The following is a 67,570-nucleotide window of genomic DNA, read 5'->3' on the forward strand; positions in this document are numbered from 1 at the left end:
ACACAAAATCATGAAGAAGCCCCATATGCCCCTTTTTACTTTAAATCATTATACAAGGTCAATTTGTTTCTATTACATGGTATAAAAACAAGTGAACATGTTTTTGTTTGTATAATGCCTTAAATATGTGAAGAAATGAAATGGAAATATATTTGAGTCTATAATTCATATATTTTGGTATGTTCAAAATATAATATGTCTATACTCGAAGCACAAATGCCAATATATAGGAAAAAGAAAAAGAAAATTAGAACAGGTCTCGATGATACAAGTTCACTTATCAATTAACTATAAGTTAATTTTAATTCACAATTATAACTAATTGGCCTGTGATTTTGAAGATGATGCAAGTTTTAGCTCAACTAATCCAACCTAACAAAAGTTTTGATTATTCTTTTTAATGATGAAAAAGGTTTCTTTAACACTAAAATTAAAAGCAGAAAAGATTATCATCTTATTTGTTAAAATGGTAGGAAACATTGGCAAATCTTTTCGACAAACAAGAAAGAAGAGACATGCATGAATGAGAAAGATAAGAAAAACTTAAAGCTTGAAGAAGAAGAAAAAAGGAGAAAGAATAGAATCATAGCTTTATTGAATTGAATAATATTTTTCTTCATCATATTGAATCGAATGAGTGATAGTTTACGATGAAAGTAAACTATATATCAGTGTTATAAAACTCGGCTCGAACCGGCCAGTCTGACCGGTTCAACCATGAACTGGACATTTAACCGGCCCGAGCCTCTCATCTAATCGGTTTTGTATCAAATCGGGCTGACTCGGTCAGTTTAAGCCTAAAACTAATGAATCGAGTGGTCGAACCGGTTAAACCGACCGAGTCAATCAAAAAAATATTTTTTTTAAAAAACAACCAAATTGATGTCGTTTTTAAGTGAAAAACAAGTACTTTTAACTTATTTGTAGTTATGTTTGTCATTTGTTAGTTTACATTATAACAAAATCTTCATTATTTAATTAAATTTCAAACTTATTATATGTTTTTGTTGTAGTTAAAACAGTTCCTATGTTTTTTATGATGTTATCAACTTACTTGTGTCATTTTATAGTAGTAAAATGTTCTTTTGTAGTTGTTTAATTAGACATGATAATGGTTTTAAATTTTGAGTATACCATTATTAAATATTGTTACGTATTATGAATTTTTTAGAATTTTTAATGCAAACCGAGTTAACCGGTCCAACCATTGATCCATTGGTTGAACCAATGAGTCATTGACCCAGTACCCTGACCGAGTCATTAACCGGACCGAGTTTAATAACACTGCTATATATACATGTAAACAAAGCTTAACTAACTAAAATCAGTAAAACTAATTCTAACTAGTCTAATACAATGTCAACCCAAATATTAACGTATAGTTCAAAATATATTTCAATATTATTTAACAGAGCTATATAATTTCAGCATTCCCTTGTATTATTATTATTCCCATTCCATGATATAAGTTTTATAATATATAATACAATTTTAAAAGTATTATAATTAGTCAATATTCATATATATTAAATCCCAAAAGAGAAACAATAGAAATGAATTTATTTGTATAAAACAATTTGTCAATTCCTACAACTTCTATGATGAATAATAAGTATGGGAAATTTTGTTCTACAAATATAAGTTTTTTTTAATCACAGATGGCACCTGCACTTCTTTGCAAGTTTGACTGAATGGAGTCATATACTATATAAAAAATAACAATAGCAAAGTTACACATCAATTTTACACACTACACCTTTTTAAATATAAAAATACAATGGACAAATAAGAAACTAGAAAACTCGTGCAACTGTACTCTCTATTTAAAAATAATAGTAAAAATGTGTTTATAAAATTGAGATGTACGTACAATATTTGTATATAAAATTAGAATATCCATAATGCATACAAATATGAATAAAGTTAGCTGAATGTCATATTCTAAAATGTTCAAATAACAAAACTCCAATAATCACCTAGTTTAATTTAAAACTTTAAATGTCGATAACGACAAAGTGCAAACCATCTTTCATTTTCCCTACAAAATTAGAGGTCCTTTTAATCATTAATTCGGGTTCATGAAACCTTATTAAATTGGTAATCTGTATTTTACATCCCTTAAATCTCGTTGGACATGTTTTTTACAATTTTAAGACTAAAGCTAGTTTTTCACTTTATAATTTTAAGTTATTTTTTGTAATTTTCAGTTTTCAACAATTATTGCTAAACTTATGACTTTTTTTGTCATTGTTTTCTCTATGATGCCTTCTCTACTACTAGCATTGTTTTATAACACCCTACATATACTAATTAGTACCTTTTTTTGCCATGTAAGCCTCCAAATCAATCATACACCATTGTCCTCGGACAACCTTTACTACGATCAACTTATCGACATGGGAGTAGTAGTTATGGTGATAGTAGAAATAGTAACGTGTAATTTTACTTTAACACCGTTAATTTATTATTCTTCGAGTAAGGATGGCAAGTGACACATATTAACACATAAAATGCAATATGTAATAACAATTTTATCATTTTATTTATCATAAAATTATCTTTTTGTCATTAAAAATGTGAACAAAACAATCTCGTGTCTCTCTATTAATGGAGAGATCCTTGTTCTCATTCTTCCCGGTTCTCAGTCTCACTTTCACTCTCACTCTTCCATTCCCTTATTGCAAATTCCATTCCCTCTTATCATTTCCTCTACTAGTTTTCCTTCTCATTTGTATCTCGTGTTTTTTTGTCTATTGCATTTGCACATGGTTGTTTCATTTTGCTTCCTTTTATCATTATTCTGGTTTTATTTCTCCCCTTATTCTTGATGCATGATATTTAGGGGTTAGGGTTTATTGCTGGTATTGAAATTGGAGGTTCTCTGAGAACTTGTTGATTGTGAGTATTAAGGGTTGAATTATATGTTGGGTTCTATGATATTTTGAATCTGGTTGTGAATATTTGTTGTAAAGGAGTTGCTAATGCATTTTTGAATAGGGGACTTGTTGTTAGTTAATGATGTAAAGAAGCAAAAAAATTGGAATATGCCTAATGAATTAAGATGAAAAGGCACTGAGGAGAAAGAAAAACTATGAGAACAAAAACACATAAAGGAAGGAAAGAGTTGGTAATGAACGGAAAAAATGCATAGGAATTTAGAAGGCAAGTAAATGGAATTAACAAACCTGTGAGTAGAAAAAAGGTTTCTATCAGTGAAATTTGCAATTGAGAACTGACCAGAAGATAAAGGGTGAGTTAACAGTGTTAAAGTATCATTAATAATGAAATAATTTTTTTTACATATGTACAACTATAATTGGCCACCTGTACCATTTGTATCTAATTAACTGCACCTTAAGTTTTGTCCATTTTCATATAACCAAAGATATTCTTTCGCCCTATTCGATAATAAGAAGCTAATCCATCCAGAGCATTGTATTTCTCAGCCAATATATTTCTAAAGAATGGAACTTTCATTTTTGTCTATCTATGGATCTAGTATGACATTACACCACAAGATCACCACTAAAAAAGGATTTCTACTCACCAATTTTCTAATTTTCGCATCTGAATGTATTATTAGTTACCTTGACTATTTATTTGGCTTGTTTATGTGCATCTCTTTCAACTTTTTTAAGATTGAAAAATCTTTCACAAACAACACGTTACTTAACCATTTTTTGCTAGAAATCTTAGCAATTTTTTTGTTCAAATCTATTATTCACGTGATTGAGTTAGTTCTATCAAGTTCCACACTTGGAGCCAGACTGATTTGTCGCCATCATGGATAAACTCGAAGGTCCATGTCTTGTAGGTCCTACAAGACAACAATTTTGTGTCAAGTGATTTAAGAAATCTCTTTTGTCGGATAAATTAGGAAATGGCCAAACTATTTTGAGTAAGTAGTGGAACCAAATTTAAAAATATATGACCAACCACAAGCAACATCCAAGTGAAGAAAAAAAATCCTCGGAACCCACATAAACTAATGAATTCATAAAATTTGGTGGATGGTGCCAATTCATAAAGTGAATGATTGAGCGGAAAAATATTTATAGGATTAAATATATTTGTTTTTGTTGTCCTTGTTTAGTGAAAGTAATGTGTTAGATGCATTGTATCCATTAATTTTGGAGAAGATACAACTTGAATGGGCCAAAGCATGGATGGGTAATGTGGGTTCCCCAAATTCTGAAAAATGAATAAATAATAAGAGCTTATGAACCTTTTTAAGCCACTTTTGCTTCTTTAATCCATATTTGACCCACTTTCGACCAAGGTCTTTATTTGTTTATGAGCTAGAATAATGCATGAATAAGGAGGATGAATAGAGACTTAAATGGGTTATACCATATATTCTGAAGTTGGATTTAGATTTAGGGATATACTTAGGATGTAGTAGTTGAAAGGAAGGACTAGTGATAAACTTGAAAAAAATTCAAGGACTGAAGCACAGTGGGATCACTACCAAGATTTTGAAGTGATAGTTGAATTAAAGTTGCTAGATCATTAAATAGACTTGATATCTTTTATGTCACTATTTCTTTATACCAAGTCAATAATATTATGCCAATATTTCTTTATACCAAGTCAATAATATTATGCCAATATTTTTTTTATCGTCTTTCAAAAAATATTAACTGCTATTAGTTGACATGATTTTATTGGCTTGATATAGAGATAGAGAAATAGTAACATAAAATATCTTTATTCCATAAATACATATAAGGATCTAACCCCACCAAATTAAGCAAAATCATGAATATTTGCTTGCATGGTCATGGCCTGAAGTTTCAAAAGAAAAAAGAACTAAAACAGTTATTACATTTTGTTATTATCTTCTGAAAAGCAACATGATCATCTATCACTATTAAGATCAAGTGGTGTTGACCTTGAAGGGTCTCTTCAAGGATCAAATTATAACTTTTGTAATTGGCCATTCAATTCATGTCAATGATTTCTTTCTCAATCTAGCTACATGAGATGACAATGGTGTAACTTTAATTTATTTTCTTAATGTCTATTATAATTGCTTAAGTGAAGCCAATAACTACTCCCCAAATATATCTTGGCTGATTCAAATACATTGTCCCACTGCGCTATTACATTTTTAAATCAAACACATGCAACCATATATTAAAAAGTTATAAGATAAAAGTGCTACTGGATTCCATTTAAGTTTCTCAAAACTATGTCTAGCTTAGAGACACTTTTTTACCCTGAATTTTTAATTTTGGACCCCAGTTTTTTTTTTGGAAAATACATAACGCCAAAGATAAAATATATTCAGATAGATACACCTCTGATTGAAAAAAAAACGACATATACCACTATGAATATAACAAAAAAATACATCCTGGCATATATCTCCAAAATAGACATTCACCAAATACAGTATTTGCACAGAGATTGTAATTTCATTGTATGCTTTTTGGTGTATGTATACTCCTATTGTTTTGTTTAAGAATTTATTATATGTTTTTACTCTATTTACTTTCCTTTAAAACTATAATAACAATATTTTGAGCCTCTTTAAAGCTTTGTTAGTTTTCTCTATGTCCTTATGATACTTATCTGATACAACTATTTGAAGATGTAGCCACCAAATTCTAACGTAACTCCTATTAGACCAAACATTACAACTTGATCGAGGATCACACTTAAACCTGATCGAGAAACCTGCATCGGACTCACACCAGCAATGCACCAACCTGGCCGAGAACTCTGCATCAACCACACACCAAAGGTGCACCAACCTGACCGAGAACTCTGCATCAGCCACGCACCAAAGGCGCACCAACCTGACCGAGAACTCTGCATCAGCCACGCACCAAAGGCACACCAATCTGACCGAGCAAGACACCATAGAAGACGCACCAAACAACATGCACCAAGGCGAACCACTCAAGCAAGTTGGCGCACCAGATTGCCAACTTAGCCCATACACCTCAATTACTTGAACTACAAGTTATCTTACATTTCTACCCATTTTCTCCACATTTAGAAAGTTAGTTAATTCCATTATAAATTAGTTAGCATCCATAGACTACTTATAGAGCTTATCCTTTCATTCATGATCATAGATTGAAACTCATTCTTTTATATTAGTTTATCTTCAATAAAGGCATAGAGGTATTATTCATTGTTCACTCTTATCTTCTTTCAATCTCTTCTTTCTCTTCCCCATCTGATTAGGGGAACCAAACTCATCTTCCTTCCTCATTTTCTGTTAACTCCACTTTACCATTTCTTGGTATATAGAAAACATACACTTTTCCTCATTCGTAAACCCCATCTCACAAGTCACACCCCTTTAACTTGACCCTATCCTTTTCTCTTTGGGCTAGAAATGCACATCATTCTCTCTAGACCAAAATATTGTATCTCAAGTTCTATTCCTAACTTATTTTACGAGTAAATAAAAACACATTTATAGGCAAAGTTACACGTGTGTTGTTTTCTATACATTTGTAACTTTGCTCACGTGCACACAAGCATGGTTACTATGTATTATTCGATCCAAAATGTATTTATAGGGTTTAAATCTAAAGTCCACTTTAATTGGGAATTAAGTGAAAAATTAGAAGAAGAAATCTAGAGTTGTAAAGCCCGTATGTGTACTTGCTAACAGTAGTCGACCATGGGCTTGTATGCGGCCTAAGCAAATAAAAATATAATTATGTTTAAAAATGCCATTTTGACTATTTCCCAATGTCCTTTTTAGAAAACTGAGCTTTTTGTTTTGTTTTGGGTTCTATTTTATTTTTATGTAATAATATAATTAAAATTTATTATCAGAATATCCCTATTTTCTAAAGCAACTTTACTAAAAGAAAAAATAATTTAGTTTAATTAATGAAGAATTTTGACAAACTATTGATAAATTTAATTATATTTTTATGTTTACTTTCTTAATTCATCTAAAACACTCTTTAATAATAAAATTTTAGTTTTAACTAATCGTGACCTAGAAATTACCAGTTTCTCTTGATGAATCAGAAATACTCAAATTGTCAATTTATTTAGTAAATTATTAGGGCTTATACAACCTATGCCAGATTAATAATATTCTAGGCCGAAGTAAATAAACCTATTTAAAGTTACTTATTTCCTACCAAAAAACCATATATAAACCTGATTAGATTTTACTTTCCCATCTAACTACTCTAGATATACAAGAACTTCCTTTCTTCACCATCACCTCAACTCCATTCATCTCTCTTTCCCAAATGCTTTTCTCCCCTCACACATTCCGCACACACCATTATCTTCCTTTCCTATTCTACTCAAACATAAACACATCAAACCTCACCAACTTAAACCTTGTCCAAATCTTACCCATTTGAATATCAAGGAAATTACATAAATTTAGAACAAAATAAAATACACTGCCAGACATCAATTCATATATTTTGATTACTGTATATTAATGTAATTATTGAATATAAGGAGTGTCCACATATTAGAGTCACGCATATTAAACTCTAATATACACATTAGAGGAGTCTCCACATATATAAGGAAGTTGTTCTCTTTTTATGTCACTCTTCGATGTACCAATAATGGTGCTGGAGATTTATGTACTTAATTTTATTTTGGTTTGTTAAAATAGATAAATATAGGAGGATTACAAAACTCTTCAAACAAACAAAAGAAAGTAGAAGAAATCTACCATAGGTTCATGTACTCATTGTTCTCATCATGCCATTGCAGTATTGTACCCTTATCAGAGAAATCTACTATTTATTTGATTTTGAAGTAGGGATAAAGAAATTGTAAAATTCAATTCAATATTTCAATGTTTAGAAATGAAGAACAGTGGTACGAATAATTGAGAACAAGAAAAAACAAACAAATGATAAAGTGAATTGGATTTCTGGGGCATGCCGCTATTTTAATTGGAAGAAAAATTAGGAAGGGTTGGGGAATATGATCCCTTCTAATTGATGATTCATCACATATTCTATAGATAATTTTTATAATGTGATGCCTTTCAATAACTTTTATAATCTATAGATACTATATATCTCTCGAATAATTCACAATGGGTTATGCTAAAATCTGGGACTCAATTTTGCAATGCAAATATGATATCATCAAATAATCTAAGAAAGCTATATCTTTCTTCATTATTCTCAATCCAAATAATCTAAGACTAAATACCAGGAAATAAGCAAAAATTCATCGTAAATACAACCCTTTTCTAGCTGTAACATTTAATAATTCTTCAAAACTTCTATCATTGAATATTAGAGCTCTTACTGGAAGCAAAGATTGAAAAAACCACCAGCACCATAAAAGTCAAATAACAAAACTTTGATACTCACGAAACTTGTTCATCCCTTTCAAATCTCATAAGAAGAAGGGTTCTGGGTAGTTCAAAAATGGCTTAGTGGAGCACATGAATGTTAATACTTTTAAAGAAAGTTCATGAGTCTTTAATGGTTCATAAGAACCCTTTTCATTTACGACCTTAACATTTAGGATCTTGATATTATGATTAACATAAAGTTAAGGATATCTGGTTCCATTGCTATTTCATTTCTAATGTTCTTTCCTAGTGCTTTTTCTGGTTTCCTTCCTTCCACTCTATAAGAGTGCACCGGACTATTTTATGCCATCCAAAATCTCTCTATTATTCTTGCTTTTAGTTTCTATTCTTAAAATAGAAAAATGAATTCCCTCTCCTCTTTTATTCCAATGCCTGTTTTAAGGAGTTACATAGGAAACTACCCATGAAGTGAGAGAGTTAACAAAACTTCCTACCAATCTGATCATTTAATTACCAACCATCATCACATATTAGACATATTAGGCACTTTCATTCAGATTATTAACTTTCAAGCATATGAACCACATCGATTATTAAATTAATCTAACAATGAACTCCACTGAATTTGGTTCAATCACCGGCAAACTCCTCATGTAAGGCATCAAGGGAGGCTCCACCATCATTGGCGGCTGCACCATGAAACAAGACTTCATCTCTCCATGCAGCTGTAATCACATTGATTCTCATTTGTTATAACCGACGGCTTTTCATTCTCTGCCTTAGGATATTTTACATCTACTGCCACATACTCCTCCGCCATTGCCTCGTGCTTTGATGGCGGAAGTTGTGGCAGCAGATTAAAGCAACTATTTGTGTTTGCTTTTTTATCTTTTTCTTCTGAGTGATCGTGAGAGAGGCCTAAGAGCTTTTGCACGAGTGTCATGAAGTCTTTAGGGTGAGTCTCTATGATCTTTGGAGAATGTGTATAGATAATAACCGGTTGCTGGTGTTGTTGACTGTTCAGCGGTAGCGATGATGTTTTCTTAATGGAATGAGAAACCCTATTGGTTTTCATACCCCTGTTAAGATTGTTGATGGTGATTTCTGTCTTAGGGTTAAATGGTGTACGGCTCATAGCTTTTCCCTTCAAGCTTGAATTTTTTTAGGCAAAAAAATAGGGTAAACAATATGGTGAAAGTTATGGAGAGAATTAAATGTTTGTTTATGTTTAGATGGTTATGGTTTTGGGTTCGGATGACAAAAAACCTGTACCTATGTGTATCCGCGTGTAAAACCGTACGGGCACGGGTACGAGTTACAAATGGGTACTCACGTGTTTTCAAATGAGTTTTTAAAAATACTCGTAGTACATTTTGGCGAATATGTGTATTATAGTACTTGTGCATGCTGGTGCCTGCTATTATACGATTACTATATGATCTTTAATTAAAATAAAAAAGTACATTATCCTAACATTCATTACATTTTTACCTTGTTTACATTTTTATTGAATTTTATGGTGAAACATCCTACAAATATTATGACATGTGTAGAAACACATATGTCTTGCAAAGAAAATATATATTTTTTGTTAAGAAAATCGGAACATCAAATCACACAAATAGAAAACACCAATAGATTTATCATTTTTGCTAAATATTCAATCAAAAAGGCACAAAAATAATTAAATTTCATCTCATTTGAAATACGATAGAAGTATGAAGTTATAAATTTATTTATAATATAGGAAATTTGTGGGTACCCTCTGTACGTGTGCCCATTGCCATCCCTAGTTTTGTGGAGATTGTTGATTGTGGAGAAAGCTAAAATTAGTATATCTAAATATATATATATACACATATGAGAGTTACTCAAGTAAGAACGATATAAAAATTGTGAGAACAATAAATCTGAGTCTTACCATCAATCATGAATGATTATGATTAAAAGTTAATTATTGGTCACATAATAGTTATGTACATATATATTTTAATCTTATCTATTTAATCAAGATCCAATAATATATATTAAGTGTTCTCATTTTTCACAATTTCAATATCTCCCTGTATATTGTATATTATATGCATGTGTGTTAGGTTTGAGAATTTCATAGGATGTATGGATCCAAATCTTGGGTGCCTTTTTTCTGTTTTAACTAATTTTTGTTTTTCTAATTTCATAGTATGGGCTTGGTGGATGTGGTGATTCTTCAACATGGTGGGTTAACATTATCAAAGTGTATCGGTTGCAATTTCTCTATCTGGTAGATTAAACCAAACACAGTTTATTTGGTCTCACCCAAATATATATTGAAATTGGTTGGGTTATTGAATTACTTGTAACCATTTTTAGAGAACAAAATTAACAAAGAAGAGATCGATGTCACTTTTTTTGATAAAGATGTTCTATGAAGAGGGGGAAAAATAGAATTAAATGCGTATACAAGTGTATGATTTTTTAGGAATTATTAGTATATGATTAGAGACTTACAGTGAAATGAATAGTGAAAGGCTGCCTTTATCATAATTATTTAAAAAATGAAAACTGAATATATTGACACCAAACGCATTAGGACCCAATTTCCCTACGCTACCATTAGTCCAATAGTAGCTCGTTGGTGATAGAAAAACCAAATTGAAACAAGTTAAAAAGTTAAAACAGTATTCTCACCATTCTATATTTTGTTGTTGTTTGAGGTAGTGATCTTACATCTTTTGTACTACCAATTCATCTCTAGCGTTGTTCTTCGGAATTTGATGAAATCTTTTTATAATACTAGACTAACATCTTGTTAATCCATTAATATAATTTTACATAATCTAATGCACATATATTATAAAAATAAAAGACCAAAATATAATTATTCTTCCTTATCTTTCAGTCATTGAGTCTGTGATACAAACATTAAAATGCAGAAACAAGAAAGCAAGAAATGTTGGATGTAGTTGAAAATGGGTTTAAGCAGCACCACTACTAAACTTTCAGAACTCCCTCTCAGGACATCACTTTCACCATTCACTACTCTCAACTCTCTCCTTTTCTCTTCTTCTTCTTACTCTCACTTTTCTCATTCCAATTTCAACAAATTCCCACTTCAATTTCTCAACTCTTATTCCTCTTCATTTCCAACAATACATCGAAACTATTCATCAAACACCTTATCTTCACCTTGGCTCACTAAATGGCCCTCCAACCCTAACCCACCACCTTACCGGAAAACGCTTCCCGACTCCAACCCCGACGGCGGCGACGACGGCCTCTTCGACCCAATCGTTGATACTCGCTATTCCCGCAACAACGATGACGACAAGCCTAGCAACGCAATCGACAGAGTCGTTCTTCGCCTTCGCAATCTAGGGTTACAAGACGAAGAACAACAACAATATGAAGTGAATGAAGTAAGTGGCGATTTGTTAGGACGAGAATGGATTCGGCCTGATACTAGTTTCCGTGAGGATAATGATGATATGGTTTTGCCATGGGAGAAAGAGGAAGTGGAAGAAGAAAAAGGGGAAACAGAGGGAGAGAAAATTGGGTTGAGGAAGAGAAGGGTAAAGGCGAAAACTTTGGCGGAGATGACTCTTGATGAAGAGGAAATGAGGCGATTGCGAAGAATTGGAATGCAGCTTAGAGATAAAGTTAATGTGCCAAAGGCTGGGCTCACTAAGGTTGTGTTGGATAAGATTCATGATGGGTGGAGAAAGAGTGAGATGGTGAGACTCAAGTTTCATGAGGTTCTTGCAAAGGATATGAAGGCTGCTCATCAAATTGTTGAGGTTTATTTTTTTGGTTCTTTTTTCATGTTATGTAAATATTGAGTTGGATGACTAGACATGTTAGATGATATATGATTAGGAATGAATGCTTAGAGAGAAATTTGAGCTAGTACTTATTGTAGAAAAGATGATAGAATGTCGTTTTAGGTGGTTTGAGCATGTATGGAGAAAACATACAAAATCTCGACTATGGAGAGTATAGTATATGCAGGGGATATCAATGGCTAGAGTTCAAGGGAAACCAAGAAAAAATCTACTTAAAATAAGCAAGAAGGATTTAGTTGTAAATGATTTGCGAATAAACATGATTTATGATTAGATATCATGTCATTTGTTTCATGTAGTGGATCTTACCTGTTGTTGTTTGTAGAATATGGGCGTTACTATGGTACTCATAAAACACTACTTAGTCACTATATTTAACACTCTCCCTCCCAAAAACTACAACAATCAAGCCTTAGTCTCATTACGTTGGGTCGGCTACTTCGATCAAAGAACACCGTAATGTTATATCATAGATCATGTCTATTAACAAAATATTGATATTTAAATATTTCATAATCGTTTTGCCTATGAGGCTTCTAACATTCTCTACCGCACATGCCCAAATCATCCAAGGTGCGATTCTACCATCTTTTTCTAAAATAGGAGCTACTTCTACTTCTGTCCTAATGTATTCACTCCTAATTCTATATTGTCTAGTATGTCAACTCATCCAATGCAACATTCTAATCTCTGCTACATCCAATTCAATCTTTTGTTGTCATTTTACCAACATTTAGTCCCATATAAAATTTGTGGGTCTTATTGATGTGCGATAAAATTTCCCCCTAAGCTTGAGTGATACATTTCTATCACGTATAGCACCTCTTTGTCTCAAAAAAGATGGTAAAAATTTGTAAGAAAAATTGTTTCAAATCAAAATCACAATAATGAATAAAAATGCTTGGATATTGCGTAGTAAGAATTGTGGTTGAGTAATCAATGAAAAATGCATTGAATTACTGGTTGATGATTGGTTAATTTGTTAGACTAAACATTAAAAACATGTTCTTTATTTCTTGACTTTTCAATCTTTTATCATCTTTTTTGGGATGGAGGGAGTAGAAATGTACACATCTATTATAAAATTGGCATTCAACAATACTTGAAAACTCACCTGACTATAATACCCATCAGGATACATGGCAGTACACGTAGAATACAAACTCTAGATCAATACTTCCTGATATTTACATTGTGTTAAAGAATTTATGAACTGAAATCTTGTAGAATTGTGCAGCTTCGAACTAGAGGATTAGTTATATGGAGGGCAGGAAGTCTTATGTTGGTGTACCGTGGTAGTAATTATGAACGGTCAACATCCGGCAGCCAACTGAGTAACAGTTTGTTAAGAACAGAGGGCGACAATGCAACCTCATCCCTGGAAGAGAATGAGCCAGTTGTGAGGAATCAAGGACAGCCTGAGATTATGACACCAGAGGAATTAGATTTCAACAGACTGCTTGATGGTTTAGGACCTCGTTTTGTTGAATGGTGGGGTACAGGAATACTTCCTGTTGATGCTGATTTACTTCCTCCTACAGTTCCTGGTTACAAAACACCTCTTAGGCTTGTTCCTGCTGGAATGCGTCCACGACTGACTGACGCACAGCTGACAAATATGCGCAAAATTTCCAAACCTCTTCCTTGTCATTTTGCCTTAGGTAATGAAACTCATTTGCTACAATATTTTTTTAAAAAGATATTTTCCTTTTACTGATAAATATTTTGCTGATTTTTATTAAGGGAGAAATAGAAATCATCAAGGTCTGGCATCTGCTATTCTTAAGCTTTGGGAGACAAGCTTAGTTGCAAAGATTGCTATCAAGCGTGGTATCCAGAATACAAACAGCGAACTAATGGCTGAGGAACTGAAGGTTTGTTATCTTTAATTTCCTGTTTGGTGTTAGTTGCTTGTGCAATAGAGCGATCATAAAGCCAAAAGCATCGCATTTTTAATAAAGTACTGACTGTTAAGTTAAAAATACATAATAGGCTGCAGAGCTGATAAAGCAAATGGCTGGATGAGTGGATGAGCTTATTAGAATTAATATTATCGTTAATATGTCTAAGGTGCCCTTAATTCTTCAATAATAATGATGCATGCTAAATGTTGTATTTGCTTTGAAGTTGTTGGCTATACTTTTATTTAATAATACCAGAGACCCACAAACTGAAGTTACAATTTGTTTATGGTTTTATCTTTGAGGGATTTCATTTATTTTCCTTTTCCATTAATGAGATAGAAAATTATTGAACATATGATAACTAAATGGGAAATAATATACATGGTTCATTTTTTGTTGCTCACATTTATATTTTAAGAACAGAGTAGCATTAGCTCTGTTAATTTGAATATCAGAAAGTTAGTTTTTCTTTCTTTCACTGTGCAGAAACTTACAGGAGGTACCTTGCTGATAAGGAATAAATATTACATTGTAATATATCGTGGGAATGACTTTGTTCCAACCTCTGTGGCTTCTGTTTTAGCTGAAAGACAGGAATTGACAAAACAGGTGCAGGAGGTTGAGGACATGGTGCGATCTGGAACTGTTGATGTAACGCCATCAGAGGAAGGTGAAACAACAGCACAAGCAGGAACACTAACTGAGTTCTATGAGGCTCAGGTACGCTGGGGAAGGGATATATCTACTGAAGAACATGAGAAGATGATGAAAGAGGCAGCCGAAGTCAAGAATGTTAAGCTTTTCAAAAAGATTGAACGCAAACTAGCTCTTGTAAGTATCTAGTTCTTTTATGAAGATTATAGAGGAAGTAATTGTGTTTTACTGATAATACCTTACTTATTTGGAACAAATGAATGATGGTTTGCTTTTGAAGGGTAGAGGTTTGTTAAGTTCACATAAATAGTTTGTAAACTACCATCAGATTGTTGCAGTGTTATGAGACGTGCAGTTGTTCTGAGGTCATAATGTTTTTTTGGCTCTCAGTTTGGTGCTGGATCTTAACTTGTCAGAGTTATGTTTGTGGTAGACAGAGTTATATTTTTGGCTCTCAGTTTGAAAATTGAGGTTTACAGAGAAATTGGGATATGCTGTTTTAGGGTCTATCATTTATGAACCAAGGCTTTGAAATTAGTGGGAAACTCAATAATTTGGTGCTGCAGAAACAGATCTGAAGACATTTTGGACCTTAGAAATGTAGTAACTTCATTTTCATTCATAAGGCTTAGAAAAAATCAAAATCTGATACATCTGTTGAGCATTAGGTCACGACTTTAAGGACTACTTTTTTTAACCTAATAAACTGAAAAATTAAAGAAATCACAAATAAACATTGGTAGGGCCATGGAGGTTGGGGGCCACTTTGGAATAATTTATTTGTGATAGTATAAATCCTTTGAACTTACTCTTTTCCTTGATTGTTATTTTATACATGCTTGTCTGCTTGCAGTTTTATGAAGGTCAAATTGGATTTTTAACTTAACAGCTGGTTATATCTTATGTCAACTGTATCTTGCTTATAAAGCATAACTAGCTGGATAGAATGAGACATTTATCTTTCTTAAGAACATTTAAGTGATTTTGCTTTATTCATATTTACAACTTAAAATGGACGAACAGGCTCAGGCAAAAAGGCTTAGAGCAGAAGAGCTGTTACGTAAAGTTGAAGCATCCCTGATTCCAGCTGGTCCTGATTATGACCAGGAAACAATCACAGATGAAGAACGTGTTATGTTCCGCAGGGTTGGTTTGAGTATGAAGGCATACTTGGAACTTGGTAGGTAATTTTAAACTGTATGAATGCTGCTATAGTGCAATGGTGTAATACCAAGTTACCAACCTTTGTTTATGATAATCTGCAGGTACACGTGGTGTTTTTGATGGTGTCATTGAGAATATGCATTTGCATTGGAGGCACCGAGAACTTGTTAAATTAATAACAAAACAAAAGACCCTCACTTTTGTTGAAGACACAGCTAGGTTACTGGCATATGAGAGTGGTGGAATATTAGTCTCAATAGATAGAGTTCCCAAAGGATTTACTCTTATTTACTACCGTGGAAAGAATTATAGGCGACCCATTACTATGAGGCCTAGAAACCTTCTAACAAAGGCAAAAGCATTGAAGCGTGCAATAGCCATGCAACGCCATGAGGTCTCATTTTTTATATGACAATTACCAACCTATTTATCTCTCTCTCTCTCTCTTTAATGTAATGTCACATTTGATTCTTATGACTTGTGCAGGCTCTGAGTCAGCATATAACTGAATTGGGGAAAAAAATAGAAGAAATGAGAAAAGGACTTGTAAGTATTGACTTATCATAATGTGTGCAGTTGCATTTACCTAAAATGATTTAATTCACCGCATGCTCAGTAAATTGTTATTTCCTAATCATCCATTGAGGGGCCTGGGATAAGCCTCCCTGGCTCCCCCTGTATCCTAGATTTTGCATTATACTTTCTGTATTAGAGAATCTTCAATCAATTTTACCAATTGAAAAGCCTTCTGTGCTTGATTGAGACTTGCGGGTTGAGATGATTTTAGGTGTAATTTTCTTGAGCTTGTGGAATTTCTTAAATGCAGACATCTTATTTTTACTCAGTCTGCAAATCTTTTACGCTACACTTTTGGGAACAGTTATGTGAATCTTTTTCCTAAACCAACTGGTTTCAACCAATTCTCTTTTTATTTAATAATTAAATTATTAAAATTAATATTCATCCCAGCATATTATAGTCACATATTTGATTAACATTTCAATTGATCACTCTTTGCATGTGCCATACCCAATCTCTGATTTTATTAAGATTTTCTTTATTCTTGAGTGTATATTTATTGATACTATATTAGCTGTTCATGCATTAGCGTACCCTGTCCTAGTTCAGGTTTCCATAGTAGTTAAAATGTTGTGTTACTGGTTTTTCTATAGTTTTACTATATTAGCTGTTCATGCCATTTGCTGAAATCATCAAGTAGCTCCAACTTTTTTTGGAATGTTTATATCTTCATATGTTATATGCTTAGTTCTCACCTCCACTTTTTCCTATCGTTAGCATTGTCTAGACTTTTATGCTCTTGTAAATATGATTGTTATATCTCCTCTTGACATATAAAATGGCAAGATTCAGGTTTATGTAAGGTCTTTTATAATAACTACTCTTAATTTTGCCTTTTCAAATTATCCGTAGGCTTTGTCTCAAGATTTGAAACCTGAAGATAGGTGCAGCATAGAAGACCATAACCAAATACACCGCATATCAGAATTTGCCCAAGTAAGATACACATCATCTCTCCTTGTTCTATTGTCTGCTCTATTTTGGTATCTTATATGGAAGTGCCTAAATCTTAATATGGAGTATGAAACTGTAACATGATTTGTTATCATCTGAAAGAAGGTAAGAGGGAGAAAGATGAATGAAAAAATACAAAAATGTTTTATAATTATATTAACAGTTATCTTCTGCATTTTATTTGCAGAATGAGGATGAAGGTAGTGATTATGATGATAGTGATGCTGGGTTTGATTATGAAGATGACGGTGGTTGGGATGATGAGGATTCTGAGTGTCCAAACTTAGAAAATGATGGGTATCCTGTGAAAGCTGGTTGACACATTCTTTCAAGTTATTTAAGTTCCTGGAAGAACTTTGTCGTTGCCCGCAACAAGCCAGGTATAAATTTGTTGACTGTTTATTTTATAGGCAAAGGTTATTTTTGTTAAAGGGAGAGAGGAGAGAGAGAGTGCAGTTGTTGGGGTTGGAACCCAGATACTCACACTCCATATCCGACAGCTCTACCAACTGAGGTGCCTCTTGGGTACGCATATCAGTTTTTCTGTTTGTTCACTTCGTCTGTATCTTCATAACCATGATTTCCATATACTGCATTTTAAAAAAGATTGATTGCCACAGTTCTGTTGCCAACTTTCTATAGTTTAGTTGTGATTCTTCTGCAGTTTAATAAAATAGTTTGCATAACAGTTTTTTGCCATATATCTGTTTGTTCAACAGGTTCCGGGGATCAATTTGGTTCTTTCTATCAGTATTTCCCCGACATTAAGTCATGTTTCAGTTGTTTGGATGGTTCTTCCTCTGCACATTCTTATAGCCGAAAGTTTGGAATTCGATTTACTCAGTTCTGGAGAGATGTGCATACAAAATCAATCACCAATTCTAGTTTAGGGCTGACTAACTTTTGAGCAGTATGGACAAGCAATATGCTTTCTTTGTATGTTTTTCTGATAATATTTATTTAAAAAAATTAGAAATTAGTAGATGAGAGGGGGAAAATAGCACAAAAGAAGAGGATAAGACATCCTCGCATAATGTTATTCTGCTAGTTATGGGTTTCCTGGTTTTTTATGTCTTGTTTCTAACATTCAATGGCTTCTTGTACACAATAGTAAATGTAACATGTATAAATGGATGAGAAACAATTTTGGCAACTTTCATGAGTAAATAGCATTTGTTCACCATAATTTTGCAGTTTGCACATTTCTTTACCATCTCTGATCTCTGAGACGATGTCTATTTAGTATATAGATTGTGTCATGAATCATCAAAGAAGTCATGACATGTAGGCTTATTTAAATAAATATATTACTATTATACTAATTATATCAGAGAAAAAGATATATACATTGACGATATATGAGTTTTATATATTGTCAATATATCATCTATTGTTCGTATTTAATTAATGCAGTGACTAAATATAAATCTTTACAATAAGATTCTATAGATGTTACACTCTTTTGCATGTTGGTAGGATAGATGGCCTGACAATTAGTTGGGCTTATAAATTGAGTGCTCAAATCTACAAAAAAAAACTTCATTATAGTGGGCGATTTACTATTACATCTTCTTTCGCTTAGGATTAATATACCGATTAAAGATATATCGATCATTAAAGTAAGTTCTGTGTTCATCAAAGATAAATATTACTATAAAATTCATAATTTATACTGATATATTACATATGAAGATCCATATACAAGTTGAGGCTTATTGGCCTATTACATGTTAAAGGTTATTTATAAGTCTTATTAACTAGTATGCCACTAAATATGATCATGCTTTGAGAAGGAACAAATCATACCTAAAATTCAGTCTGCGACTAACTAATAAGTCAGTATCGCCTTCAGTTTGGAACAGAGCCAGACATGTTTATCATATGAACTTTTTAACATGGAAAAGATAAAAAGATCAAGCAATGGAAGTATAAGCCCCTATTAAAAATTGAAACTTGTGAAGTCTTATCTGAGAAAAACTTGTGAAATCTTATCTTTTTCTCCCATGATATCGAGTTAGAAGTTCAAATGAGAAAATTTACTCAGTTCCATTCAGAAGTCAAGAGTTTTTAATTTATTTATTTATTTTTCTTAAGAAGGGGGAGGGGCCATGCAAAACAAAACATAAACTAATATTTTTATATTATTTTGTAAAATTTAATCGGTTAGGAACATGGGGACAAAAAAAATTTGGGACAGAAAATTCATGCTCGTGCAAAGCATACAGTTTTGGTATCCAATCCAAGTTGAAAGCTGATGATTTAGTTGGTGCCATATTGAAGAGAACAAGAAAAATACATGGTCTATAACTAGTTAGTTTTTACCCATGATTTTCATATCAGCTTCTACTAAACTTCATTGCAACCAAAATCAGTTTGAATATAGACAATAGAATAATCTCTGCCAAATTGGAAGATGGAGCATGCCCAACTTTCATAGCCCATGTATACATATTACATCATTGACGCAACATCTGTTGCAGCTGTAGCACTTGATTTCTTTGTTCTGGAGGCAGCAGATTTATCTGCTCTGGTGTCAGACTCATGACCTGCTGAAGCAGTGCCTTCTCCATCTCCGGTGACAACTGCATGTATGCGAGAGAACATCAATAGGCTGCATAGCTATTAAAACAAACTAAACATAATTCACAAAAATTACCCCAGGAGGTCGAAGAGGCTGATTGGCAGTGCCCATTTGACCAGAAACTATAGATGGAGGAGGTCCTGAAGGACCAGAAAGCTGTGCTGGGTTTTCTGAGGGACCAGGCATCCAAGGTCTATCAACTTGCATCGCATTTCCGGCTTGATTTCCAAAATCAGGCCCTGAAGGCATATTTCCTACCTGACAAGCAATTGTCACTTAGCACATCAATAACCAATTAATATAAAACACAGAACATTAGGTACATATTATAATGATTGGTACAGCTCCTCAAACCATGTTACTTTACTTGTCACAATTAGCAGATAGCTTAATGCCTAATGATTTAGAAGAAAAAGGCCTACACTATAAACAAAGCAGATTTTACTTAACTGAAGACAAGTTGGGATTTACCTAGCCAGCTTAAATACATTTTAATCAGACATGCAAAAGAATCAAGGAGTCGTAAATAACGCTAACAAGAAAGCCTCATAAAGACAATAATGCAGGCAACATGGAGCCAAATTATTTCTATACATATTCATAAAACTTCATTGCAGGCACCATGGAGCCTAATTTATTTCTATATATATATTCATAAAACCATAAGCAGTCTTAAGTCTTAACCATTGGTGTAGCTTCGACATATACCTGATAAGGTGACTTAGAGGGTTGTTGGCTAGGAAGTGGTGTCTGCCCCTGTGGGAACGAGTTTCCAGCACTAGCAGGAGATTTAGTACCTGCCTGAAAAGTTCACCCATAACACAAGTTATTAGTTACAATTCAACATACAATTAGATCATGAATTGTAAACTGAAGTATTCAGCTTACATGAAACACAGATTGCGGGATGTTGTGAGGAGCACCAGCATTTTGAAAACCTAAATTGGCACCCACTTGTGGGGGATACTGGGGATGGAAGGCTGGCCCTGAAGGTGGCCTGATCTGTGGCCGTGGTGGCTGCAGAGGCATATGTGGAAATCCAGATGCCTGCGATGGTTGCTGCAACTGACTGGAAGCAGCAGGCACTTGAGGTGGATGAAGTGGTTGCGAAGATTTATGTAGAGAAGGTGAAGTTATGTTTGGAATTTGTGCCGATTGTGGACGAGACGCTGGAGCTACTTGGGGAGTCAGATGTCCTTTGGGCTGTTGTGGCATCTGCAAGGAATGGCCAGACAAGGGTTGTTGAGATTGATGACTCATAGCAGGAACAGCAGCAGATGGAACTGGAACTGATGGTTGGTTTTGGTGTTTCCTTGGTTGAACAGCAAAAGGTTGGTTTTGATCTTGTGAACCAACTTGCCCATGCAATAATGAAGCAGACTGAACATTTGGCTGTTGTAATGGTTGTACTGACTGCTGAGTATTCTGTGTTGCCATTGGCTGAACATTTGACACCTAGAAGCAAACATTTTTTTCACATGCAAATTTCTACCAATAAAAGGTTGTGAAAATGAAATCAAAATAGAGACAGAAGCATACCACTTGAGGTGATTGCACCATTCCAAGCATAATTTGTGCCTGGTTAAACAGAATAAAAGTTTCAATGTTAAGCAAACTACTAATCATAAGGTGGTTGAAGCCCCTAATACAAAATATTATTGTTGCTAAACCAACTTAAAATAAAACACAAACTACTGTAGTCAATAAAAAATTCTGCACCAGTATTTAAAAAAATAAGTACATTTCCATTATAAAGGGTGGACCAGTGCATAAGACTCTCACTTGGTGGGGTCTAGGGAGGGTAGAATGTAGTTGTACGCACACAGTCTTACTACCGCAAGCGGAGAGGATGTTTCCAGGATTTGACCTAACCTCATGGTCACTAAGCAACAACCTTATCGTTGCACTAAGCTCACCCTCTTTAAGTACACTTCGATTATCAATTAATAAAATTGCAAGAGGTTGAACTTCAGTGCAATGTAAGATTGCTGCATTGTGGAGGTCCGGGTTCAATCTTGGCTTGTGGGTGTAAGACTTGGTAAATATACCATTGTCAGACCCCACCAGCTGGGATGTTGTTCACTAGGCCCCCTTTTAAGGCAATTACTAGAATTATTAGAATAATGCTAAGAAAAACTATCGTATACACAAGAAGACAAGGTGTAGTTCGAATTGGAGAGAGGGTGCCAAGTCTCAAACATGTTACGCGGTAAAGAATGCGAGTGAGCAAGCCATTAGGCCAGGAGCAAGACCAGCACATAAGTAAGACACCATACAGATACTGAAATCTAATTGTTTCAAATATAATTCAAATGAAGTCCAACAGATAGATACACAGCATACATAATGTGTAGAAAAGAAAGAAATGAATTAATAAATCGCAAGATAAATGAAATCTTCATCACCACAAGATAAAACTCAACAACTACTTAACTATATAGTTAAGGATCAAAGTGACGCTCGGCAATTGAGAAGGAGTTCAACCAATTCCTTAGTATATGATGTGCACACACTTCTACTCAAAGAACCAGTGAGATTAGTTTTGTCAATTTATCTTCAAGAAGTGCGCAACTTATCAATTAAATTTAGGTTATTGTTGAGGTGTTTTGAATTCCTATTATAAATATTTTTTCATTAAATCTTACATGTGGTATAAGTGAAAGTTTGGTTGCTTGAAATGATGGCCAGTAACCATGAGTGAAAACCATTTGTCTAAACCAGATTACATCAAAATTGAACGTAGAAAGACACAAAAGCCAAAGCAGGATGGTGCATTTATACAATAAATTAATAATAGAGTAAATTATACAAACACATCCTAAGGTTTAACTTAATTACACTGGCCGTTCCTAAGGGGAGGTAGGTGTAATTACCCTCAACTCCCCTAAGGGGAGGTCCCAGCATGGGTACCCGTGTAATGCATATATACAAATCATGGGTGATTTGTGTAGGTGTAAAAAAGGGAAGGGTACTATATATAGTTACACTAAATCTGGGATGTCAGTGTAGTATTATACTCTTAATAATAATAATGTAAAGGGCTTACTCGTTTAGATATTTATCTTTAAAAAAATGCTTTTTTGATGTGTACTAAAGAACACCTTTGACATTTATATGCTTGCTTCAGCTCCTTACAGGATAGTTTCTGGCAAAACGTTTATGGGGAATCAGTTATTTGATAATCGTGAAGAAACGGCCCTATAAAACTGGTTATCGATGGTTCCCAAATTCCCAAGGTCAAAATTAGGGTTTGGTGTAAAGAGAAAGAAGATAGCAGTTATTAAAAAGGTGATGCAATAAGTGTAATTGAAGAAGAGAGAAATTGAACCTGGAAAAGAGCTTTGGTTAAAAGCGGATTATGGATGAGGATGTGTCTAGCTTGTTGCTGATTCTGTTCTATCAAATTCTGCAAATCGCACCCAACGGTTAGAATCATAGAATAGAATAGAATAGAATAGAATAGAATAGAATATGGTTAATTAAGTTGAGAAGAAAGAAGAACGTACTTTCATTTGAGACATGATATGGTAGAGTTGATTCTTCGACATTCCTGCCATGTTCGCCGATAAACCCTCACCGCTCATCTCTTTTCCCGCCATTCCACTTCTCTTCCGATGATTCAATGCAAAAATCTCAAACACACCATAATGCCCTCTCACTCCCACATGGGCCTTGGGCCTCACTCTCCCATATGGGCCTTAGGCCTGTTTCACCTTTTCTTTTCTTGTTACATTTGGTGTGTTAGACTTGTGATTACATTTTCTGTCTCGAAGAATATATCACTTCATGTGTTATCTATTTGTGATTATTTAAAAAATATATATTAAAATTAAAAATTTAATAGTTAAATATTTTCTTGACCAATCATAAGTAATAATTAATAATAGTATATAGAGTGATACACTATTTGGAATAGAAAAATTTCATCCCATTAGACTTAGATAACTAAGTTAATATAACTTTTTCTTTTTCATGTTAGTTCTATATGACCAGTTTTTTTAAATATTTTTTGGTTTCTCATAACATCATAGATATGTGAAACTAACTCTCTCAACACATATTTTTTCCATATGCAAGAATTGAACCCGAAATCTTGCTTAAAGAAAATCAAGCATGTATATTTTCAGTGTCATCATATTTGAATTAATAGTCTAAAAAATCGGCTGTTTGTTTTTCTTTCTAAAATGTAATATAAAAAATGGGTAATAAGCTCCACAACTAATAGGACAGAATAGTATCAATATTAAATTGAAAAACTTATAGGACCAAGTTGACAATAGAAATAATTTAGATGGTGAATCAAGTTGTTTTGATTTTTTTATGAAGGATATTTTCTAACCTAATAGTGATAGATTCCTTCCAAAGAAAAAACAAATAAGGAATGCATAGTCTAAACCAAACACTCTATGCATCATGTGATCTAATCTTTATCTTATATTGAGGTTAAGAATGAATTGGCATACAACATTAATATGTTTATGCTGTTTTAGGATCACAATAAATAAACTAAATTCATGCACGTTATCAACTATACACTCAGAATCAGAGAAACAGTGTAATGAACATAGCTGCAATTGGAGGCTAAGGGTATAACAGAGAAAACGCATAAAAAGACAGCATCATCATCACGTGTGTTGATGGATCAGATCACATCACTTTTTGCATCTTCTTAACTCCAAGTCTCAAATAAACTAAACTCAAACTTGTCCTCTCACACTACCAATAACTCAACACACATTCCTATCCATTCATTTCATCTCAAATCACAATCATAAAGTGCGGTCTTACATCACTATTGTGCACTTGCTTACACTGTATCATATTCTTCTTCATCATCACCACCTTTGGTCATCATTTTTTGTCTATGTATACAGTTTACACACCCAACACTTCTCTATATCTGCTTCACTCAATTTTCTCTCTTTGTTCCTCTTCTCCTAACTGTGGCAGCTCAGGTACTTTATTTTCTCTCTATCTTGTTTTTGTGTGGTTATTAGAGTTGAAAACTTAGCTTAGGTGTTTTGGGTTTACTTGTTTGTGTGTAAAGTTTCAAACTTTATAGCTTTTTCAACTGTTGAATAAGCTTTGAGAAGATGGGTCTCTTGCTTCTTTTAAGTCTCAAGGTTTTAAGCCTTTGCTTACTGTGGACTGAGGAGAGTAAATTGAATGAAAGGTAGAGAGACTAAGGAAAACTAGAGGTGATAACATTAGAATGATTTTAGATTTAAATGATTTATGTTTAGGCATAATTTATAATAAGATATTATGGTGTGCTTGGGAAAAGGCCTTGATTTTTTGTTGTAATTTAGAACCTCTTTGTGAATTTCTGGATCTCTAAGTAGTGCAAATAAGATGGGAAATGAATAAAAAATGATAATCATAATTTTCAATTGTGGTTGCAGCTGTTTTTCCTTGTGTTACATCTGTGGTTTATTCAGAAAAATAGGAGGATGAACACTTTAAGAAGCTTTGAGGAGATGGGGATGGGATCAGTGGTTTGCCCTAAACCTCGTAGATTGGGTTTGTTCAACAACTCATCAATTAACAACCATATCAGACCCTTGAGGTGCCCCATCAGTTTAATATCTTTTCTAATTTTGTTGATTTTTTAGTAATTTTTATATATAAAAATCTGACTTTCTATTTGTTCCTACAAAAATATCAGCTATCAATCCGAGATCGGAGGTTCTTCGGCAGTTGGGGAAGAACTTCTGGGCATCATCCTTCCCAAGGTTAAATTCTATCTCAACCAAGTATTTTCTCGGTAGGTAGGTGGGGTCAGTTATGTGGATAACCGATTTTTATATATGGTTGAAAACAAGATAGAAACTTATTCACTGAAAAATTCGGGTCAAGTTGGATGTTTCATTGTCTCGAGGCTCAACCAGCCCTTGTCAGGATTAAAACTCTGGCTAACTTGGTTCTTGTAATTTGCACTTGTCAGTTTTGTTAACTGTTGTTGATGAAACAAAATAGAATTTAATTTGAAAAAAGAAAAAAAAAACTACTTTCTAACACACTCTTCATGTGTTCCTAGTACTAGAGAAACCAATAAACAACTTATATAATATGAAATTTATTTCTTGTGACTCTTCAAGTATCCACTAAAATAGTTTTTGGTGTTGATGTTGATTCAGTTCTAGCCTATGTATTATCCATTTTGATGATAACATGTCTATTATCATTTTTATCCTTGGAGGCTTGAATCATCTAACAGGTTTGTTCTACAATTTGATGTATTGTGTTACAGGATAGCTTCTATCCGGAACAATCCGGAGGCCAACTTGTTGCATTTTCACCACCATTTTTCTGTGGATCTCCACCTAGTAGGGTCTCAAACCCTGTAATCCAAGATGAGGAATTTGGTAATGGGAATTTTAGTCCATTTACCTCTTCGCCATCCTCTAATTCAGCTCGAGGTTGTGTTCGGGTGAAATTTGGACACACACCAGCCGCAGTTAGGATCGAAGGTTTTGACAGTCTTAGCAGAGATAGGAGCAACTGTAGTATCTCTGCAGTTGCATAAACCATTTTTGATAAACAGAAAAGAAAGTGATAGAATTCAATATCTGGAAGCAGAGAAAAGAAGGTAGAGGATTGAAAATCAATCGAAGTTTTTTTTCTTCGTCCCATTTGGAAAGAAGAGCTAATCTTAATTCAATGTTTTTGGTGTATTCTATGTATATAATGGTCTGAGAAAGTTGTTGTTCTTGAATCTTGAATATGGTGTCATGTATAATTGAGACTGTTAGGCTTTTCCTTTGATGAATAAAGGCTTGGAAAGAAAAAGGTAACAAGGCCTTCTTCTTTATCTTCTCTCTTGTTATGTTAATGCACCTGTAGTTTTTATGTGTCAGTCACTCAGATCTAATCTCCATAATTGTAATTTGGAGGAAATTGAGATTAACCTTAGGAATCTTGTATGTTTTTTGGGTGCCCTTTTTTGAAGGTATTATCTATTTGACTTAGATATTTGCAAAGAGTTGTGTATAAAAGTATTCAACCACTCAAAAAAGTGAGGATATTTGTTAATGCTTCCATGATTGTGTTCTTTAAAGAAAGAAACAAGAAAGTAAAAATATTTCTTAAGAAGCTACAAAAGCACATAATATTTTGGTCAGATTTGGGGGACTATCTTGTATTCTAATCATTATTCGGTTGATTGAGTTGTTGGTTTAGTATTGATGAAGTGCAAGGGTGTTGTGGTGTGGAATAATGAATGGTGTGTAAAAGGTTGGTGGGAGATGAGGTGCGCTAGAGTCGGGTTCACATTTATTGTCTCACTCTTTATGTCACTTTATGTGCCATGATATATGATTAACCATAAATATATTTAATAATTACAATTTTAACTTAAATAAGTTTTTTTTAACTAATCAGAAGTAATGATAATATATGAAATGGTACAAAAAAGTGGCACAACAAATATAGATTAGTGTCATACATGCATGTGAGAGGGTCATGGAATGACACAAGTGTTTGGGTTAGTGTTTTGTAACAAGGATGTGTTGTCCCAATCAACATTTTCAACTAATGAAAATGAAACAAAAAATAGAAAAAATAATGAATATTTAATATTTTTAATTGATATGATATATTTTAATGTGAAACATAATTTAGAACTGTTGGGTATTCTATTTTGAAATCACATATCGGACAAAAATAGATGAGTTAAAAAGCCTACAAGAACAGTAGGTCATTGTCCTTATTATAGAGATAAAGCGATTGAATAATAATATAAGTTATGGAAGTAAGAAGTAATGGGAGTAATGACTTGGAATATGTTTGGTAGTAGCACCAGGTAATTTATGACTTATGAGGTCTCATTTCTTGTGTTTGTATTTTGTATCACTAGATGTGCTATACTTCACCCCTATTTTCTTATATTTTATCTTACTCTATGTGCTATACTCCTTACACCGAAGTCTTGCTATTGTTCAAAATATACATGATATGGTTTACTTCGCTCCTATATAGAGCTGCATATTGTGTGGCAGAAGCTAGTTATGTCAAATACCATAAGACTTGTGATTTTTTTAACACATATTTTGTTAAAGAACATAATTTATAATAATATAATATTGTTTAACTCGAGCTGATATCACCTAATTGGAAGAAGAATAAAGTGGGTTGCCGTTAAAGAATCAATTGCGTAAGCTGATTTAGAATTAAAGAATACAAAATTGGTTACTTCATGCACAAAAAGACGTCACGAGTGTGACTAAAAATCAGGAACATCAAATTATATTTACATCATGCATGTGTTAAATTTGGATGAGGATACGAATAAACTGTAGCTGCTGCTCCCATTTCACTGCCACGGTCTTGGGGTTTTAGCCTTCTAGATCCATTTGTGAGTTGAATTTTGGAGGGAAAAAAATCGAAAGTTAAGGGGCAGGCAATAGACTGGCCTATTACTTTCCCAGCAATTTCAGATAACTGGCAGCATTTGATCAATAAAAAGCTGAATAGCATGCAGCACAACCAAAACATGTTGATCAATATGGTTCACAAAATGTCAAGTACCTGTTTCATTAATTCTCTGACATCTTTACCCTCTTTGGTACTTACTCAACCCCAGAAACCCTCTCAGCAAACTTTATAGTGCTCAGACTCTCAGAAAGTGAATTTATGTCTGGATTAAATTGGACAAACAGAAGTGTCTTTGCTTGACCACCTGTGCAATAAAATCAAAGACAATATTTAATTTAGTCCAGTAAAGACTTCAAAGAAAATCTGAACCAAAAATGTAAGGAGTGGCACACAAATCTAATAAAAGCCGGATAGCAAAGTTTTATTTCATTCTTTGGTTACTTGAAAAGCAAGGCATGTTGACATAGATAAATGATGAACAAACTAAGATGAATAATTTTTTAATTCAAACTCGGCTCTAGACCGATGTAAGCTGATAGGGGTGTAAGCAATTTTGGTTTAAACTGTAAAACTGAACCAAACTGTAAAATGTGGTTCGGTTCGATTATTTTTTTGAGTAACTATTTATGTTCGGTTCGGTTTATGGTTTTACAAATTTAGGAAACGTTGGAACCGAACCACATAGTAAATAAATAGATACTAGGAGATGATATTTTATTATTATTTGAATTCTTCAACAAATTTTGTGGCTTAAATTATCAATTTTGTGTGAATTGTAATGTTATATATATTACTAAATTGTTATTATATGTTAGTATTATATATTATTACTTATTAAATTGTTTTCCAGTTTTGATGATCATTTGGAATATACCTTCCAACTTTTGCGGTATTGAGTTTGAAACTAACCTATATTGTTATATGTAATGTACTGTTATATCTATTACTAATTGTGAATTGTAAGGTTATATATATATAATTGTTATATATTTTACTAATTGATATATATATATATATATATATATATATTAGTGATGTTACTAATAAATATATATGTGTTACTAATTAATTGTGGATAATATTATTATAAATGTGATAATTTGCTTTTTTTTCTTTCCATAAATTACATAATTCTTATATATGTTATATCAAACAATTATGAGTTTTAATTTTTTCTTCTTCTATATATGATTCATAATTTTTTATAACAATAGTAATAATATTTTTTCTTTTATGGACAAAAATTATCTCTTTTAATACATTTTGTACTTTCAATTGATGCAAAAAAATTATAAAAAATAATAGGAAAAACCGTGGACCGAATCAAGTCGAACCATTCAAGAGCGGTTTGGTTCTTATAGTTAAATTTGTGATTAATTGAGTGGAACTGAACCATATGTTTGTGTTCAATTCGATCACTGAAATGTACAAAAAACTAAACTGAATCAAACTTTTATACCCCTACAACTCGACCATATTCATATCATACTCACTTGTACCATCTATTCGTCTACAATGAAGGTAAAATAATGTTATGTGTTCAGAGGAATAGGAGTAAGTAGAAGAAGGAAGGATAAAAATAACAAATGACCATGTATGAAATTTGATTTTGTAAGGGTGAAATAATTATTATAAAATTATTTTTTACACTATCATACTACGCCAATATTGTATATATTAATTTAAAATAGACTCAATGAAGAGATTTTCTTGATTAAATATTCCTAGCAGTAAAATACTCCATGATATCAGGTTTGAACTAAGTATTGCAGTATCATTCTCTTAGACTAAGTCTATATGGAATTTGTTTGTCGTGTAAAACCCTCCAAAAAACTTACTAAACATGAGAATTTATTATCAAAAAAGAAACACAATAAATGAAAAAGAAAAAGAAATATGTTTATCCTCTTTCCTCATCCCTTGATAGCTAGTAATGAAGCGTTGGTCTAGTGATGTAATATCCCGCTAGATTTCTAGAAATTAAAAAGTGAAGTTCGATTACGGGAAATGATTCTTATTGAGATGAACAACTATATACTTAAAAAAGATTAATTTTTTACTCACACATTATTGAATATTCATTATATGATAGCGATTGGCCCATCTGCCATTTTGAGTTTTTCTGCGTATAGCCATTGCATTTATTGAGGTTCATGTGGTATCACACTCACAAAATCTGGCCCATTAACCCCAAATTTTTGGACCACTCATTATTCATCAATTGAGAGAGAACAAAACTTGCACATCAAAATTTGTCACCTTCCTCTAATTAAGTAGCTCTTAGGGTATCAGAAAGACAAAGTACTCAACATGGGCATCAATATACACATCATGTTGGCTTTGTGTCAATTCAATTAAATATAAATATGACCTTGCACGAGGTCATGGCGATGTTGGTTGTAGATGTCATTTTCAATTCCCACAACATGAGCTGCCACTAGTACTATATATTCTTCTTTTTATTTGGTACATAGTAGGATATTTTCTTCTTTTTATTTGGTAAATAGTAGTATATATTCTTTTCTTAAAAAATTTAGAATTTAAAATCAGTGGATCTATTTTCATTTACTAATTGGAAGAGGAGAAAAAAAATGTATGCCGATAATGTAAAAGTTTTTTACACTCTACTACATCGTTCATCATTATATTTAATCACCATTGATTTTTAAATATAATAATCTAAGTAAATTATGAATAATATATTGACTATACATAAATCTAAATAGATATTAGTTATGGATGAGATCTCATCTACATTTTGAGCAGTATTAGGCTAGTAGCATGTGTTGATCTTGCCCGCGACACAAGACATGATATTGTGCATAGTAGTTTGGTTATCTTACATTCTTACCCACGACAGGAGGCATGATATTTTGATTATCTCTTCTACACACATTTAAAAAATATTTATATACTGACAATGTAAGTATTTTTTATATTGACAGTAATTTCTATTATTTATATGTTAGTTATTATTGACTTTCAAACAAAAATATTACAAATCAATGATAGATAATGTGCTCACAATATAAATTTTTTTACACCGTCAGTATATAGATTTTAAACTCTTTAAAAAATATATTAAAAAGGTAAAGGAACATCATATGATGCCTATTTTTATATAAAAAATAGGTCAAAATAAGAAATTTCTATTTGATGAGTTTCTTTCATATTTACAAACCTCACCTAGAGAAATGACACATTTTCGTAAGCTTGCTTTTTTGAAATCATACTTGTATTATTTGATATTTTGATTTTGATTTTACAAGTAATAAGAGATTGATTCACCCTTCCTATGGAAAACATATAGTACTTTTTTAGTCGATTAATAAAATTCCGTGCTAGTAAATAATTAACATTTTGGATTCACAAATGATTTTGTAGCTTTTCCCTTAAAAAAATTTGCACATCTCCTTGGTTTTTGGGCTCCACAAACTCAATGGATCGGAGATACCTATTTTTTCCCAACCATTTGATCTATTCCATTGTTTGATACTTTGATTATATAACTAGTGAATTATTCATGGCACATTCATGTTTCTAAGTCCAATCCTCATGTTATTTTATTCTCTCAGTAGACAGTATAACTAGTAGATAATATTATACACTTCAATCGTCAATAGCCTAAAAAGGAACATTAAAAAGGATTCCTAAATTTGATTAATGATTACCCAAATCTTGAACCTGCTGAGAAGGATTACTATTTGTGCTATTCCTACTAGAGACATAGATAATACATTTGTTTGTAGTAAAATATACTGACTATACTATTCATATATAGCCAAACCAAGTAATATATCCAAATTTGCAGAAAAAGCAAACATGGAAAGTTATCTGATTTTGATCATGTCAGTGAAAAGCATTATTGGCTCCTCCAACAAAACATGTCCTCTTTACAAAACGACCTTTCATTCTTGGTCTTTTCTCTGCATTCAACTTTCTTACTTCATATCTTATCTTCTTTGCAAACAAACGTGTTCTTCTCTTCTCTCTATACCTTGATACTCTTGCTTCTCTTCCCTCATCTACAAGGTGTCCCCTTAAGCTTCTTAATTCTCCATAAGAAGAGAATTGAACATCTCCACCACTTGATGAATCCTGAAATTAACAACAACAAAAAACACTTGCATGTCAATCATAAAAATAGTCATAAAAGTGGTGAATATATGTACTTATGATAAGAGCTTATGAAAATAGCTTATGACATTTCTACAAGCTTTTTCTTAGCTTATTTCAATAAGTTTACTAGAGAAGCTTATAAGTAACAGTAAGATCTTGGTAACTTGTTTTAAAAACGTTCCTTAAATAAATGCTTAATCAAGTTATTTACCCACATGCACCCTAAAGCCTATATGATCAAGTGGTGATGAGGAATTCCATGCATGTCAAATAATAAAACTATTCATAAGGGTTCACATGAAATCCATTCATAAGGATTAGGGTTGAACAAAAGAGATAGTGAGAAGAAAGTACCAAGAAATCTGGCCAGCATTCATCAAAGTTGAACCGAGGAGGGTTTTCTGTTGTCCATGGAGAACCTTGACTAGCCCAAGCAGTAATAACTTCCTCATAGTTTAACTTTAGTCTCAAAATTATGTCCCTCTTTGTTTCCATTTTACTCTCCGGCGCCGCCACCGACACCACAGCCTTTTCCTCTTGTGGTGGAGCCGTTGGTGCTGATGACAGCACTGAATCAATGTTCCAATCAAAGGCTTCATTTGTCATGTCAAAAACTGATTCAAAATGACATGCTGTATCTTCATCAAGTCCTTCATCTTTAACCTTCATTACTGCATTTGCACCGTTGGCTCCCCTTCCATCTATTTCACATTCTTCTTTACAATCAAACACTTGTTCTGATGATCCAAGTAAGCTTTGAACATCAGCTGCAAACTCAGAAAGATCCATGTCTGAAGCCAGAAACTCAGAAAAACTGTCTAAGTCAGATGCTGCTTCATTAGCAGCATCAGTTTCTACACTCAATCCATTGTTGTATACATGGCAAAACTCAGCAGCAGCATCAAATGGTTCTAACACTGGCACACGGCATAGCATCTGTTCCTCACTCTCTTCATCATCAAACACTTGTTCTTCTTCACCTCCAAGTTCAGGTACAATAGGAAGAACATTAGTATTGTTGAAAAACACTTTGTGTTTGAGTCTTTGTTGAAGTGCCAAGTGCTTGTTGTTACGTGGGGTTCTTGCCTTGCGTGTGAATCCACTATGCCATGATTGTGCTGTTGTTGTTACCTTGTTTGATGCAGATTGAAGCTTAACTCTTTCATGCCTATTGGCTAATTGGTTTGCTGAGTGAACCAAAGAGTCACAACCATGGCATAGGAAAGCATCATCAGCTGCACAAAACCACCTTGCTCTTCTCCTTAGGCAGCTATCACAAGCTCTTGCTGTCTTAGCAGCCAAGGCACTTGCAGCTTTCATATCTGTGATCATAGAACTGTTTTTTTCTTCTCTCTTTTGGTTTGTCAAAGTTAAGTGCAAGTTAGTAACTATTGAATATGGGTGCCCAGAACAATAAGTTTGAGGATGTTTCTTGTTTTATGTTTCATTTGTTTATGTGTTTCGTTTATTTATTGAGACCTATAGAAATGCACTTTTGGTATTTTGCTAGAGGTTTTTGGGACCCAGTATTTGGTCTTATCTAACTGTTCATTGGCTAGAGATTTCATGTTTATCTTATCATCTGAATTTTCATTGGTTATATTACTAATTATGGGATTTCACATGGGGCCCATTTGGCTGTGTCTACTTGAGCCAGTATGGGTTTGTGTTAAAATTTGAATAAGACATTTGGTTGTGTTACTTCTATTATTCAATAATACTAATAGCTGCAAGAACATTAAATTCCTGTTTGTGGTCCACTTTGAGGTTACTTTCAACCCCTATTGTCTTTCTCATATTATTGCATTTTTCAACCATTAGATGCTGGGTAGTGCTTGAATAATATATGATTCTAGTTAACTAATTTCTGTACTGAGTTTCATATTTAAAGTTAGATATTTCTGTTTCAGTCAGAGAAATCTAAACCATAAATAAAAGCATGGTTTGTGTTTATTAAAGAGTATGTCCAAATTTGGCCTCGAGTTTTCCCTATTTTCTTACAATGGTGGACCAGCATTTTTTAGCATCAAGGCCTACTAATTATGTGATTGGTTAATCATTACTTTTCTTTAGGTGCTATGTAAACATGGATCTTATAAATAATAGAGGATAATTGAGATTGATGCATATAAAATAGTCCCTATCAGTTGATAAACTGACAGATATAATAATACCTACCAAGGGTTCAAAGTTACAATGTAGATAGAATCTTCCTAGAAGTTATCTTGCTTATCTCAAATTTCCATGCATGAAAGGCAATTTTGATATGACAGAGATTCAATAGAAAGCAGATAATTATAGCCTATACAAATCAACCCTGAGTGTTGGCATTCCAGGAATCAGTCCAGAGCATAGTGAACCATAAAATTATGCTATGGTTTTTATATGCATAAACCACATATTGAAATGATATTTCAACCAACAAGGTCTTACACAATTGACATATATGGCTAAATTTTTTAGCCTAATGCCAAGATTTTATTGTTGTGGTGCATATGAAAAAAATATTGTTAGTAGAGACAAAGCCCCCTTCCCTTTCTTATTAATAACCAAGTTTCCAATAGGGGTTTCATCTATCCAGTGCTACCCTATCATGTAAATTATTAGTAGTGGGATGAAATATTAGGACTAAGATCCTCTCTGATAGTAGATGTGTAAATTGGTTTGATGATTTATAATTTTTTTTATTTAAAAACAATTTAAAATAATTAAGGCTACATGTCATTATCTTTTCCAGATGATTTAGTTTTGAAATATTGAGGAATCTTAGCACAAATGTTCTTATCACTGTGATGATGGTATAGTATTTTTAAATCAACAGAATTGATGGAACAATAGGAGCAAGTTATCATATGACACATGTTTTGCTTTAAACGACAACATGAATGCAACTAAACAATCAGATATTCTTCCTAGAATTTCAGGAAGGTATCCATGCCAAAATCTTATGCTGAAAACGTTTGCTTGAAATTGCTTCTCACTGCCACATTTATTTTATATTTTATTAATATCAGTAATGTTATACCTTTAAGTTTTGTACTTGTATACTTTCTAGTACTTCACTGTATTGGTATAATAAAAGTTACATTACTAGTATTCATTGAGGGGTTTACTCATCTTGTCATCTACAAGTATTAGACTGCAACCTAAAGACAAAATCTAGTGTCATGAAATATGAGTTTAAGGCTCGGTCAGAAGTGCAATCGTTGGTAACTTTCAATAATTTTAATCTTCTTGCATCATAAGTTTCAATAGCAAGCACAAAGTTGTAAATTTGCTTGAATCTTAGAAATTTTACATATCATATGTACAATTCAATCTTCAAATTCAATAATCACTCAACATTTTGAAGAACATTTCAGTAGTTATTTTTCTTCATCTTTTGTTAAACAATTTATTTTTCATAATCCCTTATACTTATGTTAGTCAGTTTTGTATGAGCATGAAGAGATACTCATATATGTTCAATTTTATATTTTTTGTGCAGTTAATTGTCCCAAAAAATTAATTCTCCAAATTGAAAGTTAACATATCTCGGACCATATAGTCAGGTATTTCTATTGTAACTAAGACACTACTAGTTTATATGTCAGATAAATGTTGAGAAACAAAAGTGAAAAATGACATTGTGACAAGACAGAGAATTGATTTAAACAATGATGGCAATATCTACTTCACACTAGTTCAAACAATGTCTACCATGACCATAATAGTAGCTAGTACCATTGTCCCTAATGTTTATTTTCTTAAATGAAGAAAGGGCTGAAGTTAATTGAATACTAGATATGAATTATTTTCAGATACCTACACATGATTAATCACATGAACGAATAAAGGATAAGTTTTGGCATGAACAATTGCAGCACACTGATAAATGAAAATTGACCAAGCCTTTTTTTACTGGAGGTGCTACTTCTCATAGGAGCATCAGAATCTGGCATGGGGGTTTGACTTGGAGACAAAACCAATGGGTAGGAGGGCCAGCATGTTGCTCCACTATAACTTTGATTATCTGCATCAAAGACACAAAATTAATATATACATAGATAGATAGATTACATGCACTTTGTTATTGTCAGAAAATATAGTAATGCATTTATTTGAATAGTCAATCGTGGAAGATAAATACATGTGACATATTTAAGATAAAAATCAGAAACTCATGTAGCTCTTGCTATGAAGATGATATTTTTTACTAATAATTAATTACCCGGGCACATGAGGTAAGAGGAGTTCATCATACTGCAAAAAAACAAAACATAAATACTGTGTTAAAAAAGATCTCCACACACAAAGGTATCAGAATTAGACGATATAGTGCACAAAACTCTTACTTAATCAAAAGTTAAATTACCGTATGATTAGAATATAATTAGTTTAACATATATTATTGTTTAGACAATCAAAATAATAACATTCTTGTTTGAATTTGCATTTTTCTTGAATATAAGTCTTGTACTATTTTGAGAGTTCACATTGCTTACCTACTCAGAATTTTGCCACCCCTATGGCCACGGTAAACACACTGGGTCACATTGCAACCAGTTTTTGAATGTTCCACATGCACATCCCCAATAAGAAGATTGGATCCTTTGCAATGCAAATTATAGCAGGGCACATCTAATCCAGAAGGGTTACATTGCATCCTAGTTAAATTAATTAAGAAAGTGAAGTTTAGACCAAAGTTTAGTTAATAAAAAGGCAATGCTAATTTATATAAGATGTAATTTAACTGCAATCAATGTTGTGGCGGCTTACTTGAGATCCAATGGTGCACAAGTGCATTTGATGCAGTTGGTGGCAGTTAGAGCATATGAGCCATTTGGGACTATAAGACTCTCATTGTACCAATTCAGTGGTGCTGATGAACATGCTGCAAAGGATGGTACAAGTCTACACAACATTATGTTAATGTAGCTAATCATTTGTTATCTTATACAAAAAAAATCTAAAGTTGAAATATAAACTTCCTTACATAAAAAAAGGTTCTTATATAATTTGAGAGTATTAATGATGTTGGATATATTTAAGTATGAAGTATACAAGAGATAAATAGAAGTAGAGAAAAAAATATATATACACTAATAGTATATGAGTTTTATATATTGTCACAACATCATTCACCATTCAAAAAATAATAATACTAATAAACGGTAGATGATGTACTGAATGTCTATAAATTTTTACACTAACAATGAATAGATATTACACTCATAGAAGTATAATGATGTTAAATATATTTAAATATGAAGTTTCAACATGATATGAATGAAAAAACTTATAAATAAAAAAAGACTCATGCAATTACAAGCTTAAAGTTGTGGTTCAAGACTTTGAATATTCATCTTCACTTTATGAGTTTCATGATGATTGTAGGCTACCAAATTGCAAATGATAGGTTCAACAAGTGATATTAGAGTTGATGGTTTGACCGAAACATGTTGGACTTAAGGGAAATCAGACTAGATCAACAAATTATGGTTAGAATTTAACCTTAATTATCACTAATGATCAGGATAAGAGTGTCTTCTTAAGGACCAATTTCAATCTTTTTATTTATTACTTTATGTGCGTGTAAATGCACTCTCCAAATATTGAAAACTATTAACATAGTCTAGATTCAAGATAATTAAGAGCTAACAGGATGTTGGAACACAAGTACACTGTATAGTCTGTGATAATAAACTATGGGGTAAGAATCATGATTCCATATTACAATGTGAAATAAAAATGAATGCCTTATAAATTCGGTGGACCAAAACTTAAATGATTAACTTTTGGGTTTACAGGTCTCAATCCAATATTTTGGGCTTCTACACTTCTAAGCACCCCAGACTCTTCCCAACCCAATATGTCCAACAAATTATCAAGAGTGAATTTACTTTTTACACTACTCAATTTAAATGACCTCATTCATCACTCCTTTCCAAAGCTATTTTTAAAATAGTATAATATATGTATTGTAAATATAAAAATATTTACATAATCAATATATTATTTATCACTTTTTGTATTATTTTTTGAAAGAATTAATTATAATTAAAAATGGATGATAAATAATATACTAACATCCTAAAGAATTCTTACATTATGTGTACTTTTTTTAAATGCTTTTACAAACATCTTTGTATGATGGCAAGAGGTACCCAAATGCCATAAATAAATTTGGGTACACATATGATATCTTACAAGTTGTGTCACTAAATGTGTCATCAATTGTGATTGATTAGAAAAATAATTAATTATTAATTTTTTAACTTAAATATATTTTTTCAACTAAGTATATGTTAGTGGTACATATAATAACACAATTTATGAGACAACAGATGTACTCCCAATAAATATCTGTTTGCTTTTTGAATTCCAAGGTACTAATCAATATGTTTTGAATTTCAAGGTACCAATCAAAAACCTCGACTGATGCCTACGTCATGCTCACCAAAATGAAGATCGGATGGGCATGAATGCATGATGCCCATTTATTACAAAAGGATGACTAGCACACTTCATTGCAAGCTATATATCGGGCTCTATCATGCCCATGATTGAAAAATCTAAAAAATAGGATTCTTTTTTTGGATGAATTGAAGTAATTGTTTTTTCTTTATTGCACCATAATTTTGTTTGCTATTAAAGAAATGCACCATATATTTGCTAATAAAACATTATAAATTTCTTAAAAGAACATCAACTATGCTGTTTTTTAAGTTTTAATTTGGTTAGTTTAAGCACACTATTTAGGGCAAGCAAATTGTTGAAATAATAACAAAACTGCCAGAATTTCCAACCATACCACATCCAAATATCCAATCATACCAAATTCATAGGATAAGAACTTCAAATTATCAAAACAAAGATTTGTTCTCCCAAACTATGTTTTACACTAATAAAATTAAAATAAAAACAAAAATAAATATTTAATTTTTTTAACATATTTTTATTGAGATTTTAGATATATTTTGTGACTTCAAATCATTTTTCTACCTAATGTACTTCAAACTTTAAATTGAAAATATATTACTAAGATGTGTACTTGTACGAAAAGTAACTATATAGTTATTGTAAAATAGAAACCATTGTACTTAACCTGAAATAGGGACAGAAAGAATGTCTCCAGGGTCAACTGCAGCTTCAGCAATCCCATTCACAGTTTTCATGTCTGAAACAGTTGTACCATAAACCATTGCTATGCTTCCTAGGCTCTCTCCTTTCTGCACCACATAAGACATATAAACCACATTTCCACCATTGTTCACATTGTTTAAACATGAACATGGCAATGGTATAACAATTTTGCCTCCATTAACCAAAGGGTTTGTAGGGTTTATACTATTCACATTCTTAATTTGTTCACCACTAACTAATCCACCAAAACCATCTGATATAGTTGCAAGTGTATCAGATGGTTGAACAGTGTAAATTGTTGACATTGACCTTCTTATGCCATCAACACAAGGGCATGCAATTGGAATTTTCACTATTGATTTGGCTCTTAGGATTTCATTAGCATATGATGTTGTTGTTGTTATGGGGTAGACATAGTTTGCAGCTAAGATATCAGAAACATTTACATTGAAACGAGTTGCAATTTCTGAGAGCTTTGAGTCCCAAGGTAAAAGGTATGAGAGAAGGGAGGGGCATGAGAATGAAGAGGTACATGGTTCAATAATGGATTTGGTTTGAACTAGACATAGAACACTGAAAAATAGGAAAGACAATAGCATAGGTGAAAGAAAGTGCAAGTAGTTTCTCATTGTGTGAGCTTTTTTGGTTGGATTAATTAATTGAAAGTGATATATAGAAATTAAAGATTTAACCTTTTTTCTTTCATTCTCTCAATAAATTGGACCCAAGGGCGTTAGGTGAATGCATGTAATGGTTTAAAGATTGTATATGATGTATAGTCTCCAACTTTGGATATAACTAGTATAGTTTCCATTTCAAAATAATTATCCAGAAACAAATACATTGATCAATTTTGTTAAAATTCATAAATTAATATATGATTTCCTATTTTATCATTTATGCTTTATTTGGTTGATAAGAGAAAATAAGAAGAGAGAAAGAGGTAAGAAAGAGAAAGAGTAGAAATAGAGTAAATTTTTATGATGTTTGGTATAAGAGAATAAGAAGAGAAAATGAATAGAAAGAAATATTTTCTTCTCTTTCTCTTTTGTTTGGTTGAGTAGAAAATGAGAAGATAAATATGATATTATGATTCAAATGACGAAAATGTCCTTAAAATAAAGAGAAGGGAGAGAAAATTGTTATTTTATTATTAATTAAAAATAAATGTTATAATTTTAAATTATATATGTTATTATATATTTTATTATAATATCAATTAACTTTTTTAATTGATATTTTTTTATATTAAAAAATACCAATGTATATTAGCACTATTTAAAACCAATAAATAAAGAAAATAAACAAGATTGAATGACATTTTGAGATTTCAATAAAAAAATTCATTATCTCTTCCCTTTCTCTCCAAAGTATGACAGAATGCATTTATAGTCTCACCTACTTTTTCTTCTATTAGTTCAAAAAGATTCACTTTTTCTTCATTCTCTCTCACTCTTTTCTTTCCAATCAATTTCACCTCAAACTTTCCTAAAGATATTAGTGAAAAAGGAATCATTTAATACTCTCTTCGAAATTATAAATGATCATTTACTCTCCACATGTGAGAAGATGTTGTAAAAAATAAAGCATTTTAAAGATATAATGTGGTCACGGCCACTAATTAATTTGGGCTATAAATTCATGACAGGCATGCATCAGGATCAGACATTAAAACCAGCAGAGGCAGATTTCTGTTTCTAACGGTTTTTTCATGACAGGAGAAAAGCTCTATTTAATGTAGTTTGTGTTTCATAAAGAAAAGTAAGTCAAAGTAGTGCAAAATAGGAGATGCATGTAATAGGATCATTGATTGTGCAATTTGAATAGCTGATTTGCCTTTATGTTTCTGTTAGTTAACTTTGTATTTTCCTGTGTCAGTAGGAGTTGCGATTCTCTCATGAATAGTCCCCTACAGCAATGTGAGGCACATATTAAGAGAATAATGTATCTCCTTATATAGATAATTTATCTCTTCTAGCCAGTAAAATGTGACATGTGTGTTATTTTGTTAAAAATATTTTTAGAAAAAATGATGAAACACACATATCATAATTTCAATGGCAGGAGGATATAATTTATCTCCTTATACCAGGAGATATTCCATTCTCTTAACTTAATCATTTAGAAATTAATTATAAATAATTTAAAATCTAAGCAATAAAAAGTTTTTAAATAACACATATCATCATGTACTCTCCTCCTGTATGAGAGGTACAGATTCTATTAGTAGATACGGGAGAAGTTAAACTCAACAGCAAATGCAAATATTATTATTGCTTAGTTATATAATGTATCTTTCATATAGAAAGTTGTTGATTTCCTTTCTTCTTTCATTATGATTTTTCTTAAACTATAATATTCTCAAAGATCTATACTTAATTCGATTCTCTGCAAAAAAATCACTAAAACTGAAAGGAATAAAAGAAATATATACAAATTTCAAATGATTACTCAATTGAGTCTGCAGAAAAAACTGCAGCTGGAATTCTGAGGACATATAAAAAATTAATAGAATTGAAGGTTACATGTTTAAACTGCAACTATAAACTTCTTGTCATGCATATCTAATTCTACAACTCTAACTAACATCATCAAATCCACAAGCAAAGTCTATGTCATCAAAAGAACTGTGTCTTCAACAAGGGGCAACAACCACCTCCACCATTCATAAAACACTTGGAACAACCATCTTCTGTGACATAATCAAAGTAACTATCGAGCAGTGTTGGCTTGTTCTGCACTTCTATGGTTTTCCCTGGCCATTGATGCTGCAACTAGCTCATGAAACAAATGCAGAATTGAGTCATCTTTGTTCTTAAACTGGTTGCATAACATTTCAGGCTTTCAGCAGCTTCAAGTTCCACATCAAAAGCATCAATCCACATACTGAGAGTGTTCTCCATTATGAACTTAATGAGGAGTTTTAATCTTTCACTATCAGCGCAGTATCGATGTTATTAGAATGAGGTATGACAGGCTGAGGAGTGTGGTGTGGATGATTCAAACTTTGGTGGGAAATATCGCAACATAGGGTGAAAGGTTCCATGCACTACAGAGATGGAGAGATCCAATAGCTATTTTCTTCTTTGTGGTGTTGTGCTTTGTTGTTGTTGTTATTGTTGGTTTCTATGATGTGATCATCATCGTTGTTTGGATTATACCCGTTGAAGCCACCAAGGTTCCGAAGAAAATTTTCCTCTCCAACTCTTAGCTTCATTAGAAGATTTCCCACTACGGTTGATAGCTTGCTCTGAAAGGGGTTTAGCTAAGTGTTGTGAAGGTTGTAGGAAATAGAAGGTTTAGCAATTATTAGTATTTAACAAAACTTCCATGAATGTATGTAGTTATATTATTTTGCTATTAAAAAAACTGTTATTCAAGAAACTTTATAAGGTGGAGTTAAAAAATGTTGTCATTTTCCATTAATAAAGTTTGAAATTTATGCAGAAATGGAGAACAAGTTTGGCAAAATAACACAAGCTATACAAGGAGGGCATGTTACACATTCATAAGACACCGAAGAGTTAGCTCACTCGTCTCAATCACCATTTCTTGATCCTTTAATTTTTTGTAGAAGGTTCATAATGACCCATTTTTTAGTCAAACAAAAGGTTAACCTAAAAACATGGCAATAGAAACGTGGCCCAGCCAATTTATGAATAAGAGGTTAACCTAAAAACATGTTGTTCAGTAGCTACTTCGATTATGCCCTATAGATAGAATGGCTATTCTAAGTGTGGTAGGAAAAATGGTGAAGGTAGAAGTTTGCACCCTTTTTCCCTAGTGAAATATCCACATCCATAATCACCAAAAATCAAGAAATGGAAAAGGTTCTCCACAAAATCCAAGACTGGAAGAGAAAGCTGTGTGCCTAAAATTTGATGGGCAAAGCCACAAGTCAATGTCAGAATGCAGAAAACCAAATATCTCTATTTTGCATGAAAAACATCACTTTTTTCTTTCATGTTGTCCATGATAAAGGTTATAGTCCCTACCTTATTAGTGGCCTTGCTTTCACAAACATGATAACCATACAAATTGTATCTTGAATGCATGAATGGTCAAGCCAGAGTACTAATGTAGTGGTGGCTATACCCTCTGTCATGGACAACGTGAAAGAAAAAATGTTTTTTTCTGCTAAAATGGAGATAAATTGACATATCTAGATACTAACTATATGATTTTGGGTTTTGGCCATAAAATTTTAGGCACTCAATTTCTCTCTCACTCTTATACTTTGTGGATAACTTGTTTTGTTTCTTGGTTTTGGTGATTATGGATGTGGAATTTTCATATATGGTAAGGAGAAGGATCACACATCTCAGTTGTTGTCCTAAGTCTTTTTCTCATCATAGTTTTACAGCACATAATAATGTGTCAACTCATTTTAATTAAATTCTTTTGAGTTAATAATTGTATAGCCTTTTATTTCATCTCTCCCTTCTTAACTTCTTTATTCTTCCTCACTTCAACTAAATCTCCTTATCACTAACCATTGAAGAGATTTAGTTTTGGGTGGAAAAGAATAAGCAGATTGAGCTGGTGGAGAATGAGAGAGATAAATTGAATGATTTTATATTTATTAAAAGAGAATAATTTTAATTAAAATGAGTTGGCATATTACTATAAGTTGTAAAACTTTGATTCTATTGGATTGGGACTTAATAAGATCAAACTTAGGATGTGTAATCCTTATCCTTAGGAAAAAGGAATAAACTACTACGTTCGTCATTTTTCATATCACATTTAGAACAATCATCTTCCGAGACAATCAAAATAACAACCGAACAACATTTCATTTTTTATAGGCTTAGGTAATAAATACAGAATTAAAACATCTTATTCATAAAATGGCTGCACAACATTACCTATAGCTTTTGTTGTCGTGTTAACCATTTGTTTGACTAAATAGACGTTAAAGGCATTACCTGGTAAACCTTCCAAAAGAAAGATCAAACATGGATGATCGACATGAATGAGTTGAGACTTTGTTGTCCTATGAATATGTTGCATGCCCTTCTTGTAGAGCTAGTGTGTTTATCTCAAAGCTCATTCTTCATTTCTTCATCCTTGAAGGCTTCAATTTCGGTATCATAATGACCAAGCCACATTCTAGCATGTTTTTGGGATAAGGACAACACACTTGCTAACTCAAACTTATAAAGTGCCTTAAATAACATAATTTTATTGTAAGCCAAATATCAGAACTACATACATTGTTGGAAGCTTTATTAAATACTAATATCACTAAACTTTCTATGTCTACCAACCTTCATAACATTTAACTAAACCCCCTTTTAAATTAGATAATATAATAAATTATAATTTTCTCTTTGCCCACACAATCCTGGAGAGGAACCTAATTCCATTTAGTGAAATTTATCGCAGAGTGGGCAATCTTCTGAATAAGTTCAGAGCTCCACAATAAAATTTTATTCAGAATCTCGTGGCCTCAACGAGTACAATCCAAAAAAAACAACACAAATGAACACCATTAAAGAGAAAGAAAATCTAATGGAACCACCAAATTGAAAGCGATAATTCATTACTTTGTCATTTTTATCACTACTTGAATTAGTTGTATATAAATCAATATATGTTGATTACCAAAAGGGAAATACATATAAGAAGAACTACAGAAAATGTTGATGAAATTGAAAATAAAGATTTGTTGATTATCAAGAGAAATCCAAAATCTCCAAAAGGCATAAACATTAAAGTTCAATTAAAAATTCATGCATTAAAACAACACACCCCTAAAATCAATGTTACTCCAATATCCAACCACAAGGCCATTGCCGTATTAATCAAAAAGACGGTTGTGACTACTGAATGGCGAAACGGGTTTTGAAATTTATTAACATTCTCCAAAGAAGGTATTGTTAATAATCTCCTAGGTACCAAAACCATTAAGAGAACGCCCAATAACTTATTCATTGCGACAGAAGTTATGAGCTGGTTCAATGAGTTTTCTAGTTTGTAGCATAAAGGATTTGATAAGTTTATGGAGAAATAGAGTTTTTGAATAGGGATTGAGAGAAACGTTGAAGTTTATCGCGAAATGAGGTTTAACTATGAAAGGAGAAGAAGGAGGTTGGAGTTTTTAGTGAGAAGAAACAGAAGGTTGTTGCACTCAAAATACGAACTCGAAGTCTAATATATACTCGGGATATTGGTGGCTATTTTATAAGAGTATTAAAAATTTATGATTATAATATGCTTCATCATTTACCATTAATTTAGATTACTTTTTTTGAAAAGTCAATAACAATTAAATATCAATGATGAATGATGCAATAAAAATGTATAAAACTCATATACTGTCAGTGCATACATCTTTTTCTCATTTTCTAAACTCTTTCCCACACATACCTTGTTCATATTTTCGTAACACATCTTCTCTCACACTGTATGTATCACTTTATGTATTATTAATCAGAAAATATAAATTGAAGACTAAATACTCATTTTAGTTCCTTATATTTTTTTTTTATTTTACCAGTTTAGTCATCAAAAAAAGATTTAAAATAATCCCAAAAATTTGAAATGTGAGTCAAATTAGTATTTTTTGGGTTAAATTAGTTCGGTCAAGTATTGTAAAACATGCCAAAATGACTAATTTGACCCACATTTGATATTTCGAAAACATTTTAGGACTTTTCCTTTTTAAATGACTAAACCGATAAACTTAATTTGTATTTAATTCATGTTTCACTTTTTTTACCAGTGGAAAACAATGTCTATGAATTGGTACAGACTTTGGATAGAAGATGTTACTCATCTTATTTTAAGATATAATAACAAGTAAGGAAACTAAAATGAAATATTGGAAAGTAATCAATATATAAATGCACTATATATATATATATTAAAAGTAAAGTTTATAAAGTAATGCAATAAATATATATATATATATAATATATATATTTATTTATTTATTTATTTATTAAAAGTATAATGTTTGAAATTAAGGAAGGTAATCAATTTCATTCTTATTCCAAATAAAGTTATATTTTTTTTAATATTTCTATAATTAAAAGTTTATATAAATAGTGTTTCAACATACATTTTATTTTATGTATGTCAGTTTACATTCTTATTTTATAGTTCAAAATATTCAATTTTTATATATTTCATTTTATAGAATTATATTATATTTTTTATATTGAGTATATTTTATATTATAATTTTTTATCGGATACATTTTATATTATTTTTTTGTCTTTATTAAACTAGCGTGTCGACAAATATTTTGTGTCTGCCAACCCGAATTCTTATTTTATAATATTAAGTATTAAATTTGTATTTTTTATTTTAGAGAATTTGAATATTTTTTATTGGATATACTACATGTTATAATTTTTGTATTTATTATAATATCCAACTTAAAGTTATATGTATATAGTTATCTAGGATTATATGGTTTTACTTCAAAAATAAAAAATATTAAGGGGGAAATAGGAAAATAGAATCATGATGGTAGTTATTTCAAGTTTTGGCTTTATATATAGTAAGTATAGATATATACATTTTATGATGAGATGAGTGGTTAATATGTTGGTGATGGTTACCTAGAATTATATATTTTGTATAGAAATTAAAAAATGTTAAAAGACAAAATAGGAAAATGAAAATTAATTGATAGTGATGGTTACTTCACTTTTTACCTTTATAAATAAAAATAAGAATAATAATAGATAATATAAATATAGATATAGATATAAGGGAATTGGATTAGTTTGAAAATTGTGGTGTATACTGTATAGTATTTGTAAGTCATTTATATTATTAATTTATATTTATACTTCCACATTATTAATAAAGCCAAAATAAATAGTAATCATCATGTATGGTATAATTTTAAAATTCATTTTTATCCTTTTTAACTACTCTCCTCAATAACTAATAAAAATTTCGACATAATGCTTTCATTTTTCAAGAATACATCATTACTCTTTCACATTTTTTCTTATTTTTATATTCTATCTTCATCAACCCAAGAATAACACACAATAAAACATGAAAACATATCTAACAACTCTTTAATGATTTTTATCTTCATAAATCTACATTTTTCATTGACTTTATATATTGCATTTCTTAAAGAAAAGTGTAGATCAACAGACACAGAGTGTCAATCAACACGCGCTAGTATAATATAAGTTAAAAATAATAATTTAAAGTGGGCATAACAAAATTACCCCGACTAACATCTATTTTTCTCTTTTAAAAGTTAATCTTAATGGATATTATCGTGTTTGTCAATCCACATTTTTATTATTTGGGATTGAGCATATACTTATTAATCTTTTTTATAAAAGAATTAACTTTACAAAAAAAATTGGTCGACAATTTTCAATCTATGATATTATTTTAAATCCTTAATTATTCATCTATTAATATATTATAAAAAACACTAACAAAATGTTCAATGTTTTCTCTCTCAATATTTTAAGTCTAATGCAATCACTTGATTAGAAATTTATCATTATGATATTTTGTGATAAGGATATTGTTACATAAGTACATCTCATGTATAAGCCAAAAAATAATACGCTTAGAGTAATAATAATGGAAATTCAGAGTCTATTAAAAATACTAAATGTCTCATTAGAATTAAATATTCAATTGACCCAAACCAATTTTTCTACATATAATTAAGAAATGATAGCAAAAGAGAAGCCACACAAATTAAAAGGCTATCCTTCACCATTCAAATTTTGCAATAGAAGCAAAGAACAAACCCATACAAATTATTAAGTACAGTGGCAAAAGAAATGTGAAATGACATACCAAATCCCCAAAAGTATCCCTTGTTGTGATTATGTTTCGTTTATTAAGATTTTGGAAAATTGTGTAACGCCAAAAAAAGTGAAGATAAGTTCTAAAAGTAAAAACAAATAATGATGGATATGTAAAATTTAAGTTTAGTAAGAGATACACAAAAATCTTACTTATGAAGGAAAGATTAGAAATTATACTATAACTAAATATTTATTTTAGTCCTTTATACTTTTTTTGACCTTATCAATTTATTCTTTCAAAATAAAAAAGACCTAAAATGGTCCCTAAAAATTTTAAATATACGTCAAAATAGTTTTTTTTTAGCGTGTTTTACAACACTTGGTAGAGACTAATTTAACTTCAAAAATGACTAGTTTAACCTACATTTGAAATTTTGTGGATCATTTTATAATATATTTTTTGATGACTAAAAAAATACGATGTAGTAAATCAATATTTACTCTTTATATTATTTATCATACTACAGGTTAATATATTTAGGTAATTTGTGTCACTGAAATAATAATTGTACGTGGAGATTGATGCCATACTTTAGTCAAATCAAGTTTTGTTGCACCAATGTTATCATTGAATATTAGAAGGCACTATCTTTGGTGTGATGTCAGCCTCTTGGATTAGACCGGGTGTGGAATTTCGAAGCACACCAACCAATAACTTCATGCTCTTTTGAAGTCATTCACACTCATTGATTCAATAGAAAATGGAAAATGAAAAGTAGAGTGTAATTTTTTTTTATCTTTTAACATAAAACTAGAGTTCAAATTAAAAAGTAGAGTGTGATTTTAATAAAGACAGAATATTTGTATAGTTTTAATTTCAATAAATAAAAAATGTTATTACATAAATCTATTTCATTTACATCATTAGATTTTTAGAAAAAATAACACTTATTGTATTCTAATAAAATTTTAGAAAAAAATTAATATATAATTTATATAAGTGTTTTATAAATATTTATATCATTTTGCTTCATCATATATTTTATTTCATAATATAATTCAAAAAATATAATTCATGTTTCATAATATTATTCAAAAATTAAAGTTCCTAAAAAACAAACTCATGTACAACAAATTCGTAGTTTAAATTATAAATTTTAAAAATAAGTATTTTATCACGCTTTAAAAACTTAAAACATAAATAAATGATAGATTAGTATTTAGATATCATACTATCATTTTATCATTAACTTTTGAATAAAATAAAGGTAAACTATACATATATCTCCTGAATTTTAGTGAAATTATTATAAAAATTACAATTTTTTACCTACACAAATCACTCTTATTTATATTCATATATTACGCTAACTACCTATGCATGAGAAACGAGTATGACATTTTAAATAAAAAAGATGATAAATGTGATTAAGTTAAACAAAATATGGTATATTATAGAAACGAGTCCAAATAATGTACGAGTTAATATCTTTTCATTAGTTTTAGTTCCTTACAATATAAAACAAAAGTAATTTAAACAATATTTTCTTAGAATTAAGTTAAACAAAATATGATATATTATAAAAACAAGTCCAAATAATGTACGTGTTAATATCTTTTCATTAGTTTTAGTTCCTTACAATATAAAACAAGAGTAATTTAAAAAATATTTTCTTAGAATTATTAATGTGTTTTACGAACCAAACATAATGAATAGACGTTGAATTTTATATTATTTTGACGTATCTCTACAATGTATCATATTTTGTTTAACTTAATTACATTCGCCACATTTTTATTTAAAAAATCACATTTATACTTCATATCGGGTAATTAGTATATCTATGAGTATAAATATAGGTGATTAGTATGATTCCAAAAAGATGGGTAATTTATAAATTTCACTAAAAGTCATGAAATATTATTATAATTTACTCTAAAATTAATATATTGATAATAATTCTAAAAGTATAAATAGCTTTTAATTTCTAATATGAATAGATATTAAAGTCAATAAATACCACTAACACGCACAAGCCATATATATTCTTTCATTTTTTTATGTCACTTTATGCATTATTAATATTTATTAGTTGAGAAAATTTATTTAAATTATAATTATAATTATTAAATATTTTTTTTGGCTAATTATACTTTATAATATAAGTGGTATAAAATAATGGGACATCATATGGAGATAACTGGCAGGAGGAGATAACTTATCTCCTTATATAAGGAGATACTTCACTCCCTTCTTTTTTTAAGAGAATAGTGTATCTCCTTATATAATAAGGAGATAACTTATCTCCTCTAGCCATTAAAAATGTGACATATATGCTATTTTATTTATTTTTTAAAATATTTTTATAGAAAATAATAAAATATGACACATGTCATGATTTCACTAGCAGGAGGAGATAATTTATCTCCTTATACAAGTAGATACTACATTCCTTTCTTTTAATGGTCTGCCCAGTTTTATTTTTTATTTTATAAAAAAGAGGGTGCGCGTGTATCTCAGCGTATACGCAAACGTAATGGCCCTGATGTCACCTCAAAGTTCTCTTTGACGTCATCGTCCTATTTATGTTTCTAAAATGCCCTCCAATCCTACATCACTTACCTTAGTTGACCTTGCCTATGAAAGTCCTCTAAACAACCTTGCTTTACATGCATTCTAAGTATTGTAGATAATTATTTATGTGGGAATAATCAATAAAGTTTATATAATATATTAATTATTTAATTTTAATTAAAATTTATTTTGAAATGATAATAACAAAAGTCATAAATATATGTAACTCCAATTGTTAATACCTTTTAGGATGCACGTATTTAACAGTTGTCATTTAATTTTGTCAACAAAACATTATACAAGATCTGATTTAATTTTAATTGTGGGTCAAAAAGAAGACATTTTATTCCACCGATTTTCTTTTTGCAAACCATCAAGACCCTATATATCTTATAAGATCTGCTAGTATCTATTCCGAGAATGTAAATACTTTTGGTAATAAAAGCTATATTCCTCTAATCATAATATTCTTTTATTTTATATGATCCACTAGTATCCATATTAATTAGGCAAGCAAATCTACTATCACACACAATGTAGGGCTCTATCTGCCTCACAAGCATATGGAGGGAGAGACAATCATTACAGTGAGAGGTATCAGAATAGGTGGGTCTAGTCCGGTCGACCCGCTAAAGTCCATGAATTTATAGAGTTTGTGTATCATATTATGTATTTTGTACTGATTTTGTGTTTTTTAGTTCGGACCAGTTGGGCTCCGGTCCAGCTTACCCTGGACGGGTTCGGGTTTCCCATTTTGTCTTCTTTTTTAATTATTTTTTGCACATTTGGTAATAAGTAATAGATGAAAAATATTTTTACAAAATAACTTATAATAAATAATAAATAATAAAAATTGTGTTATGAACTTTGAATAAAAAATAGAGTAACGTCTATAACATAAAAAATTATAAATTGTAAAAATATTATAAAGTCAAGCATTATATCATTTTTTCTATTTTGTAGTATATCCTTTTAAACATAATAATATAATAGTGTATCAAATCAAACGAGAAAATATTAAACCATATAGTTTATACTTTTCTTAATTGTGTTATTTAATTAGATTTAACTTCTACAACAAAAACATAATAAATAAAAAAAATTTACAACAAAACTAAAAGACAACATATTTTTTTACCAAAGAGAACTTCATATAACCAAATTTAACATAATAGTTTGTAATGAAAATTTTGATAAAGACGATATAAAGGATCTTCATACAAAAAGTAAGGAATAATGATCATATATTATGATTGTAATTATACTTTAACATATAGAGTTCATTCTGAACTTGCGTCTATGCTACTATTACTATAAATCAAAGTTGTATTATTTTTTAGAGTGTCCAAATGTTTATATATTAAAGTGAAGTTACATATTATATTGGGTTAGGGAGTGAGAGTCCAATAGAAATGAGAGATTTAATAAATAAGTTATGTTAAAAATCATATATGTGGACTTGAGATTACGTCTTAACTCAAACACAAAGTATTAAATCTATAAGTTTGGCTACATTGTACATAATAATAAGTGTGTTAAAAATTTATAATATAAAATGATATATGTATTGAATAGAATAAATATGCTAAAACTTAAATAAATATTTTTTTAGTATTATGTGGATCGGCTTGCCATAATATATATCCTTCTTAGAGTAAGTTTGAACTATAATTTGATATGCATAAATTATATGAAGACTTTTTAGCCCGAGTATGATATGGGCTAGCATCAACCTGCCTGGATAACCTGTGTTGATACCTGTACTTAGAGCAATGGTTGAAAGCTAAATTTTGTAAATCTAATATTGAGAATGATGTATTTATTATTAGGGGTGTTCGCCGTCCATTTGGATCGGTTTTTAGGCAAAAAGTGATCTGATCCAAACACGTAATTAACTTATGGTCTGGTATAGTATGATCTTTTTATAGTATGATGTCCGATCCAATCCAGTCCAATATTATATGCGATTTCAGTTCGGTTTGGATCAATTTTTTTTATAAAATATTGAAATTGAGCTACATTCATAACTCATAAAAATGACTAAATATTAAGCATAAAACAATAATAAAAATATTGTTAAACAACATTAAAATGTCTGCAACAATAATACAAGTAAACAACATTATAAAATAGTAATAAACAGTAAGACAATAATAATAAAAACAAAAAATGACAACAACAATAAGAAAGCAATAATAACAAGATAACAAAATAATAGGATATCAATAACAACAATATGAACACTTGTAACGTAATTTTAATAGTTAGAGTGTTCCACTGGTAACCAATAACAATAATACTTTCATAACAATAAAATTTATAATAAAACACCTAATCAAAATCAACATTTGAATCATCTTCATTTGGTTGTGGGATTGGTTTAAGTTATAAAAAAGTGTATAAAATATAATTAATAAGATTTAAAATATAGCAAAATATATATATAAATAAATAAAATATATGTACAATTTTGGAGTTGAGACTTAAGATTAAGTTTGGAAGACATATAAAAGTATTACACACTTAAATTTTACATATTAGTTTGGTCCGGTCTGGATCTAAGAGGTGAAAGCAAAATCTGGACCGGACCAAACGGTCTTTAAAAAATAAGCCCAACACGATTCAAACACATTCAGTTTTTGCGGTTTTAATCTATTTTGGATTGATTTTCGTTTTATTTTTGAAACAGTCTAAATTTGAACACCCCTATTTATTATAATTAGACTAATATTTTTAGTTTTTTAAATTAAATTTCAACTATTCGTTCCTTAATTGTATTTTACAAACAATATTTATCAAAATCCATCTTATTTATATCTCCACACTTCCATTTTGAGTTGGACCGATGCAAAGGAACAAACTTCCAAACCAAGCCGAAAGAAAGTGCCTAGTATTTTTTTCGTTTTATATTTGAGGGATTATTGAAACCAACTACTCAATAAACGAAGTACTATTTCTCATCACAAAGAAAGAGGAATGACGTCATTCAATACATGAATTTCACGCCCCTTATTATTTCCTTTCTTCTTCTTCTGTTGTTGTTGGATCTGATTCATTAATTCACTAACTCACATGTGAATTGGAAATGGACAAAAGGTATAAAAAAAGGGTCACCATAGAGGAGGTGGGTGAGGCTGAGAGTGATAGATTGAAGAAATTAAAGGCAGAAAAAGACGCTGCTGCTGCTGCTGGTGGCAGTGATGACACGACGGTGGTGCCGACGGAGGAAGAGGTGGAGGAGTTTTATGCCATACTGAGAAGGATGAGGGTGGCTGTTAAATATTTTAATGAAAAAGGGAGAGGTGGAAAGGAGTTGAGAGAGGTTTTGGAGCAATCGGAGGTCACGGTGGTTGATGATGAAGAAAACGCCGTCGACAATGATAACCACCTTGAATCTGGCTGCGCTGCCGTTAACAAGGGCGACCAGGAGATAGTAATAATTAACGAGGGTTTGGATTTAAACGCCGTCGCTCCTGAAGCCGCTGACGGCAGCGACGCCTAGATTTGACTGCCGGTGGCGGTGGTAGTTGATTAATAGTTTTTTTTTCCTGGGGATTTTCCAAGATACTACTTGGTAAGGTTCTCAGTTTAAATATTTAACACGAGTATGTATCATCAACACACCTTGGTGGTGTAGTTGATTTTTAGTTAACACGTGAAGTTTGTTTGTTTTTTTCATTGAAGTACAATGTTGTGACTCCCTCTCTGTCTGGTGTTCATGAGGCAAGTACCTATAGTAACATGTTTTCTTAATTTTCATCGTATTTAATAATTCTGTTTTTATTTTTGTCCACACGAATTTGCTTAAATAACCTATTGTTATTGATGTTTGTTTATGATGTTTTAGAATTTTTATTGTTTCACCAAGTCACATAGTAGAGAAAATGTGTTCCCCCAATTAAATTCTGCGTCATATTTGGACCGAAAGGTGTGAGATTCTTTTGTGTATTTATTTAACAAGTTGTTTTGATGAATACTGTGTAACTCACCCTCCGGCTATTTGAGGTTGGATAGGAACATCTATTCTTTCAAGTTTTTTTTGTATAATATATTGTATTTTCTCTCTCTTTTAAGGGACTAATCCATTTATATGTATGATTGTTTATTCTAGTAAGTATTGTAGTTAGGAATTGAATATTTGAGTGAAAATCGAATGAAGCCTTAAAGTCTTACAGCATTATACTAATAAGTATACATACTGTTTTGGTTGTTTCTAAAAATGAAAGAATGTTTTTTTATCAATGTAAGGGATTAAAATGTATTCAAAATGAGTGTAAGAAAGAGCTTCACTGTGCTTGGGAATCCGGAATGCATTTGCAAAACTGTTTTAACTTAAAGAAATAAATTTGCAGCAACTAGTTTATATTTTGTCATTTTATTGTTAAAGGTATTCTTCGTATAATTAATAGAATTTAAATTCTCTCTATCCATCATTTTTACATTAAGGCTCTCATTTATTCAATAATAATTTTAAAATTAACGGGCCTAGGCCCAACAAAAAGGACATTGCAATGGAAATAATCGTGGAGTAACTCATGTTATTATTTCGAAACGCAAATAAAAGCTTGGGACAAGTGAGTTAAACGATGCACAATTGTAAAAAAAATAAGGTTGAAAGTTAGCTAGAATATCATCATGTGTTTGGCTTCTCTAATCATATGAATTACTCTTAACAAGGCTTAAACCATTTGAGATTATTACCAATCAAGATCTCAGAATCTATCTGAAGCCACCTTCATATAAGCGTTTCTGGCAAAACCACCATACTACTCTAGATTAGGATAGCCTTTATTCATTAACTTGGTTTGATCAGTGACTAATGGTTTATAAGTTAGGGTTTATGTTAATACTTTATAGTATTTTACAGTTATCAATTAATCCATCATCTACATTTATAAAAACGCTTTTAATCCAATTAGTTAGCTTATTAGACATGCACTTTCACAACCTATGTTTTCACCATATATCCTCTATGTCTACAAACTATAGCTCAAACTATGGAGTGGGTCTCAAGATTGAAAATTCAACACTTGAAATAATTTATCTTATACCATACAATATTGAAAGGAATCACACTTCAATCTTCTTAGCAAAAATATCCTCTCCACACAGGAAATCGCAACACATGGCTCTCCTTTTAAAACTGATATAGTATTAATTTGTCATTGTTATAGATTTTTTTGGCATTTTCTTTCATATACCGTAGATCGTTATATAAGATGCCATAATGGTATTTCATTTTTAAGGCAAGGGAAATACCTGGTCCCCAATAAACAATACAATAATAGCCTATGACAGAATGGCCATGTTAAATATAAAATGAATTTTGTAACCTATGATCAGTCTATTCAACTAAAACACAACCTGTCATTATAGCATCATCTTCCTACTGACATGTTACCCATTTTAGCACAAGCCCAACATCAAAACAATCATAGCCATGCATTCAGAAAGAGGAGTCTTTCTACAAAGAAAACCAAGTTCCTGCTGAATTTTAATCTTCCAATTTTTTTTGGTAGATATAATCTTGCAACTTTGTTCCTACCCTAATGCTTTCTTTCGTTGGAGGGGAGATAAAAAAAAAAGAGGGAAGAAAAAGATAAAAAATATAATAGATTTTTACATTTCTTTTAGCAAGATAGAAAGAGAAAATAAAAAAAAAGAAATAAATTTTTGAATACGAAAAATATCCATATAATAAATAGAAGAGAAAGAAATGTTTTATTATTGATTAAATAATTAAGAATTATAATGTAAGTAAATGATAACATGTTTCTCAACATAGTAAATTTATCTAAAATTAAATATTATAATATAAAATATTAAAATTTGCATATTGTAATACAATTGTAGTGTGAATAAGAGAAGAAAATAAAATATCTTATTATGTAAGGAGATAAGTTATATCCTCTAGCCATGAAAATTATGCCGTGTCTTATTTAATCATTTTCTATCAAAATATTTCTAAAACTAAACAAAATAGTACACATATTATAACTTTACTGGTATGAGGAAATAAGTTATCTTCTGAGGATATACTTTATTCTCATAAGAAAACCTAACAAGGAGTATGGATGGAGATCATGATATGTGTTAAAAAATAATTCAATGGTCTAGATTTTACAACTAAATTTAATTTAAAAAATAGAATTATAAGAGAAAGAGAAATTGTGGCAGAGAAACGAGGAAGAAGAAAACTATTCGTTTTCCTCAGCAACAATTGACCCAGTCACTTTTTTCTGGGCCAAAAACTCTTCCATTGTTTGTATAGAGACAAAACTAGTATAATGAAAAGAAGAGGATCTCGTCATTAACGAAAGCAATCTGATTTTATAGCAAAGCATATTGCAATCTGGTTTTAGATGACTTATATTCTACTGTAGAAGGTTTTTAAAGAAATATAGTTTTACAATAATATTGTTTTAAAGCATCTTGCAATCATGCTCATATTTCTCCTTGATCCATAGTAACACTAGTTTCCTTGACACTCTCTTTCTCTTTCCTTACTCGGTTCTCTTCCATTCTATCTTTATGTTTTTTAAATTAAATTTGGTTATAAAATCTAGACTATTAAATTACTTTTTGACACATATCATAAGCTTCACCCAGCACCAGAGAAGATCTACACTAAGTAACAAGTGAGGGACATTTTTATCATTGTCCACATTTTCCCCCTTTTACTTTCTTTGCATTCAATGATAGAATGTTACTGGACATGGGCCCCACCAATTATTGTATACCAAAGGAAGACTAAAAGATTCCAACCCCACTAGGTAGAGTCTCTCTAGTACTAAAGAGGATTCTACTGGGTAATATTTAATGTTAGATTTTCTACTAGGTAACATTTTTTATATTTAAAGGGATGCATGTTGAGGAGTTTAAACTTTGTTGCTTATACTTCATATCTCGTAACATAATCAACTAAGTTAATTCTAATGGATGTTTCCTTTATCTACCTACATTTGTTTTTGTTTATGCATTTTTGTCAGTTAGTAGGGGTGCTTCTACTATAAAAAAAAATACAACAACAACTAAGACTTAATTTTAGTGGATAAAATCAGCTATATTGATCGAAATGAGTAAAAATAAACCAGATGGGAGCCCATGTATGAAACTCTCCTACGTGATATGGTATAGTGTTAGAAATATAATAAATGACGAAAATTGGTTAAAATCCCAGGAATCTTGTCTTTGTGATGCCCATATCTATTTGTTGGTGCATTCTTGGTGAAAGCTTCTTCAAATTGCTCTATTGCGGGTAAAGGCTTCGGCCTATTAAATCTTGCATTATTTCGGCAAAGTAGGTAGTGCAATCCATCCTAAGTTAGCTTAAGCAAGTAGCATCATACTTAATCGAACAAGAATATGTTATTCGTATTTTTAGTTAAATAGTTTTTCATAAAAAAAATGCATGCTTATAAGCTCTAATTTATTAAGTTAATTGTAGTGACTTATATGATTAAGTTAAAGGCTATAACTCTCTTTATATAATTTTACATTTATCTTTGTGAATCAATTGAACAACTAGTTTTATCAATTATTTGTAATTTAATAAATGAAGTAATCAGCCATAAGTTTTCACCTCATTCTTATTAGATTTTGTGGAACTAGATTTAATAAATAAGTTTTCACCTCATAAATTTAATAAATAAGTTATTAGTAATTTAATAAATGAACTTATCAAAGTAAACACTAATAACAAGTTATTAGATTTTGTTTGATTTGTTACAAGTAGGAAAGGGTTCTCATTGTTATTGGATTATGAAAATAGTGAAAAATTACCTAAAATTGAAATATTATATCTTTAACTAAAAGTCTAAAACCTTATTGAAATAATTTTATGAATCTTTTTTAATTATAAATTGTTTCAATCATTCTATCATAGTATCATATCTTGGAGAACTTCACACCTTAAATATATTTATTCGTTTTAGGTGGTCTCTCATCTTTGTCATTTATAAGCATTACAAGTGGTAAGACTTAACGCTTAAAATCCACCCAGTAATGCTATTTTTGAACTATCATCAATATTTTCTTATTTTTTAGATAAGGAATTAATTATTTTTGGAATATATGGTTTCATATCCTATTAAATGTTATTCGCAAGAATCAAACTTTGATATTTTAATTTTTATGTTGTTCTAACGGAACTTTATATTACTAGACCAATATATTTAAATGAGAGAACTTTCTAGTTTCCTAATATTTTTTGTCACGGAATAATGAAGAAATAAAAGTAATGTCAAGCTATTACTTTTGTGAGATTTCTTTTTAAGACAGGACTGGTTGGCTTTGCTAAGGAGCATCTATGTAGTCCTATCAAAGTAAGGGGTGGAGAATAAAAGATGAAAAAGTATGATAAAGGTATTTATAAAGAATAAAACTAAGTTTGTTTCTTTTTATATATATGTGTCAGTCCTCACTAATTGAGCTCCCAATTCTGGATTGAGTGGATTCACGAAAATTCTTTGATGCCTCGTATAAAGTTGCAAAAAGTGACCCTATCTATTTTCTGCTTTTCTATAGTGGTGCGACCAAGCAATACATTGCTTTAGGCTATCAATATATTTTTTGGTTATATAAAGGGAGTGGAACATATCTATTATTAGTGATTTTGTGTGTGTTTGGTTGAAAGAGGGGTGAAAAAGAAATAAACACATGTTTGGTATGGTTGAAAGAGGGGTGGAATAGTTTTCAAGTATTCCAACTTTATCATTTTTATTGCTTATATTTATTTACCTATTCTCTCGAACATATTTCACACACTATTCTATATATTTGTCAACTTATATCTATTTTTTATAAATTAATTTTTTTATCCTATTATATCTAAAAATTAAAGTTATCACTTCAATTTTATATCCATTTTTTTAAATTTTTAATCTATATAAATATTATTTACAAATACATTAATTTATAATATTGAATTATTGAATACAAATATAGACCAGGAATCATATCTGTCAAAATGTTAATAATAATGGTATATATATATATATATTGCCATTGTAAAATTTTATATATATTCAATACATTATTTATTATTCGTTGTTAATTTTTTGGAATGGTCAAATAATAATTAAAATATGAATAATGGATAATATAAAATAATATATAAAACAAACTTTTACACGCACATATTTTTTCTTTATATTTGTAAACCATATATGATGGTCTCATACTTATCTATATGATTTTTTTTTGTATGATTAAGAGTATTTATTCACTTTATGAGTAAGAAACTAATTATTTTAGAGTTTCTAATTAATTTTTCTAACAAATGTCGTTCTCATGAATCGAATCCTTAACATTTTAAATATATCGAGGATCTATGGTTTAAACTATAGAATACAGGCCAGATAAGACATCTAGAAAGGAAAAAGAAATTAAAAATAAAACAAGCGAAACCGGCTCTCGTAATGTGAGGTGGGGTAAGCCCATAAGTTATGCTCATTAAATAAATATTAGGTTTAATTTAACAAAGAACTTAGTCAACTAATGTAATCAAGCCATGCCTGCAAATTTGCATACGATTTTTTTCAACGTTTTTATTAGCATGTATTATGTGACAGCGACAATTAAGATAATAATCAAATTCCAAGTGTGTACGCTCAGCAACGTAATGCACAACAAGGGCAACAGCAAAACACGTCAAACAATAAAACGGAAAGTTTTTGGAAAACAAGGAACAGCCAACTTCCCTTTACAGTGATTTCCATCCAAGTAATCCAAATTGCCGTCCAATATTTAATACTAGAAAAAATGTATGAAGATTATCTGTATCAGATTTTTGTCATCATTGGTGTCTCCCAACAATTATAATATGTTATTCAATTAAATAAAAAAATCATAAAAACAGAATATGTTAATTGTTGTAATTTAATTTGATAGTGACAGGAAAAGACATAGTTTCTCGATTCCTAGAAAAATATAAATATATTTTTGTAATGGGGTTGTTTGAGAGTAAATTTTCAGAGAACAATAAAGGAATAAAGACTTTAGTATCAAATTATATTTATGAGATGACTTTGAAACATTTTTTTTCTTTTCTTATAAAATTCTACTCAATCAGAAACCTAAAGTGATAAGTTTCACTAATGGCTTTAATAATTTAGCTATTAGAATTTTTTAAAGATGAGAGTGCTTTTTTTAAGTACCTAACTCTCTCAATGGCGTGATTGTGATTAACTCGTTTTTTGCCCAATAATAACTAAAGGGTAATTTGCAATGAACCACTTTTCTGCATTTTTTCTCTATTATCTTCGTTGGGCAAAGTTTCATTTTCCATGTACCTTATCTTCTGACTTAACAGGATAGCCAATAAACTAAAGCATATTGCGATTTCTTTGACTGTTTCCCATTCCCAATTTATGAAATTGGTGCACTCTACGTATAATAATGTCAATTATTTTACTGAAAAAGATATACGTACTGACATGTATTAATTTTATATACTGTCATTATATTATTACTATTGATTTTTTATTATTATTGACTTTTCAGAAAAGGTAATCCAAATGAACGGTAAATGATAAAGTACATGTGTATAAATCTTTACACTATCAGTGTATACATTTTATACTCATTATTTTATTGCAATCTTAGTCATTGTAAGGTGTCATTTACAGTAGTTACACATCTTTTTCCGAATAAACATGAATTTGCTCTCACATATCATATCTTATATATTATTATCAACTAATAAAAACATATCATATTAATTAAAAAATTGATATTTATTATTATTAATATTTTTACTTTATTATTATTGATCAAAAACAACATATAAGATATATTTTAGAACAATGTATTTGTTTTCTTTCCAAACGGCCACAGATGTTGCATTCAAATTTAGCTACATCTGCACGGCAGAACAAATTTCAATAAAAAATACCACAGAATGTTTCTCCCATCAACTATTCCAATCTTACAATTTAGCTAATTTTTGTTGCATTATGAATCTTACAATTTAAGGCTTTATTCTTTAACAAAAAAATCAAACAATAATCTATTTAATAAATAATATGGGCAATAAAGTAAATGGCGTCGCTTAAATTATATTTTTTATAATAAAAAAACTTAAATTATATTTTTTGTACAATTAATAGTATCTTTTCACTGATTTTGAAGTATGTGACTACCATTTCTAATAAATATTGTTCTCTGACATCAAACATTTTGACATTTTAGTATGCCTGAAGATGAGATTTAGTGGGACATTACACCACTAAACTTGCACATACTCAACAACTATTCTTATATGAAGAATTAAATTTAATGATTTTTATTATAATAAATCTAATTATATTCATTTTTTACAATAAATTATCTTCATTTCTTAAATAAATCAAACTTTTAATTATTATTTGATTTTTAAATAGCTATTTTATTATATGATAAATTCACAAATTTTAGTTAGTCATATAACATATATCATGAGAGGACTTGTAAGATTTCACACAAATGTTGGTTGTATACAATCATTTCATATCTATGTATAAATGATAAATGCTGCATTAAAAATATATAAAACTAATACACTATTAGTACATACATATTTTTTCTCTTAACCTAACTCATTACAGCACTTATAAAATTTCACTCAAATGTTGGTTATAGAGCTATCAAAATGGGCGGGCCCGGTCGGCCCGGCCGCCAAAGACCGAAAATTTATAGGGTTTGGGTATCATTTTAGATATTTTTTATTAAATCCAAGTTTTTTAGCCCGGCCCGTTCGGGCTATTATAAATTCAGGCTCGGGCCAGGTTTATCCAGGCGGGTTCGGGTTACCCCATGTACCTTATCTTCTGACTTAACAGGATAGCCAATAAACTAAAGCATATTGCGATTTCTTTGACTGTTTCCCATTCCCAATTTATGAAATTGGTGCACTCTACGTATAATAATGTCAATTATTTTACTGAAAAAGATATACGTACTGACATGTATTAATTTTATATACTGTCATTATATTATTACTATTGATTTTTTATTATTATTGACTTTTCAGAAAAGGTAATCCAAATGAACGGTAAATGATAAAGTACATGTGTATAAATCTTTACACTATCAGTGTATACATTTTATACTCATTATTTTATTGCAATCTTAGTCATTGTAAGGTGTCATTTACAGTAGTTACACATCTTTTTCCGAATAAACATGAATTTGCTCTCACATATCATATCTTATATATTATTATCAACTAATAAAAACATATCATATTAATTAAAAAATTGATATTTATTATTATTAATATTTTTACTTTATTATTATTGATCAAAAACAACATATAAGATATATTTTAGAACAATGTATTTGTTTTCTTTCCAAACGGCCACAGATGTTGCATTCAAATTTAGCTACATCTGCACGGCAGAACAAATTTCAATAAAAAATACCACAGAATGTTTCTCCCATCAACTATTCCAATCTTACAATTTAGCTAATTTTTGTTGCATTATGAATCTTACAATTTAAGGCTTTATTCTTTAACAAAAAAATCAAACAATAATCTATTTAATAAATAATATGGGCAATAAAGTAAATGGCGTCGCTTAAATTATATTTTTTATAATAAAAAAACTTAAATTATATTTTTTGTACAATTAATAGTATCTTTTCACTGATTTTGAAGTATGTGACTACCATTTCTAATAAATATTGTTCTCTGACATCAAACATTTTGACATTTTAGTATGCCTGAAGATGAGATTTAGTGGGACATTACACCACTAAACTTGCACATACTCAACAACTATTCTTATATGAAGAATTAAATTTAATGATTTTTATTATAATAAATCTAATTATATTCATTTTTTACAATAAATTATCTTCATTTCTTAAATAAATCAAACTTTTAATTATTATTTGATTTTTAAATAGCTATTTTATTATATGATAAATTCACAAATTTTAGTTAGTCATATAACATATATCATGAGAGGACTTGTAAGATTTCACACAAATGTTGGTTGTATACAATCATTTCATATCTATGTATAAATGATAAATGCTGCATTAAAAATATATAAAACTAATACACTATTAGTACATACATATTTTTTCTCTTAACCTAACTCATTACAGCACTTATAAAATTTCACTCAAATGTTGGTTATAGAGCTATCAAAATGGGCGGGCCCGGTCGGCCCGGCCGCCAAAGACCGAAAATTTATAGGGTTTGGGTATCATTTTAGATATTTTTTATTAAATCCAAGTTTTTTAGCCCGGCCCGTTCGGGCTATTATAAATTCAGGCTCGGGCCAGGTTTATCCAGGCGGGTTCGGGTTACCCCTTTTACTTATATGTTTTAATCTTTTTTGAGACTTTTGGCTTGGTAATAAGTACTAAATGAAAATTTACAAAACAACTTATAATAAAAAATAGATAATAAGTATTATGTTATTATGTATTTAATTAGATTTAACTTTACCACAAAAATATAGTAAAGAAAATAATGTTTACAACAAAACTAAAATCAACATAAATTGTTTATCATAGAGAACTCCTCACCACCAAATTTAATATAATAGTTCACAATGAAAGTGTTGATAAAGAACATACAAAATATAATATTTTTATTAGTATCAAATGTTTATATATTAAAGTGTAGTTATAAATTATATTGTGTTAGAAATTATAGATTTAATAAAAAAGTTATACGTTAATATCAAATGATACATATTTTTTGAATAGATAAAAATGTTAAAATTTAAAAAAAAATTATTTTTTAGTTTATGGGGGCCGGGCCGCCATAACCCGCAACCCGCTTAGGACGAGTTTGGACTACCATTTGATATACGTAAATTGTATCCGGACTTTTTAGTCCGACCCGACTTAACATGAACCCGATGTGGGCTAGTTCGAACCCGTCCGGGTAGCCCGTTTTAACACCTCTAATTGGTTATATAAAATTACGCAATTTGTAATGGATATAAGTCGTGGAAAAATAAAACTAAAATATCGAATAACATAAAGTAATATTTTACAATCTTATTATTTTCTTGGTACTATCAATAATATTTCTTACTTTATTAATAAAGAACTAATTTCTTTTCGGGTACACAGTCGTCATTTCCATCAAGTATCGATCACAAGAATCAAAAACCTTAACATTTTGATTTTTTGAGAATTTATTGAAACTTTATACCACTAGATCACATTTTGTTGGTTACAACTTACACACTGCTTATTTGAAAATAAATAATACTAGCTCCTCCATTAGATTTTGAGTGAATAGGTATAGTTGAGTGCAATATGGGACAATTTGACATCTATTCAATGAAGGTTGTGGCCAGCCCGATCGTTTACTTTGGATATTTTTTACAAATTCGAATAGAAAATTCATAGGTTAGAGCATTGACATTTGGGCACATTTGAAGTAACTTCCGTGTGAAAAAAAATAAAATAGAACTGAACTATATTTCCCCCAATATTATACGATGGATATTAGTATAAATTACCATGAAAATAGTTAGCTTAGATTACGTTTTCCTTAGTATTTCCCAGTTCTTTAGTTTTGAGTATAGTTTAAAGCATCTATACGCAATATTTAATTATTATTCGAATGGACTGGTTAGCTACTAATTATTCTTTATCTTACTTATAATTTGTTGTATTCCCAATATTTCATAGTCAAATCGCATCATTTGGATGGGCACTAGGAATCTCTTCATCCTTATCTTTTTTTTGCTTTGAAGTGGGAAGTTGATGTTCCATCAAACATACAAAAGGAATAAGTGGCGGGAGCAGAAAAATTGCTACTACATGAATTCAAAACAAACGATTAACTTCCTTAAAAAAATAAGATAGCCACCATATTCTAGATGCGCACTTTGTTTAAAAAACACAGATCTAAATCATTAAAATATAATTAATGGTGAATATTATGATACCAATCAAGTTAATAAATTTATATAAAAAATTCCAAATCCACATACTTTAGACTCTCTTATGAGAAAGAAATGCCTTGAGGACAAAACTAAGCATATTATTTCACTTAAGATGAATTTATCTGCATAGTTTTATTCACACTTTTTAATTATACAATATTTTTCTAAAAAAATATATAAATCATATTTAAATTTATAAACTCTTTAATCAAATAAGTGAATGTATTCTATTTTAGTGCTGAGAGAAGGTTTTTTGTAATTTCAATAGAAGTTTGGCAAGCTAAACGATTTCCCAAGAAGTACTAATGTAATTTCAAATATCAATTATAGTACACATTATACTCATATATTCTGACTTATCTTTTTTTGTACTTACATATATCACCTCATTTAAATACATATATTGTACTAATTACCCTACATGAGAAATAATTATGATTTTTTAAACAAAAAATGATGAGTATAATAGAATTAAATAAAATATAGTATAATATTGAGACAAATTCAAATAGTACAAGAGTTAATGTCTCTCCGATTGATTCATTACAAAAATTATCAATAATTCTAAAAAAATATTGTTTAAATCATTTTTATATTATATTGTAATGAACTAAAAATAATAAAGATGTATTAAATCGTATATTATTTAATATTGTCTACATAGTATACCATATTTTATTTTATTTATTTATATTTTTTATTTAAAATATTAGAGATAATCAATTATCATATGTATATAAAAAAATGAGTAATAGGTTACTCAAATTAATATAACATAATATTTTATACAACCGTGAATCTCACGGTTGATAAGGCTGGTACAAATAATATTCACATTTACATATTTAACCTTTGCCTATTTTAATTAATTTCATTTATTTATGTCAAATTATACTTCTGATATCAAGAAGATAGTTTAGTAGTGTAAGGTTCTTTTAGATTTCCAGAACAATCAAAAAGTCAATAGTTCAATTTCAATTAGTAACATTGGTTGTGAGAAGTAGTCACCCACTCTAAAATAGACCAGTCTATTACAAAAAGCGAATGAATACATTTTGTAATACCAAAAAATTATATTAATATAAGAGATAGATACTCCATATTAATGAATTACAAGTATTTTAAAAAGAAAGAAATAATTAAAAATGACTTCAATTTAATTATTGTGATTCATATTAACCTCACCTTGCGATGAAGTCTTGACTCAAGAGATAAGTTCGAATTTTAATTAGGGAGAAGCTCCACTAAACTTAATTTGTTATCTTTGGGGATAAAATATTGTGTAACAATGATTGGAACATTGAGGTGGGGTGGGGGAATATTTTCAAAAAAAATTCACATATTTTTGTTGATAAATATTTTGAGAGTGTAAAATCTATACATTGTTAGTATCAAGATTTATGTATGGTTATTACATTATACACCATCCAATTATATAATCCATGTGAAAAGTAAATGGTAAATGAATGTGAATGATGACGATGAACACAATATATAAAATTCATACATTCTTTGTGTAACACCGCGAATTTTACGATTTCAAATTATAAGATTTTATTAATATTTTTATTAAATTATATATTTGAAAATGAATTTCTGGGCAATTTCGGTAAAGAATTAGACGAAACTCTAGTTGAGTTTTAGTCTTAAAATATTATTTCCTATTTTGTGGTAAATTTTGGTAATTTTCGGAGACAGTCGGTTCTGAACCACTGTCAGGGCCGAAATCCACCCGGTACGGCTCAAAAAGTGGTTTTTGAGTTCCGTAACTCGGAATCGAATTCCGATCGCACCGTTGGCTTCGTAAT

General features: G+C 30.6%; 7 protein-coding genes across 15 annotated transcripts in view; 4 read left to right on the plus strand and 3 right to left on the minus strand.

Annotated features, from left to right (window-relative positions):
• LOC109350763 (transcription factor BEE 1-like) overlaps window positions 1-105 on the plus strand; it is a 1,661-nt gene extending 1,556 nt beyond the window's left edge. Inside the window, exon 6 of the mRNA XM_019592061.1 lies at window positions 1-105. This exon is cut by the window's left edge and continues 115 nt beyond it. The gene's annotated coding sequence lies outside the window, so the exon portion shown is untranslated.
• LOC109349764 (CRM-domain containing factor CFM3A, chloroplastic/mitochondrial-like) lies at window positions 11,152-18,528 on the plus strand. 4 transcript variants are annotated; one of them, XM_019590716.1, is made up of 11 exons: window positions 11,152-12,048; window positions 13,331-13,754; window positions 13,837-13,967; window positions 14,484-14,828; window positions 15,675-15,831; window positions 15,917-16,209; window positions 16,302-16,361; window positions 17,247-17,330; window positions 17,536-17,632; window positions 17,698-17,728; window positions 18,068-18,528. In XM_019590716.1, coding segments are annotated over exons 1-10 (2,418 nt in total). In that variant the 5' UTR covers window positions 11,152-11,223; the 3' UTR covers window positions 17,700-17,728; window positions 18,068-18,528. The 4 variants fall into 4 exon arrangements, with proteins under 4 accessions (XP_019446261.1, XP_019446260.1, XP_019446257.1 ...); XM_019590715.1 differs by having other exon boundaries at window positions 17,698-17,722; window positions 18,066-18,528; XM_019590712.1 differs by having other exon boundaries at window positions 17,536-17,728.
• LOC109349765 (basic salivary proline-rich protein 1-like) lies at window positions 19,623-23,574 on the minus strand. The gene is made up of 7 exons (XM_019590717.1): window positions 23,436-23,574; window positions 23,258-23,335; window positions 21,469-21,507; window positions 20,818-21,384; window positions 20,638-20,730; window positions 20,005-20,187; window positions 19,623-19,930 (listed from the first exon to the last, which is right to left on the minus strand). Exons 1-7 carry the CDS (start codon window positions 23,526-23,528, stop codon window positions 19,805-19,807), a joined length of 1,179 nt encoding a protein of 392 aa, XP_019446262.1. The 5' UTR covers window positions 23,529-23,574; the 3' UTR covers window positions 19,623-19,804.
• Window positions 24,638-26,853, plus strand: LOC109349766. 4 transcript variants are annotated; one of them, XM_019590721.1, is made up of 4 exons: window positions 24,638-24,884; window positions 25,368-25,495; window positions 25,595-25,661; window positions 26,180-26,853. In XM_019590721.1, exons 2-4 carry the CDS (start codon window positions 25,380-25,382, stop codon window positions 26,453-26,455), a joined length of 459 nt encoding a protein of 152 aa, XP_019446266.1. In that variant the 5' UTR covers window positions 24,638-24,884; window positions 25,368-25,379; the 3' UTR covers window positions 26,456-26,853. The 4 variants fall into 4 exon arrangements, with proteins under 4 accessions (XP_019446266.1, XP_019446265.1, XP_019446264.1 ...); XM_019590720.1 differs by having other exon boundaries at window positions 24,639-24,884; window positions 25,368-25,502; window positions 25,590-25,661; XM_019590719.1 differs by having other exon boundaries at window positions 24,648-24,884; window positions 25,332-25,507.
• Window positions 32,045-33,878, minus strand: LOC109349767 (zinc finger protein CONSTANS-LIKE 16-like). 2 transcript variants are annotated; one of them, XM_019590722.1, is made up of 2 exons: window positions 32,776-33,875; window positions 32,045-32,400 (listed from the first exon to the last, which is right to left on the minus strand). In XM_019590722.1, the coding sequence occupies exons 1-2, from the start codon at window positions 33,751-33,753 to the stop codon at window positions 32,152-32,154; spliced, it is 1,227 nt and encodes a 408-aa protein (XP_019446267.1). In that variant the 5' UTR covers window positions 33,754-33,875; the 3' UTR covers window positions 32,045-32,151. The 2 variants fall into 2 exon arrangements, with proteins under 2 accessions (XP_019446267.1, XP_019446268.1); XM_019590723.1 differs by lacking the exon at window positions 32,045-32,400 and adding an exon at window positions 32,469-32,591 and having other exon boundaries at window positions 32,753-33,878.
• Window positions 35,994-40,236, minus strand: LOC109350851 (lysM domain-containing GPI-anchored protein 1-like). The gene is made up of 5 exons (XM_019592159.1): window positions 39,509-40,236; window positions 37,180-37,294; window positions 36,906-37,067; window positions 36,632-36,663; window positions 35,994-36,433 (listed from the first exon to the last, which is right to left on the minus strand). Exons 1-5 carry the CDS (start codon window positions 40,173-40,175, stop codon window positions 36,240-36,242), a joined length of 1,170 nt encoding a protein of 389 aa, XP_019447704.1. The 5' UTR covers window positions 40,176-40,236; the 3' UTR covers window positions 35,994-36,239.
• On the plus strand, window positions 53,758-54,701 carry LOC109349769. Of its 2 annotated transcripts, none has more exons than XM_019590725.1 (2): window positions 53,758-54,283; window positions 54,314-54,701. In XM_019590725.1, the coding sequence occupies exons 1-2, from the start codon at window positions 53,951-53,953 to the stop codon at window positions 54,365-54,367; spliced, it is 387 nt and encodes a 128-aa protein (XP_019446270.1). In that variant the 5' UTR covers window positions 53,758-53,950; the 3' UTR covers window positions 54,368-54,701. The 2 variants fall into 2 exon arrangements, with proteins under 2 accessions (XP_019446270.1, XP_019446269.1); XM_019590724.1 differs by having other exon boundaries at window positions 53,758-54,274; window positions 54,305-54,701.

The sequence above is a fragment of the Lupinus angustifolius genome, chromosome LG06 (assembly GCF_001865875.1).
Source record: "Lupinus angustifolius cultivar Tanjil chromosome LG06, LupAngTanjil_v1.0, whole genome shotgun sequence".
Taxonomy (NCBI): Eukaryota; Viridiplantae; Streptophyta; class Magnoliopsida; order Fabales; family Fabaceae; genus Lupinus; species Lupinus angustifolius.

Coding starts and splice junctions, on each gene's coding strand:
- LOC109349764 (XM_019590712.1), top strand. CDS start 11,224: ATGGGTTTAAGCAGCACCACTACTAAACTTTCAGAACTCCCTCTCAGG. Junction 12,049..13,330: donor CTGCTCATCAAATTGTTGAG/GTTTATTTTTTT, acceptor AGAATTGTGCAG/CTTCGAACTAGAGGATTAGT. Junction 14,829..15,674: donor TTGAACGCAAACTAGCTCTT/GTAAGTATCTAG, acceptor ATGGACGAACAG/GCTCAGGCAAAAAGGCTTAG.
- LOC109349765 (XM_019590717.1), bottom strand. CDS start 23,528: ATGGCGGGAAAAGAGATGAGCGGTGAGGGTTTATCGGCGAACATGGCA. Junction 21,508..23,257: donor TAACCAAAGCTCTTTTCCAG/GTTCAATTTCTC, acceptor CTGTTTAACCAG/GCACAAATTATGCTTGGAAT. Junction 21,385..21,468: donor TGGTGCAATCACCTCAAGTG/GTATGCTTCTGT, acceptor GTTTGCTTCTAG/GTGTCAAATGTTCAGCCAAT.
- LOC109349766 (XM_019590720.1), top strand. CDS start 25,380: ATGAACACTTTAAGAAGCTTTGAGGAGATGGGGATGGGATCAGTGGTT. Junction 25,503..25,589: donor TCAGACCCTTGAGGTGCCCC/ATCAGTTTAATA, acceptor TCCTACAAAAAT/ATCAGCTATCAATCCGAGAT. Junction 25,662..26,179: donor TGGGCATCATCCTTCCCAAG/GTTAAATTCTAT, acceptor ATTGTGTTACAG/GATAGCTTCTATCCGGAACA.
- LOC109349767 (XM_019590722.1), bottom strand. CDS start 33,753: ATGATCACAGATATGAAAGCTGCAAGTGCCTTGGCTGCTAAGACAGCA. Junction 32,401..32,775: donor AATGCTGGCCAGATTTCTTG/GTACTTTCTTCT, acceptor TGTTAATTTCAG/GATTCATCAAGTGGTGGAGA.
- LOC109350851 (XM_019592159.1), bottom strand. CDS start 40,175: ATGAGAAACTACTTGCACTTTCTTTCACCTATGCTATTGTCTTTCCTA. Junction 37,295..39,508: donor TCTTTCTGTCCCTATTTCAG/GTTAAGTACAAT, acceptor CATCCTTTGCAG/CATGTTCATCAGCACCACTG. Junction 36,434..36,631: donor CTCTTACCTCATGTGCCCGG/GTAATTAATTAT, acceptor TCTTTGATGCAG/ATAATCAAAGTTATAGTGGA.
- LOC109349769 (XM_019590725.1), top strand. CDS start 53,951: ATGGACAAAAGGTATAAAAAAAGGGTCACCATAGAGGAGGTGGGTGAG. Junction 54,284..54,313: donor GCTGCGCTGCCGTTAACAAG/GGCGACCAGGAG, acceptor ATAATTAACGAG/GGTTTGGATTTAAACGCCGT.